Source organism: Camellia sinensis, chromosome 4, assembly GCF_055761805.1.
Source record: "Camellia sinensis isolate YWXY chromosome 4, ASM5576180v1, whole genome shotgun sequence".
NCBI classification, from domain to species: domain Eukaryota; kingdom Viridiplantae; phylum Streptophyta; class Magnoliopsida; order Ericales; family Theaceae; genus Camellia; species Camellia sinensis.
The window spans coordinates 100,929,537-101,001,625 of NC_138964.1; the positions used below are offsets into that span (position 1 = coordinate 100,929,537).

The 72,089-nt window shown below is 37.4% G+C and overlaps 1 protein-coding gene across 2 annotated transcripts; it reads left to right on the forward strand.

Moving 5' to 3' along the window:
• The first annotated feature begins 3,195 nt into the window (after positions 1–3,195).
• LOC114283566 (uncharacterized) lies at positions 3,196–50,105 on the forward strand. 2 transcript variants are annotated; one of them, XM_028226425.2, is made up of 16 exons: positions 3,196–3,487; positions 4,429–5,029; positions 11,409–11,538; positions 11,651–11,852; positions 12,912–12,998; positions 13,086–13,145; positions 13,298–13,384; positions 15,546–15,617; positions 15,852–15,907; positions 27,826–27,911; positions 29,067–29,157; positions 29,239–29,396; positions 29,503–29,594; positions 30,331–30,393; positions 47,049–47,122; positions 49,623–50,105. In XM_028226425.2, the coding sequence occupies exons 2-16, from the start codon at positions 4,468–4,470 to the stop codon at positions 49,696–49,698; spliced, it is 1,896 nt and encodes a 631-aa protein (XP_028082226.2). In that variant the 5' UTR covers positions 3,196–3,487; positions 4,429–4,467; the 3' UTR covers positions 49,699–50,105. The 2 variants fall into 2 exon arrangements, with proteins under 2 accessions (XP_028082226.2, XP_028082228.2); XM_028226427.2 differs by lacking the exons at positions 29,067–29,157; positions 29,239–29,396.
• Positions 50,106–72,089: the final 21,984 nt, after the last annotated feature.

The following is a 72,089-nucleotide window of genomic DNA, read 5'->3' on the forward strand; positions in this document are numbered from 1 at the left end:
ACCTTCGTAGAAGATATTCATTTATTTAAAAAGTGAATGGGAAATTAGACTCTAATCATTTACAAATATATAATTTATTCTATAATTGTATTGAAATTCAAAATTTTGATTTATTTATAGTTATCAAAATGATTGAAAGTTTCCTTTTCTTTTATTCATTTATTATTATTTTAATTTCTTTTTTATTTTTTATTTTTAAAAAGTTAGTTTACTGTTGGAGTTTGAAACCAAGTAATGTTTGATTAATACATTATTTTCTATTGAATAGGTCACTATTTATATAATAATAATAATAATAATAATAATAATAATAATAACATAATCTAAAAAGTGTTAAATTTAGACTCAAACCATTACACCAATTACAACTTACAATCGATATGCTTTTATTTATCAAAAAAAAAAATAAAAATAAAAATGAAGAATTTGATATATAAATAGACTCTGCCTTTAAGACAAATTCTTTTCATTCCATCTCTGTGGTTCGATATGTTTGCGTATGAAAATTATTATTTTTTATTTTCTGTTCGGATACACATATTACTCACAATAATAAAAGAGATAAATCAAATGATGGTCAAACATCATGGCCAGAACTTCATGGTGCAAAACTAAGTCTATTACATTAAATCTTTGATAAATTAACATGTAATTACTTATTATTCGTATAATAGATTTTGATAATGTAAATTAACAGTGAAATTGAATACACTCATAACAATAGGTCTATAAATATCATGAAACTACTTATGCAATTTCTATATGGATTAAAACATTAATATAAAATTCACTTTCATACAAAATAAATTTAACATATTTTTTGCTTGAAACATGAATGATTCTTATGAATAATATTATCTTTCTCGTTATGCAGGATGTTCACTGCACATGAAACTAGTCCCAAAAACTCTTTATTCGTTTTTTTTTTCTTTTCTTTTTCCTTCTTTTTGGTAACATTATGTATTTAAGAACTTATTTATTGTATTTTTAAAGCTTATACATGTTATATTTTGTTCATGATTTTGCTAAATTATTTATGTAATATATTTATAAAGGGGTGCATTGTTTAGTACTAACATATGCCCGTGCCTGAAGGCACGGTATAAATAATATTAGGATTAGAATATACTTGTAATCCCAACACTATTTAAATTTATTTTTTAATTTGATAAAATCACAAATTTATTATAAAATTTTGGAGTTCTCACAAAACTCCTCACGAAAACTCACTTTCGCTTATATGATATATAGCTAGATAGATAGATGTGCTTGGCATACATGCAATTTTTACGGGCATACATATAATATTGCTTTTCCTTATATAATTATATGGAAATTGTATGTATGCCCATAATGTCCAAGTGTATTACAGGCATACATACATTTTATGGAAATATGTGTAAAATATATTGAACAAAAAGGAGAAAATAAAAAAACAAACAAATAGAGAGAAAAATAAAAATGGGAAAAAACAAAAAATTAAAAAGAAAAGAGAGAGAAATGTGGGATCATGGAAGGATGAGTGAGAAAAGGAAAAAGCAAGAGAAAAAGAAGTGGGAAAGTATAAAATGCATATGTAGGATATTTTTTGGAAAAATATATTTCAGCATTGTTTTATAATTTGAATAGATCTTAGCCATCCAAATGTCCTAATAGGACAAAAATATGTTGAAGATTCAAAAACCGTCCTGATTTATTAAAATATGTCGAAGATTTATATAAGGTCTAAATTTATGTCTATCAGGTATTTAATATATTTAAAAATAATAATTAATTATTCAAATTCATTTAATTTGTGAACTGTAAAATTCATTAATTTAATCTAGGCTACACACAGTAAAATCTGACTCCTAATTCTGAAATCGCAGACTTTTCCATATAATATGAATAAAAATAAGTGAACAAGAATGAGAAAATAAAAAAAGTAAACAAATAGAGAGAAAAATAAAAATGAAAAAAAATAAAAAAATAAAAAGAAAAAAGAGATGAAGGTGGGATCATGGGATCATAGAAGGACGAGTGAGAAAAAAAAAGTAAGAGAGTAACGGGAAAATAGAAAATGTACATGTAGAATATTTTTTAAAAAATATATGTCAGCCATTGTTTTATAATTTAAATAGATTTGAGCTGTCCAAATGTCCTAGTAGGGAAAATGTGTGTAGGACAAATTCAAAAACAGTCATGCTTTATTATATAGATGTTGAAGATTCATATGAGATCTAAATTTATGAAGTCCATTAGGTATTCAACATATTTAAAAATAATAATTAATTGTTTAAATTCATTTAATTTGAGGACTATAAAATTTATTAATTTAATCTCCACTACACATAGTAAATTTGGTTTCAAATTCTTGGATCGCAGATTTTTCCATATAATATGAATAAAAATAAGTGAACGAAAATGAGAAAATAAAAAAATAAACAAATAGAGGGAAAAATATAAATGGGAGAAAATAAAAAAAATGAAAAGAAAAGAGAGATGAAGGTAGGATTATGGGATCATAGAAGGATGGGTGAGAAAAAGAAAAAGTAAGAGAGAGAAGCGAGAAAAAAGAAATGTACATGTATGATATTTTTTGGAAAATATATCTCAGCTGTTATTTTATAATTTGAATAGATCTGAGCCGTCTAAATATCTTAGTAGGACAAATATGTGTCGGACAAATTCAAAAACCGTCCTGCTTTATTATATAGATGCTCATTCTATTCTAAAATGTGTTATGCATATTATAAGGACAATTAGAAGTAAGAAATTTTTTTAAAAACTCATTATATTACATTATATTAGATTAGATGAAAATCACATCGCATGTGCACCCACTAACTTTTAAAAAAGAAGTAAGGCTAAATAAAATTTTAAGAAAAATTTAAGATTTGATCCTTATAATAAAATAAATTGTGAGATTTTAATTTCTTAATTTAAATTTTAAAATTTTGATTTGATTTCAATTTAAACTATTTATCTATTTTCGTTAAAATGACGTAAAAAAAATAATAATTTAATCATTAAATTTAATAAAAAATAATATTTTAAACATTTTATGTACACTTACATTAAGTTTAATGACTAATATATATATATATATATATATTATTAATTTACTTAAAAAAAATAAATTAATGACGCAGATCGAAAATAAATTAAAAAATTAAAAATTAAAAATTAAAAATTAAATTGACAAAATTTAAAAATAAAAAATTTATTTTATTGGATGAAAATGGAAGCTCCCTGGTAAATCACCCACCCCTCACTCTCACGAAATCACAACAAACCCGCCTCTTTTTCCTTCATCGCTTTCTCTTTCTCTATCTACACTGCTATAATCAGAGTAGAAAAGAGAATCGGAGAACAATCTGATCACGACCCAACTAAGTATTTCCGATACCAAACACGATCTCGCTTCAGTTTTTCCATCTTCAAGCCTGTTTACAGGTATGAGCGAGTTCAGAGAAGACTGAAGAAGAGAGTTGCTACTTCAATTTAGGTACTCCATGGTCGTAATTTTGATTTCAGCTTGCGTTTTGCTTTCTGGAAGTAATTTCTGAAACTGTTTTTTGTTGTTTTGGCTATTTATTTACTATTTCTGTTGTTACCACCGTTGTTGAATTCCTGTGCTTCTGGGTATCAAGAATAAACTAGTGGTTGTTTGATGTGGGTTGAAGTGTTAATGCTTGCTTAGTGATTTTTTTCCCATTTTGGAAGTGTATTTATATTGTTTTAGGAAACATACATTAAAGCTAAATTTATTTCCCCCAAATCACTGTGCCCTTGTACCAAAAATCACAGCTGTTTGATCATGTGAGAATCTCAAGGTACAAGAACCTCAAGACATAATCCAATGACCGTGAGTGTTTTGTGATAGAGTAACATAGAGATTTGGTACTTACCCAAAAAACATAGGGATTTGGGACCTGTGCCAAAAACTTGGGAAATTGGTGTTAAGTATAGGTATGATCTGGGTCTCATGGGTGATTTTCAGAAAGTTTGTTTTGATAATTTTTTTAATAAATGAATCTTATTGTCTTGTGAGCTGGGTTTTTGTCTTCTGTGATCAGATATGATAATTATGTGACTCTAGTGGAAAAGTGTGGGTTCTTTGGTTATAGTTTTGAAGTCTGAGTCTTGCTGTTAGAAATTATTGGGAATTTTCTACTTTGGGTTTGAGGTCAGAGGTTCTAAATAGGTTCCATTCCATGGTTAGTGAAAAAGTTCCAAACTGTGTGTTGGGGTTCTAAATACCATCCATGGTTAGTGTCGTGTTGCCATGTATTGGATTTATAATATGGGTTTTTATCAGGATTTGCTGGAGATGTGTGGTAGTATATACTGGTTTTATTATATGATTATGTCTCTGTCAGCTACTCTTTCTCTTTGTGGTTGGAGAAGTATGAATTAAATTAGCTATTTATGCATTTCTTCGTGCAGAGGAAAGGATTTGAGGTGTGGGTTGAACTGTCATGCTGAATGTTGCTACTGGTTGGTGGGCTAGGGATGAATTCTACAATGGGTGATATGAACTTGATTCATCAGTCACAGAGACATCACCTGGTCGTTAGGGAGCTTGGAGAAGAGATTGATTTAGAAATTGGTCCTGGTGATGATGACCCAACATTTGCAACCACTCCCCTTATCGGTGGCCTGCCGCGAGAGCCTTCAGCTGAAGAGCATGATGATAGCAAACAGATGGTGATGGTTTCCGAACTTGTCAGTGAAGATCAAGATTTGTCAAAGATGCAAACTGTGAAAAGGAAGAAGAAGGTGGTTAAAAGATGGAGAGAGGAATGGGCTGACACGTACAAGTGGGCATATGTTGATGTGAAGGAAGGGACAGCAAGGATATTCTGCTCTGTTTGTAAGGAATATGGTAGGAAGCATAGAAGAAATCCTTATGGCAATGAAGGTAGTAGGAATATGCAGATGAGTGCACTGGAAGAACACAACAATAGTTTGCTACACAAAGAGGCCCTTCGTCTCCAAATGGCTTCCAAAGACAAGATTATTGTTGACAAACCCATTTATGTAAAAGGTTAGTCTACCACTTTGGTTTGTATTCCTTGTACTAGCATGATGCTTTTACTGGCATTCATATTTTAATAAATAGATTCTGCAATGTTGTTATGTGAAAATAATGTATTGATTTATTATTTTATAAATTTTATTTATATGATAGTTGTGCAGTAAATTATAACCCAACTCAGCTTGACTAATATAAGATTCATGCATTGTCTGGAGTCTGGGCTATTTGGGGTCAGCCACGTGAAACTTGTTTGCTAATTTGCTCTATTGTGAGCAATACTTGTAGCCATGCAGTAGACCACGTGCTATATTCCCTGTGTTCTTGTTCATAAGGGCTCTAGCAAGTTTTTGCAATGGCTATTAGTGACATAGGGCAGTTTTTATTTTTTATCCTAGTTTGGGATTGGCTGTTAATGATGAGACACTGTGCATTGTTGATATCTTGGTGAATAATTGCTATAAAATGAGTATAATCCCTTTTTGACACTGTAACACCATGTTATCTCACATAATAGATTAAAAATATAAAAATATAAAAATATAAACCTTTTATGCCAAGTCCATAGCCTTAAATTTGAGGTTTTATGGGTCCAATCTTTAGATACATACACACTCGCACCCGAGTCCATATAACATAGGGTATGGTGTGTGTCTATAAACTTAAATCTTAAGATATTGGGATATGTATCCAAAAGTAGGATTTGGGTATGAGGACTCATTATGACACTTATATATCTTTTTCTTTTTCTTTTTTACAAATTTCATTCTCCATTACTAAATACTTAAGTTGTAACTTGTAATGGTCAGTGGAACTTTAGGTGTTATTAGTGGCATTAGGCAATAGGAACTAATGTGTGTTCAACTTGTTTGTATTCTTTGCATTAGGCACTCTGTTTTAGGTTATTTATTTAGAATTATCTATACCAATTCTCAGTTAGTGGACTTGTATTGAGTAATGGTATGATTGCAGATTCGTATTAAGTATTGAATTGAGTTATTTGGGTGGCGCTAACATCACCATACTTGCCTCTGGTTCTAGAAGAGAGAGAAAGAGGAAAAATGTTGTGGGTCAAAGATTCGATCTAGGTTGGGAGAATGGGATTGAAATAGATGTTGCGACAAAAAAAAGTAAATGCAAGTATTGTGTCGTTACTTGTGCACGAGGTATATTTAGGTTGAAACATCATTTAGCTTGTACTCATCAAAATTTTAAACCATGTCCCAAGTCTTGGAAGATGTTAGAGAAAAGTTCATGAGTTTTCTGAGAACTCAAACATTAGAGTCTCGAAATAAAAACTAAAAAAAAATAAAAAAAAGGGAGGATGGTTGATATTGGCAATGAAGAGGAGGTGGGACTATTAAGTCCTTAAAATAAACAAAAGGAGGTGGGACTATTAAGTCTTTAAAATAAACAAAAAATTATGGTTCCATGGATAAATTTGTAATGAAGTTTGAACATCAAAATCAAAAAACCCTCAGTCAAAATGTTTAGGAAAATCCCAAGGGTTGCCCTAATGGGTACAACTTGGGGCATGAGGGTATGCTCCCTCCAGGTTTCAAGTTCAACTCCCATTAGGTTCTGTCAACTCATTGGGGCCACGCCCGCAGGTTTTGCTCGAGATTTGCCCGATCCACGTGGAGGGGATGCTTTGTGTGGGTCCCGAGATTAGTTGAAGCGGTCATCAACCAAGAAAAAAAAGAAGTTTAAGAGGAGAGATGATGTTTGTGAAATTATAGCTCATTTCTGTTATGCTAGTGCAATTTCATTCAACTGTTTCAACAGCCTATATTTCCACTCATGGTTATGAAGATTGGCATTATGGAAAAGGACTTGTGTCATTCTTTTACTATGATATTAGAGTGACATTTTAAAGAAAGAAGTGCTAAGACATTGCAATTGCTTGAGAAGTTTATGGAACAGTAGAAGAAGACCAAATGTGCGATTATGTTGGATTGATGGTCTTACAGAAAGATAAGCTCCATAAGTAATGAAACTAATTTTTTTGTCGTTATTAGATACATTTGACATTTCAAAAATTGGCAAAAGTTTTTTGAGATATTAGATGAGGTTGTTGAGAAGGTCGTAGGGAAAAGTGCTTCTAATTTTAAATTGCCGGGAGAAATGCTAATGGATTAGAGGCAAGGCTTGTTTTGGGTGCCTTGTGCCACACATTGCATTGATTTGATGCTGGAGAATTTTGAGAAGCAAATTCAGTTTCATCGTGTTACAATTGCAATAGGAAAAAGGATTGTGGCATATATTTATTCAATAACCAATCCTATTTATTGGATGAATGATTTTACAAAAGCAATGAATTTATTAGATCCGTGGTTACTTGGTTTGGTGATAAATGTCACAAGTTGAAGACATTTGCAATTAAGATATCAAGTCTTGCATCCATTTCAACTTAGGACACTCATCCCCAAAAGAGCCCCACCAATCACCTACATGAAAAGGTAGTTCCAAGTTTAAAGTTGAAAACAAATAATAAGATACTATGATTGATACAAATCAACTTATGGTAAAATTAAAGAACCTGGAGATTTCTTTTTTCTTGTCAAGTTTGCATTTTCTATACCAGAGTTCTCGTGCAATCTTGAATGCATCAATTGAATCTATCTTCACTCTCTCATTAGCATAGGGGACCATTATTGCATCAATTTGAATCTATCTTCACTCTCTCATTAGCATAGGGGGCTATTCTTTAAAGATACTTGTACAACCCAATTTTAACCTCTACATTAGGTTGAAAATTGGGACTATTATGAAATTGAAGGTTTAGGAAGTATGTTGCAACATGTAGTGGGTGATGGAGTTGAGATTCCCGTCTTTTATCAATGATGGTCCATGTAGGATCATAGTTGACAGAATTGAGTAAATAGTAGATTAGATAATTTACTTTTTAAAAATAAAAGATAGACTAGAAAAATCAAATAGGTATATAATTTCTTTTTTTACCTTGTTAGTACATTATTGAAATTCCTTTGAATTTTCTCTTGAGCACGATCCATTACATCATAAATGAATCCCATTGTCAGATGCTCATTGGAATCTACCAACCTAAGTACCTTAATGAGAGGTATTGCATCCTTCAAGCACATAGAAACGCTCTTCCAAATGATCCTCCACTTGTTCGATGTAAACAAAGAGAACGTTGAATGCGTCTCCATGTCAAGTAATAGGTTGCACACCAAGTAATCGTGGGCCTAATAAGTTCAGTACTTTTTGTAAACTCCTTTATCCAAATGAATGTTGATTTTTGAATAAATATATGACAATCTTTTTTCCTTTTGCAATTGTAACACAATGAAGTTGAATTTGCTTATCAAAATCCTCCAACACAAAGCTATGTAATGTGTTGCATAAGGTGTCCAAAACAAGCCTTTCCTTTTTTATCCATTAATATTTATGCCACCAGTTTATATGATGTGTTGTCTGTTACAACTTGCACACATTTTTCACTCCGACCTTCTCCACAACTCAGCGAACAGCTCAAAAACCTTTTCACTAGTTTTTGAAATGCTAGATGTATCTAATGATGATAAAAAATAGTTTCGTTTTGGCTATTCGCAAGAAAATTACATATGAACCTTCCATTTCTGTCTGATCATCTATCTTACATAATTGTACATTCGGTCTTCTTCCATTGTTCCTCGAACTCTTCAAGCAATTGCATTGTCTCATGCCCTTCTTTTTTTAAAAAAATGTCACCCTAATTTTATGATAAGAGGGTGGCACAAGTTCCTTTCCATAGTCTCCAATCCTTTTAACCATGAATGGAAATATAGATTGTTGACACAATTGAAAGAATTGCACTAGTGCAAAAGAAACGAGCTGTAGTTTGACAAACATCATTTCTCTATTCTTTCTTAAACATTTGATTAAGGGTTTTTGCTTTTGACGTCTAGATTTGTCTACCACAAATTTATTCATGGAACCCAGGGCTGCAAACGAACCGAGCCGAGCTGAGTTTTAGTATGTTTAGGCTTGTTTATTAAGATTTTAATGAGTTCAAGCTCAATAAAAATTTAACCAAACGAGCTCGAGCTTGTTCACAAGCTTTAACAAGCCAAAGATATTATAAATTTATACTTGGGTATGAGATTAAAGTTACAATTGAAAATTTGATTATACAATTATATATACAATATATATAAACATACTAAAAGAAAAGTCAATATTTTATCAAAATAATAATATCTACCACCGCTATTATATAAATGTATTATCTGTAGTTAGTTATTATTTACATTTACATTATTTAAATATATAAATAACATATTTATCCTATTTTATAGATAGTTTTACATTATTTAATATATAAATAATATATTTATTCTATTATTTAAATAAATGCTAAACAAGCAACTAACAAGCCCAGCTAACGAGCTGAGTTTTAGTATGTTTGAGGTTATTTATTAAGATTTTAATGAGCTCGAGCTCGAATGTAATAAAAACTTAACAAACCAAGTTCAAATGAGCCCCCTTATCGAGTTGAGCTCGAGCTTGTTCACGAACGACTTTGTTCATTTGCAACCCTATAATTTTTTTGTTTATTTTGATTATCTAATACTAATAGTGCTCCATATCCTTTTTTTTTTTTTTTTTAATTTTTATTTTTCGAGACTAATGTTTGAGTTCTTGAAAACTTATTAACTTTTCTCTAACGTCTTCCAAGACTCGGGTCATGGTTCAATATTTTGATAAGAAGCTAAATGATGCTTCAACCTAAATATACCTCCAGCACGAGCAATGCCATTTTACATTTTTATCTTGTTGCAACATCTATTTCAATCCTTTGTTCCCAACCTGGATCGGATCTTTGACCCACAGCATTTTTCCGCTTCTTCTCTTTTCTAGTACCAAAGGCAGGTATGGTGATGCTAGTGCCACCCAAATAACTCAATTCAACACTTAATATGAACTTGCAATCATACCATTACTCAATACAAGTCCACTGACTGAGAGTTGGGACAGATAATTCTAAATAAATAACCTAAAACAGAGTGCCTAATACGGAGTATACAAACTAGTTGAACACACATTAGTGCCTACTGCCTAATGCCACTAAAAATACCTAAAGTTCCATTGCTAGTTACAAGTTACAAGTTACAACTTAAGTATTCAGTATTATAGAATGGAATTGGAAAGAAGAAAAAGAGAAGAAGAATGCAAGCGGGGAAAAAAAAAGGAGGAAGAAGAACACGAAAGAACCAAAACAAGAAAGAAGAAGAAGACAGAATGTGGTTTCCAGGGATATTTGGTATGAACACAGCAAAGTTCACCATTGGGAAATTTAACATCAATAGAGCTAGGCAAAACAGTATCAGCATCAATTTCTACACAAACTCTAGCATAACGAAGCCTCTGATGTTTTCCAGTCAAGCTATCAGTATAAAGAGGCATACCAATGACACTAGCTGCATAGCTGACACCTTCAGCAGTCCATAACTCAAGTGCCAATTATGGAACTGAATCCAAATTGGAATTTTACACAGGCATTCTCTTATTAGTGTCATTTGGGAAAGCCATTTTTCAAGTACCAGAAGCTTGCCACCAAAGTGCCAAGGGTATTCTAAAGCCATTCTCAACTTCTGATAAGATTCAAACAAGAAAAAGAAAAACCCTCCATCATTAGAGAGAACATCTTTAATCCCAAATCTGCTCCAAATTTTAAGAGCAATGGATCACATAGCAGGAAATGGAAGCTTTTTGTCAATGTAATACCCAACAAGACAATTATGCCATTGTTTAGTACCATCATTAACAACCTCTAAAGGGGGAGAGGTTCAGATCTTACCATCCACATATTGAGGAGGGAAGAACAATAGTTGCATATGCTGATCACCATCTGAGCTTGATTACGAATATCACCAGTATCATCAGGCCAATCCTTCGACAATTCCTGCATGGGAACACCTTTGCTATGCATAGGGATAGAGCAGTACCCGAGGATTTGCATGAGATCCTTCCCAACCAGATTAGAAGTTCTTGGAGATTGAGAAGTATTGGTCTTTGACTTTACAAGATTAGATCTATCCAGAAGTGGAAAATCTTGAATCGAAGCTATGGAAAAAAAAAAAAAATGAACACAGAAAACAGAGATTGAGCACAGATGAAGAAAAATTGAACACGCCTCTTGTCCTCCAAATACTCTTTCAGTCCTCTGACTCTTGTGTCTGAACTCCGAAGCGAGAGAGAGGGAAAGAAGATGGGGAGAAAATGTGGAAATTAGGAAATATTTATTCAGATCTGTCAATTCATTTGAATATTTTCCTAATGTAACTTGATGCTTACTAACATATTGCTTCCTAAAAACAATTTAAATTTTACTTTCTAATTCTTTTTCCATTTTTTGCACTCCTCTGCTGATTTTATTAAATTGAAGCTCTTATGTCAAAAACGGCTGGATCAATTGTTGAAGCTGCACTGAAGAGGGATCCTCATGAGGTTGAGTTCATACAGTATTCACAAGAAGTGGTTAATGCTTTAGAAAGAGTGATTGCCAAAAATTCTAAGTGAGTTGTCTCATGGATGAGTTATACTTGATCAGCACTTCATCATTTAGTGCAAACCACGTTTGTGGTGAAATTTATTGCAATTCTTAGACAATGCTCCATGATGTTTCAGTTATGTCAACATGATGGAGCGCTTGCTTGAACCTGAGCGTACAATTCTTTTCCGAGTTCCTTGGGTGGATGATCGGGGTGAGGCACATGTCAATCGAGGCTTTCGTGTTCAATTTAACCAGACTCTGGGACCTTGTAGGGGGGGTCTTTGCTTTCATCCATCAATGAACTTAAGCATTGCAAAGTTTATGGGTTTCCAACAGGTATCATTGGTATTTCTGGTGCTTGTGTTCTTTCACATTCTCCTTCTATGGTTTGTTGTTCAAATTTTGTATTAAACTTTTCTAGGTTATGCTTCCCATTTTGTTAATTTGCTTATCTGCATGAAATTGATTGATTCATGGATAGTTCTGCCAGCCAGAGTCAAGCTCCTAAATGATTTAGGATCATAGTCAGATTGTTTTTTCTTTATATCTCTAAATTAAAGGCAATTGATTGATTGCATTTTTCTGCTTTAGATTTTACACGGGTTTCTTCCCTGCCTCCTTTTTTTCTTGTTTTTAATTTTCTTTTCCTGGTCAGTGGCTCGTTAGGACAATAAGGATAAAGCAAGTCTGTTTATAATCACAAACAAAACAGTAAAACCTTATTCCTTTTTGATTTTATCTATAGATACTAGGCAACCGCCTGAAAATGAAATGATCTATGTCATGTTCGACCACATTTAAAAAATATGTTATGAAATGATCCTCTTTGTAAAACCCCTCGAATAAACTCAACCCTATGACCTTTTTTAACTTACTATTTTAACGATTAACTAGATCAAATGAATCCTTTCCTTTGTGTGTTTGTTTGTTGGGATCAAATAAAATCAATTATCCATGATACATGACTCATCCCCGATTAAAAATTGCCATATAGGACACTTGCCAAAATGAGTTCCTTGTTGGATGTCATTAGGACATTCAGAGAGAGTTCACCTCTATTTATTATGGTCCTTAGAACAAAGTTGCATCATTGGAGAGCTTCAAAAGGCACTACCGTACAAGGATATTCTCCAAATTAATCTCTACTGAATTGATAGATTACAAGAATACAATAGTTTGCAGAGTCTTTCCTACCCTTACTAGGAGTATGAGAGAGCCTATGGCAATGCTTCTTCTTGTAGCTTTGCTCCTTATTTAATCTGGGTGAGGTCTATTTATGAACACATTTCAGGTGATAGTTACTGCCGGAACTTCTCTACCAGATAGATATTACAGATGTGTAGCAAACGTAAGCCTGCGATTGTGTGACAATGTTCTGTTTTTACTTCTTCGCAGACATTAAAATGTGCCTTATCTCCGTATAAGCTTGGAGGCGCTGCTGGTGGTAGTGATTTTGATCCCAAAGGAAAAAGTGACAGTGAGGTATTATTTGCATTTTAAAATGTATTTGCTTTTGATGATGTATTCTTGGTTGTTCTGATTCTTTTTGTTTTTAATAATTGTTTGCAGATCATGCGCTTTTGTCAGAGTTTTATGGATGAGCTATACCGTTATTTGGGTCCTGATAAGGTAACCCGGAAAGTGAGATGTTTCATTAGTTGTTTCAGACTCTCAGTGGATTATATATGAAATTTTAAGCATGTCGGATTTTATGGTGTCTCTTTTAATTTTGCTATGCCCAGAAATTTACACTCCCTGTTTTATTTTTTCTAAATTATTAGGATCTTCCTTCGGAGGAGGTTGGTGTGGGTGCTCGTGAAATGGGTTATATGTTTGGACAATATCGGCGACTAGCCAGTCATGTTCAGGTATCAAGCTGTGTCTCTTGCTGAACTTGATTTTTCATCTATATTACACAGACACATTGATGATAAAAATCATAATGTCAAGTTATGGCTCAAGAATGAGTGAAACGTTCTTGACCAACATCTGAACCTCATGCACATGAACTGGATTAAGATTTAAGGCATACCACATATGCACCATCCATTTGAAGATCAACGGAATTAAACGGTGAATCTGATATGTACGAGGAAAAATATGTTCTTGTATTGTCCATTAATGTTCTACAGGATACTTTTTTTTTTTTTTTTGTTGATAAGAAAAATTTTATAAACAAAAACTACTTAGCCTTCGTTTGGGATGTGGGTTGGTATTTTGACTTTTTGGCTTTTTGGCTATTTTAGCCTGGGGCTAAAAGTCTCGTTTGGGATGAGTTTTTTATTTTTATTTTTTTTACTTTTGTGAGAGAAAAAATGAAATGATTATGGTTTAAATGTGAAATTTTGTCTTATAGGCTAAAAAACTTATTTTGTCTTTTTGTGACTAAAATAGCCCAAACCCAACCCAACCCAAATCTTCTTGCCAAACGGATCCTTAAGGAGGTGAACCCAGGACAGGATACTTTTTATTTACAACCATGTTTCTTGTAATGGTTTCTTCCTGTTCTTGGACTTTGAAGATGTTTGGCTTGTACGATATTACAAATATGCTAGCTGTTTTGAATCACAAGAAGCTGCAACATCGAGCACATTAAAGAAAGACGTACATTTTTCTCTCTGTTTTTGTTTTTTTAGTCTTTTTTTTTGTTTTTTTGTTTTTTTGTGTGGTGGTGGTTGGGGGGAGAAGAGGGGGTTTCCAATGTTGGGTTCTTTAAAAGGCCTTACAAATAATTTATTACGTAGTTAGGAGCAATGTTTTCAAAGGCTTTAATGATGCTTGCCTTGCCTTGAGGCTAAGGTAAAATGCATCAAGGTTTTGATTTTCAGGCTATACTCCCTAAAGGCTTGTGCCTCATGATGTGAGGCATGCGCCTTAGGTGCGCCTTGTATGCCTTTTGCGCTTAAGCCTATGACGAGTACACATATGAAGAGGTTGCCTATACTCTTGTTAAACTTAGTCTAGTAGATAGTTCAACCCAAAAATTAAAAAAGAGCTTCTTTTGTGACTATATTTTACATAAAAATTTAAGTGAATGAACAATGAACAAAAAATACAAGTTAATGCTCAAGTGAGAAGCTCAATCACTGAAGCTAAGAATGTCAATTTCACTTTCAGTGAAAGCAAGTTTCATTCTCTGCAGTGAAATGTTTGATGCCTTAAGGAGAAAAGTATTTATACCTTTATATTTAATTTTTAATTGTTTTTTCACTATTTTAAAATATATAATTTGTTTACTAAATATTAAATTTGAAATGCTTACGCCTTAAGGCTATTGCCTCACTTCATGAGGGGTAAAACTTCTCAAGTTACGCATTCGCCTTTAAAAGCTTTGCTTACGAGGGATATAGTCGACTGGCTTATGGCATCATGATAAACCTATAATCATCACCCATGGATAATTTGTGGATGCCATTAGCAATGTTACATTGGATGAACAAGAAAAATTATTAATTTCTTTTCGTGTGATTGTGTTGAACAGTCTGTGGCAAACTACCGTGATTCTGTGAAGGATGTGATTTAAGTGTTTTCTCTTCAATTGGTTGCTCCTCTTTCCCAGGCTTTCATATTTTCCTAGTACTTTCCTTTTTTGCTTTCATGGTTGCGTGCCTTTTTTTTCTCAATCTTTGTTTTATGGGAAGATTTGCTTTGATACTAGAGGGTGTTACTTATTTGTAAAATACATGAAAATAATTATATTAAATTGTGCTACTGTTGCTATGCCACATTTGGTATGTGCATGGTCACATAATTAAAGCATGGGTACCACTAAATCATATAATTGGTGGATATTTTCTTACGTTATATCCATTGAATGTTGTCTTTCTAATTTGAACTTTTCCTTATGACTCTATTAGTGCTATTATGTTTTGCTCTATAAGTTATATTTATACAATATTATCCATGAATGCATCAACTTGCTGCTAAGACTAGGTTTTTTCATGGAGTCATTTTTCTTAAATCTTTTTGCAAGTATGATTCATGTGAAATTTTTCTGGAAAATTTCATTTGTATGCCTTACTTATGCAGGGAAGTTTTACAGGGCCAAGGATAATCTGGTCTGGCTCTAGCCTACGAACTGAAGCTACTGGCTATGGGCTGGTATGTAATATTTCTTTCTCCATCTCTCTTTGTATGTATGTGTGCACATGTGCATGGATGGGTGGGTTTGAGATGTGCATGTTCACATTTATGCATCCTTCTTTGTATGTTTGTGTGGAGAATCTTTATTTTTTTCTTTGACTGGATGTCTGTCATTGTTTTTTCCTTGTTATCGCCTCCTGATTTATGCCTCTGTTGCATATTTGAAATCTCACAACTCCCTTGATTTTGCAGGTTTTCTTTGCACAACTTATTCTTGCAGACATGAATAAAGAACTTAAAGGACTAAGGTTCGTTACTTAGATTGTTTTTTGATAAGTAGCATATTATAAAAGAAAAGGCACCAAGGGGTTGCCTCCTGTATACACTATAAGAAAATTAAAAAAGCACCTAGAACTTCTATACATAAGATCTCTACTCAAAAAACTACAAAGTTCAAAAAATTGGTTCAAGGATGGATAAATACTTATCAAGAACCAACTATACGAAATGGACAAAATTCTACTCTTCAATTGTTTTAAAAAATGGCTCTTTCTTCTCATCAGAAGTCCAAGTCATATTTTACTACATATACTGAAACAAATTTACCATTGTATAGTTCTAGAAGATTTGATTGGATTTTTTCCCCCTTTTTTATTTTTTTCCATCATTTGTGTGAATGTAGGATTATTGTTATATTCTAAACCGAACTAATCCTTGTGTCCCAATCAAGTGGGGTCGACTATATGAATCTTTTGTTTTTTTCCATTCTACGCTGTGAAGGCTATATGGTCAGTTAATCTAAACCGAACTAACCCTTGTTATATTCATTTTTTTTACTACCGCCTTCCATATCAGTTTAGGCCTTCCTCTCCCCCAAATATTTCCATTTTTGGTGATCATATGGTTCTTACTTACCGTGGCATCTATACATTTCGTTGTACATGACCAAATCATTTCAACATGTTCTCTCTCAACTTATTTACAATTGGTGCTACTCTTATCATTTCGCGAATATATTCATGTCTAATTCTATCTTTCCTAGTCTTATCACACATCCAGTTAAGCATTCTCATCTTAGTTGCACTCATTTTATGAACATGTTGTTTCACAGTTGTTGAACATTCTGTCTTGTGAAGCACACTAGGCTTATAGCTATTGTATAAATTTTTTCTTTCAATTTTGTTGGTATTCATTGATCACATAATATGCTCGATGCACTCATCCGCTTGAGCCAATCTATTTTGATTCTACGGATCACACCGTCTCTAACCTTTCCATTCTTATCAATAATCAAACTTAGGTAATGAAAATGTTTACTATTAGTTATTTTTTGATTTTTAATATTCACTTATCCATTATTTCTACTTCTATTATAACTGTAGTTACATTTCATATATGCAGTTTTATTATGCTAATTTAAACCTTTTTTATTCAAGTGCTTCTCTCCAAATTTCTAGTTTAGTCTTAATCCTTAGTTTCATCCACTAGAATAATATCATCTACGAACAAAATATGCCATAGGACGTTATCCTCAATATGTTTAATTAATTCCTCTATAACTTGGGCGCAAATAGGTAAGGATTCAAAGCTGACCGTTGATACAACCCTATAGTGATTGGAAATTTACTAGTTTCTTCTAAAAGTGATCTAATTGTAGTCACAACTCCATCATACATGTCTTTTATTGCATAATCGCATCAATATATCCTTTGATCTCACCCTTTTCTCCAACATCCACAGGGCTATTTTGGGAAGATGGTTATAATCAGCTTTTTGGTAAAAAACTGCTTATAAGCAGCTTTTTTGTGAGAGAGAAAGTGGGTTATAATCTGGGAAGCGGATTATAACCCACTTCCCAAAATGGCCCACAATATTATATCTCTTGGTATCCTTATCATAAACTTTTTTTATATCTATAAAACCCATATGTAGATTCTTCATTTTCTCTCTGTACTTTTCTATTAATCTTTTTAGTGACTATATCTCTTCCATAGTTAATATGCTTGGCATAAATCCAAACTGATTCTCTTCCACTATTATTGCAACTCTTAAGCGATACTCAATCATTCTCCCACAATTTCATTGTATGACTCATTCATTAACTTAATGCCTGCAATTTTCAATATCTTCTTTATTTTAATATGGAGATTACTAAAATACTCTTTCTTTTTCTCTACTTGTCTACCATTTTCTTAGTTATTCGAATCTTAATAAAGAATTTTATTAACCAAGACATCCCCTTCTTATCAAAGCATTTCCAAGCCTCAATGGGGATACAATTTGGTCCTAATGTCTTACTTTCATTTTCTTCCATGCAAATTCAATCTCAAACTCCCTTATTGATGATAAAATCTATATTCTTTAGTTCCATCGATTCTATCATATTCCTCTCACCTTAAGTTTTTAAAATGCTTTTTGGTTAACAGTGTCTCAAAATATTTTTTTTTCACCTTTCCTTATTCTCCTCATCTTTCACTACACTCTGAAATCCTCACTTTTTATGCATTTAATCTGATTGAAGTATCTTGTTTTCCTTTCTTTCAATTTAACAAATTTGTAAGCATTCTTTTTTCCATCTTTACTATCTAATTTAGAATAAAGATAATTTGCAGTTATTTTCCTGCTTGTTTTTGCACTGATCCTCATCTTGTTTGTGATGACTGACTTGTAAGATTGCAAAGAAGACCTGTTTGCCCCTACTTCTTGCGTCGTAAAAGACCTTATCCATCCAGCACTCCCCCTCACTGAGAAATATGGCTTTTGTATGGAGTTTCTCAATAAGATCATAACCTTTAGATTCAGCTCTAACACAAAGCTTATGCTCTAATGAAATTCTGATAGAGGTATTGAATGACAATTCAAGCAAAAGCTGCTGGTTCAGAAAAATTTGTAAGGGGAAATAAGGTGAATAATGTTGAGGTTAATTGACAGACATGATGGAGATATTCATAATTTGCGAGATTATTTTTCAGATTTAAAAAAATTTAAACAAATAAACTTTCAGGTATGTATGGTTGTGTGTGGTTATCATGGTGTGTTTAGTGGAGGTGGTGGCTTTGGAAGTGCTTTCTAATGAGGTGGTCACTAATAAGGTGGATTTCAGTGAAGGTTGTGGTCATGGGATGGCTTTTAACAATGAAAACTATTCAGCAACTTGATTGTCACGCCCCACATTTTATTACTCGGAATCCATTATCAAATTCATTAAACATATTCAATTTCAGAGATAACATGCGGAAACTCTTTACATCATTTGTAAGAATAAATAAAAATTCTCTCATCCGTAAATGCAACATGTATATATTTAAATAATTGCCTGCAAGCTTACATCTTTAACAGTAAAAGAAAGGGTTTAACCTTTTTACATCAATGGCATTCTGCCTACAAATAAAAGGCCCCGTGGCTAACACATAAAGAAGATCCTCAATCTTGAAACACCTCTCGACGTTCACCTGAAAAAAGATTAGCAACGTGGGATAAACATAAAGTTCAGTAAGGATCTCAATATGATCCTAAACAATAGCAACTTACAGATAGCTATGATCATGAACGCATCAAGTCATATCATATATATAAAGTGACGGTTTATACCGAAATATACTTATATAGGAACTTTTCTCAAAAACATTCTGTAAGAAATAATGTATAGAGAAAGAGAGAGAATAAATTGTATGTATTATTATTGATTGATATGTTGTTTATTGATTGATAGATATATTAGTACAAATGTGAGAGGCTCCTTATATAGGAGATATAGGTGTAGTAGGTGAAGTGGAGGTGGTAGTGGTGTAGGTGAAGTGGAGGTGGTAGTGGTGTAGTGGGTTAGGTTTAGTGGAGTAGGTGAGGTGGTAGTGGTGGTAGGTGATGGTAAATTCTAACAGCCCCCCGCAAACTCAAGGAGGATAGAAACTAACCAACTTGAGTTTGAAGAGAGGAACAAAACAAGAAAATACATAAAAAAAGGATAGGAGACACTGTATGGTCGTGTCAGACCGTTGGTGAAGACACTGTATGGTGGTGTCATAACGTTGTAGAGGACACTGTATGGTGGTGTCATAATGTTGTAGATGACAGTTTATGGGGTCATGTCGGACCGTTGTAGAAGACAGTTTATGGGGTCATGTCGGACCGTTGTAGCAGACAATGTTGTGACAGTTGTTGTGACAGTTTACGGAGTCTTGCTGGACCCTTGTAGAAACTAACCGGAATCAATGTCGGGACAGTTTACAGAGTCTTGTCGGACCCATAAAGGAGCTAACCGGAATCACTGTCGGGACAGTTTACGAGTCTTGTCGGACCCATGAAGGAGTTAACCGGAATTAATGTCGGGACAGTTTACAGAGTCTTGTCGGACCCATAAAGGAGCTAACCGGAATCAATGTCGAGACAGTTTACAGAGTCTTGTCGGACCCATAAAGGAGCTAACCGGAATCAATGTCGGGACAGTTTACAGAGTCTTGTCGGACCCCTAAAGGAGCTAACCGATTTGGAGGTCCGCCGTATGCTGCAGTGGAGGAGCAGGGAGTAGTGATCATGCCCAGTGGAGTGGGAAACACGGAGGCAACACCGGCAAGGGCCGCCCAGGACGGAGGCAAGAAGAAAAGACCGGCGGCAGAGTAGAGAAAAATCCCACTGTGCCGATTTGTGTTGGGTTGGTTTTTTTTTTTTTTTTTTTTTTTTTTTTGTGTAAAATGGTGATCGGGGTGAGCCCCGACATGAATAAAAGGAAATGAGTTTGGTGTGCAGTTTGTCTTCTTCTTCTGCCTTTTTTTTTTTTTTTTTTAATAAAATAAATAAAGAAATAAATAAAATAAAAGAAAAGAAAGAAAGTGGAGCAACGGGTGAGGTGCAATAGGTGATGATAATTGTGTGTGAGTGGAGAATAAAGAAAAGAAAAGAAAAGGGGTTGTGCGGCTTTTTTTTTTTTTTTTTTTTTTTTTTTTTTTCTGAAAAAGCATGCTGTGTCCCCAAAGCCAAATAAGTGGAGTATGGTAAGGGTTTCATCCAAAGCCAAAATTCCTGCAGCGAATCACTTCGCAAATCCTAGCATGAGCTTTTTCTCTTTCCAGGCTTATTCATGAATTTCCTGGTGATTTCAAGAGCCTCTGGTGGCATTGTGGCAGAGAACACCCCAACCTGGATTTTGGGTGGCAGCAACTGAGAACACCCCAACCTGGATTTTGGGTGGCAGCAACTGGAAAATATCATAGATCTGATTTTTAAAAAACCTCGTGACAGCATTTCATCAGCTTCATCCAAGACAAACATTTTGATGTAAACAGGGCGAAGTGATTGTCTCCGCAACATGTCAAACACACGACCAGGAGTACCAACAACAACATGAACCCCACTGGAGAGAATGCGCTGATCTTCGCGCACACTAGTCCCTCCAACACAAGCATGAATCTTCACACTTTGCTGGGCAAGTTCAAGAGTGGGTGGAAGAACCAAAGCTTGGCACTCAACCAAGCTATAATCTAGCTGCTGCAGAATTCCAGTTCCAGACTGTCTCGTCATATGAGGTGAAGAATTCTTCTCCATCAGCCTCACACATGACTACAGTTGCACAAATCTTTGTTGATTTTATCAGCGGAATAGGTTGAGGTCCGGCGGGCGGCTAAGGTGAGGTTGCCGCCCGCCGGGGAAGCGAAAATACTAGGTTTTAAACCAGCTCTGATACCATGTAAGAAATAATGTATAGAGAAAGAGAGAGAATAAATTGTATGTATTATTATTGATTGATATGTTGTTTATTGATTGATAGATATATTAGTACAAATGTGAGAGGCTCCTTATATAGGAGATATAGGTGTAGTAGGTGAAGTGGAGGTGGTAGTGGTGTAGGTGAAGTGGAGGTGGTAGTGGTGTAGTGGGTTAGGTTTAGTGGAGTAGGTGAGGTGGTAGTGGTGGTAGGTGATGGTAAATTCTAACACATTCTTTTCATTCAACACTGTAAGCGATCCACCTTTCTTTTCTTTTCATTACCCCTGTAGAAATTTAATGTATAAAGAGAAATAGAGAATTGTATTATTGATTGATTGTGATGATTCTGTATTACAAGATTGATTTATTACAATTCCTATACAATCTATATATAGAAGAAAATGTGGTAGTAGGTGTAGTGGAGGTGATAGTGGGTTAGGTGAAGTGGAGTGTGTGGTGAAGTGGAGGTAGGTGAAGTGGAGTGTGTGGTGAAGTGGAGGTAGGTGAAGTGGAGTGTGTAGTGGAGTAGGTGAAGGTAAAGATGGGAAATTCTAACAGCCCCCCGCAAACTCAAGGAGGAGAGAAACTAACCAACTTGAGTTTGGAGAGAGTAACAAAACAAGAAAATACATAAAAATAAAAAAAAAAGGATAGGAGACACTGTATGGTCGTGTCAGACCGTTGGTGAAGACACTGTATGGGGTGTCATAACGTTGTAGAGGACACTGTATGGTGGTGTCAGACCGATGTAGAAGACAGTTTATGGGGTCATGTCGGACCGTTGTAGAAGACAGTTTATGGGGTCATGTCGGACCGTTGTAGAAGACAGTTTATGGGGTCATGTCGGACCGTTTGTAGAAGACAGTTTATGGGGTCATGTCGGACCGTTGTAGAAGACAGTTTATGGGGTCATGTCGGACCGTTGTAGAAGACAATGTTGTGACAGTTTACGGAGTCTTGCTGGACCCTTGTAGAAACTAACCGGAATCAATGTCGGGACAGTTTACAGAGTCTTGTCGGACCCTTGAAAAAGCTAACCGGTATCAAATGTCGGGACAGTTTATAGAGTCTTGTCGGACCCTTGTAAAAGTGATACCCTCAAAAGGTGTGCCCAATTTTGTCAAAAAAGGCGTGCCATCAAAAGGCGTGCCCAATTCATCAAAAGGTGTGCCGGACATGATGGCGAGGCACGTGGGCGCCTTGGCTTGCGTGCCCGTTTGTCGGCTGGTGGTAAGAGGCGCGCGATGCGCGTGGCTGCCTCGACTATTTAACCAAGGTTGAGGCGGAGGCTGTGCAAACCAGTCTGAAACCGCCGAAAATCCTTTGAAAAAACTCTTCCGTTTCTGAGAAAGAGATTCTGGAACACTCTGTTGCCATTCTGTCACCAACCCTTCCGAACATTACCAGTCTGAAATTGCTATTTCGCTGAAACACTTAGCAACCCAAAAAACATGGCCTCTTCTTCCCGTCCAGCTACCCAGAACCTGCTCACGCTCTTTCCAGAACTGAACGAGCCCACAAGAGAAATAATTGGTGCGGTGGCCAGTGAACCTCAACCAAACACTCCGGAGTTTGCTCCGTTGAACTTTCCGATGCGGTCGGTGGAGCAAAGAATGGCAGTGCAGTCGGATGTGGAGGCCAATCAGTATACTCTGAAGGCATGTGTGGAAAGCATGACGGCGGTCACAAACTTGTCGAACCGGCTGCAGAGTAGAACAAATGAGGTGCAGCATTTAAACTCCCAGCTGGCTCTGCTCCAACGCATGTATAAGGATGCGCGAGCAGAGATAAGTGTGCTAAAGACAGAAAACAAGGAGCTGAAGCGGAAGGCCACCGTGATGTTCCGATTTGGAGGGCCTCCATATGCTGCAGTGGAGGAGCAGGGAGTGAACGTGCTCAGTGGAGTGGGAAACACGGAGGCAATACCGTCAAGGACCGCCCAAGACGGAGGCAAAAAGAAGAGACCTGCAGCAGAGTAGAGAAGAAAAATTCTGCCTATGGATGTGGTTTTTGTTTTTGTTTTTGTTTTTTTTTTTTTTTTTTTTTTTTTTTGATGTAAAATAGTGAACGGGGTTGATCCCTGAGATGAATAAAATATGGTGTGTTGTGCAAATTTGTAAATGATTTTGGGTTTTTTTTTTTTTTTTTTTTTTTTTTTTTTTTTTGTGTGTTGGAAATGAAAAAGAAAAGATAAAAAAATAAAGAAATTGGAGTGGAGTGCAAAAGGGAAAGAGTGACGCAGCTGTGTCAGGAGAAAAAGAAAAAATGATATGAGGTTGTGCAAAAGTAATATATGATAATAAATATATACATATATATATATATTATATATATAGTAAAAGAAAAGAAAGTGGAGTGGTCTTGGTGGATCACGTGAGTAACCTTTTTTTTTTTTTTATTTATTTATTTATTTTTTTTATTTTTATTTTATAATTGGTTTCGCAAAAAAAAACAGAAAGAGTGGCTGGTATATATATTATATATCTAATATATTGGAGAGTTGGGTATCAGGCTCTGGCAAGGATTCTTTCAGCTTTTCATCAAGAACCACAACCGTAATATGTAAGATATATAATATATATACATATATCCCATGCGCTGGAGAGTTGGGTGTAAAGTTGTGTGGGTGGAGAATAAAGAAAAGAAAAGAAAGGGAATCATGTGGTTGTATTTTGAATTGTTGCCTGGGTGGAGAATAAAGAAAAGAAAGGGAATCATGTGTATAATTAAAGTGGGTCTAGGGAGAGAAAGGGACCAGAGAGAGAGAGAAATCGGTCAAGTGAGATTTGAGATTCACCAACTTGATCAAAGAATGTGAAGAGCGCATTACAGAGGAAAAATGGTGAGGTACCCAGTCAATCGCTGGATCAAACTTCAACTAGTGTTGCAGGCAAGTGTCGAGCTGAACATCATTACGTATACAGCTTTACTTGATGGTCTATGTGAAGAAGGGAGGATGAAGGAAGCTGGAGAAGTTTTTACAGCAATGCTGAAAGCCAAGGTAGCTCCAAACCAGCAACTCTATACTGTCCTTGTTCATGGGTATATTAAGGCAAAACAGATGGAGAATGCCACTGTTATCTTGAAAGAAATGAAAGGAAAGAGCATCGAACCAGATTTGTTGATGTATGGAACTATCATCTGGGGTCTCTGCAAACAAGACGCTTGTTGATGAGGCTGAGAACTGGTCCTTCGGTCACGTCCGAAGAAGCCCCTCCCGCCGCAGCCATTGGAAGGAGATGAGTGCTTGTTGGAGGTTTTGCTTTGGCGAGGTATGTGTAAAAAAATCTTAGCGGACTAGGTTGAGGTCCGGCGGGCGGCTAAGGTGAGGTTGCCGCCCGCCGGGGAAGCGAAAATAGTAGGTTCTAAACCTGCTCTGATACCATGTAGAAATTTAATGTATAAAGAGAAATAGAGAATTGTATTATTGATTGATTGTGATGATTCTGTATTACAAGATTGATTTATTACAATTCCTATACAATCTATATATAGAAGAAAATGTGGTAGTAGGTGTAGTGGAGGTGATAGTGGGTTAGGTGAAGTGGAGTGTGTGGTGAAGTGGAGGTAGGTGAAGTGGAGTGTGTGGTGAAGTGGAGGTAGGTGAAGTGGAGTGTGTAGTGGAGTAGGTGAAGGTAAAGATGGGAAATTCTAACAACCCCTTTTCCCCAAACCTTCATGACAATAACAATTCTAGAAAACAATTTCACCAAGCCCATTACTTTTCTCCCATATTCCATACTTACAGCAGATTTGCCTTTTTCAAAACATGTTCACAAATATCCAATTTCCTTCACACTTTCCAAAATCTCAAAATAGTATTTATGTCTGTTCCCAACACATTCATACCTATACATGCATACCTTTAGTAAAAAGGGAAACAACAAATCATCAACAAGTATGTGATCAACAAATGAGGCAACTCGGCCTTTCAAAACTGTAACCATCGTAACCCATAACATACTCAGATACACTGAAACAATGATGATAAAAAGCTCTGCTCTACCTACCATAAGCACGATAAGTTAAGGGTACACCTTTCGGCAAATGACATGCCAAGTTCTTCTGACACAAGCTGAAAGGTACTGGTACCTCTACCAAGTTCTCCAGACACAAGCTGGAAGGTACCTGTACCTCTGCCAAGTTCTCCAGGCGCTAGCTGGAAGGTACTAGTATCACTCATTCTAAGTGTGGTATATAACACCAACCATTACAACGCAACAAAGCACAACCAAGTGTAATACATACACATAAACTATTCAATAATGTTCAACCAACACAAGTGTAATGCATACACAACAATTCAACACAACAATGTCATCCTCCACCGATGACCAATGACAAAACCTCTAGATGCATGTATTCAACATACTTATTAAAATGACTCAACTCTCATGAGATCTTAAACCCAACAACGACACTAGTACGATAGTTAAAGGTACAACCCCCAAATGTGTGTATTCAACACTCATGATATAATAGTTCAACTCTCATATTTATTTTCTGAGACTCAAATAGAGTTATCATTTCATTTTCCATTTTCAAGATCAACTTCCATAATTTTCCAGGTCAACATATTCCAACACTTATTCCAACCCACTTTTCCCAATTCACAAAACCAATTTATTATTTTCATTTCACAAAACCAATTCCACGGATAAGAAAGGCATAACCCATCTCAGTTCAATACGTTCATTTCAAAATAACCCCAATGCCATAGTTAATCCCTTAGCCATTAACTCATTTACACAACCCATATTAACAATAGTAATTTACAAATATTGTTCAACCATCCTCCCTTTTAATTTACCAAATCAAAATATAATTTAGGGCTTTCTCTTCTTTCAACAATATCTTGCTAGATTACACCCCAATTAGCCCAAACAACAATCAATGATAACAAACTTATTCTGAAACAACCAACCCTAGGTTCCCTTTCATGATTTTCAAAGAAATCCAATATGGATATGATTTTCATGCAATATAAATTTACCACATGTCTATCTATGAACGAGGTATTGAAAAAGAGTAAGGAAATCCCTACCTCAAGCTTAGGAGAGAAAACCATCCAAAAATCACTGGCGACAAAACCACGAACCACTAGGACCAAACGGAAGCCCTTGACGAGATCTACAATCCATCTCAAAGGACTATGGTGAAAAGATCACTCTAGGTGAGTAGATCTAGAGATCTTTGAGCAAAAAAAGTGATTTTGGAGAGGGAGAGAGAGTGATACGGTTTAGAGGGAGAAAAGAAAAGAAGAAATAAAGAAAAGGGTTAAGTGGGAACTTATTTATAGTACTAGGTCAAAATAGAAATAAGCCCCAAAGTCAACCCAAAATATCTAGTCAAAATATCTCCAAAAAGTAGGCCCAAACCGGTAGAAAAATCTGGGAAAAAGTCATAGGTGTCGACCCCTGCAACAATGGTGTCGACACCAAAGAGGAAAAAAAATCTGGGAAAGCTTTGACTGCACTGCAGGTGTCAACCCTACCCCAGACTGGTGTCTACCCTATCTTCCAGCGACCAACACACAGACAGAAGAGGGTCGACCTTCTCCCAGTCTGGTGTCTATCCTATGTTCCAGCAACACTTCCAGAACTTCATCAACAGGTAAGGGTCGACCCGAGGAAGGCTGGTGTTGACCCTAGAATGGAATTTCTAAGTCTCCAAGGAACTTTTGACGAGAATAAGTGCGAACAATCAAACCCAACAAGTTTAAATCAATTTGTACTCCTCCAAAACTAAAGTACACAACACCAAAGGTTTCCAAAATAGAATGAAGGGTCCAAATACATTTATCAAAGGTTTTAAAAGGCACAAGTGCTACACTGATCCTGAAGTGACTTTACAGCAAAATCCTAGCAAACTGGATGGTTCATGAAGAGAACTTGTGGGTGACAGAGTCTCTGGCTTGGGGATGTGGTTTAAGAACATAGGCACTTCAAAAGACATGTGCCAAACCTTTTATTCATGCCTTGATTCTATATTTGAAAAATGAACTACGTTCGTTGTATTTTTTTACATAAATTATGGCTAAGACCAATTGTCAAACCGCGGAACTCCTTTTGTCAAACCAAGAACCATACTTTCTCGTTACTAGACGAACTTGAACAACAACAACAACAACAAAAACAAAATGGGGATAAAGTGCATGAGAGTTCTACTTGTTACATTCGATTGATTATAGATCAAAACAAAAAATATTAGAAAATGGATGAACATAACTAGATTAGAGAAGGGCAAAGTTGTTACTGAAATAAGTTAAATTCATGATGACAACTTGTTTTGCCTACCTTTTTGATGGTCATGCAAACCAGAAGGGAGGTCAGTGTTAACTTAAAAATCATGAGGATAGGCATGTATAATTGTCAGAAGCCTCAAGAAGGTGATTTGATTTACCGTATATTTTTTCTTAGGCTTATTGACTGCTTCATTTACGAAAAGAAGAGCAAGAGACATGATGTAAAAGTTTTGTCATTTGATAAGTTCGTTTTAACTGTTCCTATCTGAACTTGTCCAGATGCGTTGTTAGTGGTTCTGGAAAGATTGCAATGCATGTTATAGAGAAGCTTCTTGCTTTTGGTGCTATTCCCATCACAGTATCAGGTATGCTCTAATGTCCAATTAAATTATTTTCAAATCAAATCATATGAAGGAGGTTTTTTTTTTTTTTGTGGTGCGACAAAATTTTTATTTTTATTTTTTGGTTCGACAAAAATTAATTTATTTGAAATGCTTTTAATTCTCTCATTTTTTCCTCCCTGTAAACCTGTTCTTCTGATTTAGCACTTTGCACCTCTTCTTTTTACAAGTAAAAGTAAATATGTATTTGAGCTGTTATTTTAACTTGGAGCATATGCTGAAATACTGCATCATCATGCTTAGCTTTTAGAGTCGTTGTGGCTATAGGATGTCTTGTAATGTTTCAATTGTTTTTTTTCAACCAGTTACAATTGGCAATGCCATCTCTTAAATATGCTTGTGATTAGTATCCATAAATAATCAAGTGGGCATAAGTTTTTCTCCCCCCCCATTTTGTTTTTCAGAGTGGAGTACACAGAAAATTCTGTTACGATTTATACATGCAATACAATATTTTTGTCCTACATAACTTGATAAATTTCATTGAGTTTGTCTTTTGGCCTTTACATTCTATCTATAGTGGGCTTATCATCACGGATAACACATCTTCTGATTATTAAGCATTTAATCCACTTCTAAGAAGCATGGTTGCTTGCAGGAATAGGATAAATTGGAAATATAATTAAAACAGTGATGGTCAGTAACAAATTGGAAAAATTTCAAAATTGCCAAATCGGTTGTTTCCATTTGTATTGATTTGTGCAATAATGATAATGTTGATTGATACCATGTGAGAAAGTTGACCCCAAGCAACATAGTACATGCATTTGAGTCGGGTTTATTCTAGAAGTGTTCCTATGCTTTTGAATGTGATTCACATAGGTGTTTAGTTTCAGACCTTTCAGTTGAAGTGACTCTAAGAACTGGTTTTCTACCAATGTATATCTACTTTGTAGTAGAAACAAATGGTTTAGGGTTGTTTCATCTCTGATGTTGTCTGTTAAAACCAGTACGTAAAGTGTGGAAAATCCTAAGTGATAACTGTTTTTGCATTTCATTATTATTTTTATTTCCTAGGTACTTTAGGAGTGACAGTAGTTAATCCCTACAATGACTGAATACCATTTTATGGACAGTTTGTATAAACACGTGCCTTTGCCGAAAAAAAATATTGTACAGATTCCAAGGGTTATTTGGTGGATGAGGATGGATTTGATTACTTGAAAATAGCTTTTTTGAGAGATATTAAAGCTCAACAAAGAACTTTGAGGTTTGTTGTCCTGTCATTATGTACCAAATTGCACCATTCAATAACTTCGATATTTCCTTATTCATTAAGTGGCGTGTGCAGAGACTATTCAAAGACTTATGCTCGTTCTAAGTACTATGATGAAGCAAAACCTTGGACAGAAAGGTGTGATGTTGCATTTCCTTGTGCTTTGCAAAATGAAATTGATCAGTCTGATGCCATTAATTTAGTTAATTCAGGTTGTCGTATACTAGTAGAAGGTAGTGGTTCTCAATATGATGATGCTTTTAGTTCCTTTTTTCTTTTTCATTTTTTTTTTTTATAAAATTATGTTTGTTATTATTATTATTTTTTTATGTCCCCTAGGTTCCAATATGCCCTGTATGCCTGAAGCAGTTGATGTTCTGAGAAAAGCTGACGTCCTCATTGCTCCTGCTATTGCTGCTGGTGCTGGAGGGGTAGGATTTATCACTGACCTTCTCTCACTTATGCATGCCATATATCTTCAGCATTTTGAAGAACAATGCAATTATGGAATAATTATTTATATCCATGCAAAAAAATTTCGCTTATTATTTTAATTTTCAGTTAATTGTAGACATTCTTCGGTTATTATTATAGTGAAAATGCTTTAACAAACTAACTTGTTTGATGATATTGTATAATTTCTAATTCAAAGTGTCTCTGCCACATCATCATTTGAAGTATTCATGGTCTTATATTTCTTTTAGGTAGTCCCAAGTCCATAGGAAAAGATATGTAGGTTGAAGAAAAACCTGCAGATAAGAAACTTGGATTTTATGTCAGTGCATAAAGAAAGACCAAAACATGAATGGGATGGGGAGTTGTATGCAATTGTGCTTATAGTTAAACATACATGAAATGTGGAGGAAGTTACATGCAATTATGCTCATAGTCTTAAATGTTCTCCTCTGGCAGATTATATTGTTACTATATATTCACCCAAAATAGAATTAGATGAACATATTGAGCAGAAATAGCTTGGAGAGAAATGCATGGAGTAATTGAAGGTAAACCTGAATACGAGAAAATGTGTAGGAGGAAGTTAAATGGAAGAAATTGTTCTGTAATTGTTTTTCTTTCCCATCTTTATTTGTGATATTGCTCTTGGTTTTCTTTAACAATAACAATTTTTTGATTTATGTGTGAAATGTGTAATCGCTTGGTTTTTAGGTTGCTGCTGGAGAACTTGAACTGATTAACTGGTCCCCTGAAGAATTTGAATCTAAATTGCAGGTGAGGTTTTCTAATTATGAATTTAGTTGCTGGATTGTGTTAGAACTAGAACAATTGCTCATCTTTTTTGTTTCGTTTTGTTAAGTAAGAAAATTTTATGACAAAATATAGGATATTACAATATAGTTTAAGACTCGCTAGAGGGCAACCAGGTAAGCACTCCTTAACTAAGGAGCTAAGAAGCATGTAAACTTCTATGGTGGAGGCATGTCACATTGGACACTTGTGTCAGACACTAACAATCTACGGACACTCCTTAAATTGTTTTGTACTTCTTCAACATGTCTTCATTAAAAAATTAAATTCATAATATCATACACTTTACACCCAAGTAGCACAGACATGGACACGGCAATGACACGCCAACACATCGATTTCAAAAAAAATGCAAGACACAACACTTCTAGGACATGTTAAAAATTTATATTTTATAAATTTATTATGTATGTAAAATATATGAATAGTTTATTCAAAGGTAAATAACAAAAAAACATAACACTAACTAAAATTAAAGAGTCTTATAAATTAAACATCAAAATATCATTTACATAACAATTACAATCTCAAGAATGTAAAACAATTGGAGAATATAGAAATATACATGGTGTTAGTGGCGGAGCCACAGCTAGTCCAGGGGGTCATGTGCCCCCCCTGGGTTTTGGGAATTTTTTTTTTGCAAATATAAAGAATATATTTTAAATAAAAAAATTATAATATATTATTTGGAGTGAAATATCAATGACATTTTTAAAATTATTATAATAATAATGGTTGTTTTTTATTTATTTATTAAAAATAAAGATATTACGATAAGTCATATTAGTATCTATGAAAATTTCAATACAATGATGATGTCTATCATTATTGACATACAATTATAATTAATCTCAATGAAGATATGGAATTTATTGAATTGCTAGTTATATTTGACTTGTGGGGTTTACCCTCCATGTGTTTCTTTACTATTGGTTGGTGATATCATATGTCAATGATAACGCGGTACTACTATTATATTGAATTTTTACTGAAATTTTGTATAAAAATTTATTTTATCATTATATAATTTATTTTAAATCTTATATCCATGGCTTATTTTATTTTATTTTATATTGTTTATGATATACTAGTTACAAATAAAATATATATATATATATATACATACATATATTTATCTTTCTTGAAGTCAATCGTAAAAATTTATGTGAAATATTTTTTGTAAAAATTTTCAATGTTTTAATTAATAAGTGCCCTATCTGATTTAATTTCTTGGCTCCGCCATTGCATGGTGTATTCATCTTATAAGTGGTTCAATACATTAAATTGAATAAGTTGCATTCCAAATAATACAAAACATTGTTACTATGAAGACATTCATCACATAGGTTATGTTTGGATGGTTTAAGAAGTATTGCCAAAGTGTCCGTAAAATGTCCGATATTATGAATTTACATTTTTAATTAAGCCACGTTGAAGAAGTGTTGGACACAATTTTTAAGAGTATCCACACAGTGTTGTGTTCTACATGGGTGTCCAACACGACACGCCTCCTCTATAGAAGTGTCTATGCTTTTTAGCTTCACAGACACTTGGTAGACTCTTCGGTAATACTAGATGACCTATGTAATGAATCTCTTTATAGTAACAATGTTTTGCATTTTTCATAAGAGTGGTGCTACATCCCCCCAATACATTACCCACATTTTGACCTCTAATGAGGTGAAAGAGAGAGAAAATAGAGAGAGATAGAGAGAGGAGGGATAAGGAGTGAGGAGTGTGGGTCCATTCCACATCATTAGGGGTGGATTGGTGTCACGACCAAAACCCGCCCCCATAGGTTTAGTATCGTAACCGGCCAGTAATCCGTAGATTACCGAAGGCCTCTTAAACAGAAAACAAATTATTAGGGGCTAGCGGAAGTAAATAATAAATATACAATGTCCATTAAGCTGTGCAGACTTACATGAGACAGAAAAATTTTAAACTTTGTTTTTTTATACATATATATCACATCATCATATATACCGATTAGACAAAAAAGGACTTATCCCTAACTACAAAATAAATGAAACTTAAACTTTAATCACATGGCTTTGACCATTTGACATATCTGGAACCTCTACGGGAGACATAGGTTGGTTGACAGGACAAAGTCCAGGCAGAAGTTGTAGGCTTAGTCACGTGCCTGATCACCTACATACATAAATAATACAGTGAGCTGGAGCCCAGTGAATAATCTCGATGTAAAGAGGTTAAATAAATAAGATCCATAGCTTAAACAAAACAATATAGTGTTCTTCACATAATTAAAGCATACTTCAGAAACATATAATAACTAATATGGACCATCAAGTCTTTTCACAATTCGCAATACCCAATTGCCTTATCAAAATTTGTCGGAATACCACATAGAACGTTCACTGCAGAACGAAACATTCGGAACGCTCTTATTGAGCGGCTTCATACAAAACACCCACAGAGGACGACTTCATGCAAAACGCTTATATAGGACGACATTATACAGAACATCCTTATTGGACGACTTATGCGAAACGTCCACTTGGGACGACTTGGTACAAAACGTCCATATAGGACGCGCTCATGCAAAACGCCCACTTCGGTGACTTTATTCAAAACGTCTATAACGGGCAGATATCATACCGATCGATACAATTGAAATCATGCAAAATGATCAATACAATCGAAATCATGCGAAACGATCATAAAAGGTTGATGTCATATATTATATCACAATGAGTCAATAGCTTATACTGAACGTAAATGACGAGTTAAATACTATACAGAAGTCATTGGGGATCAAAAGACATTTCCCAAGCTGTTATCATAGTTATCGTTTCAAAAGGAACTCATTCTTTCTTAAACAAATTCCATTTTTGAAAAGCTTATCATATCTAACAAAATCTCATTTTCAAAACATATCGTATCGTACACGTTTTATAGTTTCAAAGTATAACTAAACAGTTCCAAGGTTCTTGTTCACAAACTTATAGTATCAACATTTCATAAACGTTTCATAACAAAACATAGGTGGCCCAAATTACCAGATAATATAGTCATTCTCAAAGTAATTCAGACACAAAAATATCTTTACAAAGAAATTACTCATTGTGCTCGGCCGGATGATACTCCTTGTGCAAGCGACCTACACAAACAAACCCGAAGTTCTACTATACTTATTCTTTCTTTATTCAAATGAATCGGGTTCTCATTTCACATATTCTTTCATTACTAAATCCTTCTTTTCCAAATGGACAGATTTCTAACTTGGTTTCTTAATCAATCATTACTAAATCAGTGATTTATTCATGCAAAGATTTCAAATATTTTTCCTTGATTTTCAAAACATGAAATTAAAGTTATAAAACTCGTAAAAACATATTTGCATGTAATTTATGAAGCTTAATTTAACCATAATTTTCCAAAATCAAGTCCAAAATAATTACTTTCTAATTTTACTTTCATTAACTTGATCTTAACTCCAACTCATCATTTTCTTATCAATTTTCCTAACAAATATTGCATTTGCATGTATGTAATTCAAATAAAACTAACTAATTTAATATATTCCACAACATGTTTAAATTAAATAAAACTCTTAAATTACATTACATGCATGGATCAGAGATTAAAATCAAAACTTCATTTAACTCCATGATTAAACCCTTCTCATGAACTCAATGTTTTCAAAACTTTTTCTTCAAAATCAAATACATAATAAACTTGCGTGGCTCAAATCCTTTCAAAACTCATGGTGCATGTAAATATACATCTCATATATGTCAAGGTTTCCAAATTCAAGCTCAATTTGAAGACTTCTTACAATTATTTCCATAACTATAAACATGTACGTAACCCATTTCATGTTTAGAACCCAATTTCCTTCTAATTCCATGAATAGAATCTTAAATCCTTCTCAATCTCAAGTATTATGAGAAAATACTACAAAATAAAACCAAAAAAACAATTAATTCTCCAAATTAATTTCCATATTTATTCTTTAATTTCTCCAATTTACATGCATGTAAAAATGAGACTCAAAATTCATGTAAGTCATTCAAAATCAAACCCAAAAAAAAAAAAAAAAAAATTAATTTCTAAGTTGATTTCCATAACCATGAGCCTAACTTAATTTTCTTATTCAAACCCATTTCCTTACAAGTTCCTTAAATTGATTCCATAACTTCCTTAATTTCAACTAGTATATAAAATTTGTACATGAATTAAACATAAATCTCTTACCGGAAGCTTCAATGTCAAAGGTAATGTGTTGATTTCCTCTAACTCCCCTTGTTATTCCTTCAATTTCCATCACAAAGTGGGTTTCTCTCTCTACACCCTTGAGCTCTCAAACTCACTCTCTTTCTAAGCTTCTTTTCAGCAGAAAATGGTGGACTCAAGAATGAGCTCCCTCTCTTCTTCTTGACTCACATATAACACACATTTCACTTCTTAATAATGCCCCACGTGTGCACACACTTGCACCTCTTCTTTGAGCTCCACCTCAAGACATACATGCACACCCACCTAAAGAATTTCCCTGCACACACAGAATTTCTCTGCACACCCATATCTACATACACCATCAAATTTTAGATCATTCAATTTATGATCAAAATTAACTTAATTAGGCAACACTTGATCTTAATACATCTTGATTAGCACATAAGTTAATTAATCATAACTAATCATAAATCCCACATAATTTAATTAGTCTAATTTGACTTTCGTTAAGGCCCAATTAATTATATTTAATTTATCATTCTGAATCAAATTTTTAATTAAACTCCCAAAAGGCTCCAAATATTAAATTAAACTTATTTCCATCCTCAATTTTGGTTTCTTAAATCATTAAGGCCTTCAATTTCATATTAAACTTCAAAATCTTCGTTAATAAATAACATATTCGATTGAACACCTTATAAATAAATTTAATTCCCAATTCTCACAACTTAATCAACTCTAATTCTGGCCCACTTAATAAAATCTCAATTCTACTACTTGAATTGAATAGTTAATTAAACTCCCATATGGTCCGATGTTCGAAATTAAAATAATTCAATTCACCAATTATAATCTTTTGAACCATTTAGGCTTTCAATTTCTAATTTCAAAATAAATTCTCAATAGAATCATGTACGAATTGATCCCTATAATTTTCATAAATCACAGATAAATTAGAATAATTTTCGTAAATCTCCTTAATTAATTAAATGTTAATTATTATACGTGGTGGGGTCTTCACAATGGGGGGTGCTCAATTAGAGCTCCCAAGCATTTTTCTTTTCATAATGCAATTGTTGCATTCTAATTATGTTTTAAAACATTTATGAGATGAATATATCATATGTATTTCAATGTTTTACAATTGTTTTGCATTTTTTGGAAATCAATTGTTATGTGAATTTCCCTTGATGTTGAAGTTATGTAATATATTGCTTTTTAATTTTAATTAGTATTATGTTGCTTCTTTGTTTTTTTTCTTTTTTCATTACATTTGAATAAACTATTTCCTATGTTTCACATATAATAAATTTTTGACTTGTTGCCCAGTATATCATGTCCTGCATTTTGAAAATCGACTTGTTAGGGTGTTCATGTTGTGTCACATGTCTGTGGCTATGCTACTTAGCTTAGGAGAAGCATAATGTCTAGCCAAATAAAACTATACACCTTAAAAAGCCCAAAACTAAACAATGCACAAAGACACAGCCCAACTGGCATAAAAGCCCAATGGGCACACACCGAACTCAGGCCAAGTGTCAGAAGACAACTACAGCTGGCAAAAAAGGAATCCAACTGTTTCACATAAGCTCAAATGCGGTAGAATGAGCCCAGACATGGAGCTTAATAACACATTCCCTGACCAATCTGACATAAATCTGGAAAACCTGGCTTCTCATTGGAACACCCAAGACAAACTCTGCTTCCCAAAGAGTTCTTCCTACAAGCTCCACAACATTCCTGGCCAATCTGGTATGTGAGAAAAACAGGTACAAACCTCTCCTCTCTCCCAAGAGTGACACAAAGTGTGAGACGATGTGCAACTTCAACCTCACAACTTGAAAGCAGCAACACAATAAGTTTGAAGCCAAGCTACATTTGACTTCCCCCACTCTGTAAAGATTAATCTGCACCACCAAACCCTCATCCATCACCATGGTAACCAGGGTTTTCGTCAGTGTAACAAAATAGTAGTCGTTGGCCGCAAAAGGAAAAAACCATGAAATGATTAATTTAAAACCAACTACTAGTTTTGTGTACTATAGACATGAACTATATCAATGTTCATTGGACAAGCACTAAAAGATCCCACCAATCCCACAACTGGAGCAGAGTAAGATGAAACCAAATCAGCAAGGCAACAAACAACCCAAGACTAAAGCGACCCTCTATCTATCAGAAGCAGCCCACTAACCGTGATGATGCCACACATGTCACCACGTTAAGTCAACAATTGTCCCAATAGATTAAGTTGTTAAGAAATGGGCTCAACAATGTATATTAAGCTAATATTTTCCTTCATGTGCGACCCTTATCTTGCACATAGAGAGTCAAACAGATTGCGAGAATAAGGTGCACTAACATAGATAGAATAAAGTTTACAATGACAGAGATAACAGGGGTGACAAGATTTGAACCTTGGACCTCCTGGAACTGAAGCTTTCATACCAAGTTGAAGTGCAAAATATGATAAGTCAGGGTTAGAGGAGAAGAATAGAGAAATGAGAATTGAACAAATAGGTATCGGGTGTGTAAAGCATTAGGAACAGACCAAGTGCACCCTTGGTTCTACATCACAGTTGAACAACCAATAAAGCTCCCATGGAAAGATTGAATCCAGCTCCTTGACACTCTCCAAGAGCACAACCAAACCACAAGAGATTTTTAAAACGCCAACCATGGGCTGGGGCACAGCAACAGAAGGATAAGCCAAAATAGCATGCCTCCTTCACCATGGGTGGCATTCAAGCTCAACCCATGAGAAGCTCTCAACTCTAGAGAGGGACCAACAGTTCTATATCCTGGAGTGTACAAATTTAGAAGCCAACTGACTATTTTTTATGCCAGTTTTCTCATTCTAGCATAGTGTAGCTCAAAATGCCGAATAAAGACAATAATGTAAACAACTCAATCTTGGACATGCACATCTTTTGCACTCTGGAATTTAACTCTAATGTAGTCTTGGTAACTTGGAAATTATTGGAAAGGCCATTTATAATTGTTAATGACATCTACCGACAATTACTAAGTAAATCATTATTGATAAATCTTTATCTTGTAATTTGTTGTAATTAATAAGCTAATCCAAATTGTCTACTGTTTGAATTTGTAATATGAAACTTTGTCCTCAATTCATTGAGAAGTTGAAGATTTGTTATACAGACCATGAATTTTCTTAGGATCCTGGTGCATTTTGATAGTGTTGTCTAATTTCATCTTTGCACTGGTTACTAAGTTTTCATCTCCTTGAGTTTATAGCGCACAAATTTTTAGCTGACGATGACTCCCTCTTTCTCTTGTTTGCCATCCCCTAAAGATTTCCGTGGTTCTTGAGGCAACAACAGCAACTGGATTGAAATAAGCTACGAGAAAAAGGAAATTTAAAGTAGTCTTATAACAAGAACTAACCCCTCTAAAAGTTAGCCCTATACAATGGCCTTGTGTTTCCTATTTGGGTCAATTTGGGTTAATTAAATTTGGAGGGTCCATCATGGATTGTATTAACTTCAATTGTGTTATTTCTTTTCTAAGTCAAAATTGAAGTCTAACACAAGTTCAGAAACACCCATTAATGTAGAGAAAAAAGCTGTATGATGTGTTAATTGGCTCAAGAGTGTGCGAAAATGGTGCTTCAAGGTAAATTCATATAAGCATTATTGTTGAACTTGATTGTGCATATATCACATGTTGACTTTGTCGACGATTTGTATTTGTAAGGAACAAAGAATTAAGTTTGGATGGAAACTGTTAGATTTACATATGAGGAAGAAGAAGAATGAATGACAAGAGAAAGAGAGAGAACGGTAGAAATTGTATTTACACACTAAAGGAATTAGGGTTCTCCTCAAATTACATAACCACCCTTAGACATAAATAACTTTTAGTACATAACACTCCCCTCAAATTGGTGCAAAGATATCTCTCATGCCCAGCTTGCAACAAATAGAATGAAAGATCTTATTGCTAAGACCTTTTGTAAATACATCAACCAATTGATCTTCAGACTTCACGAAAGGCATACTTATCAAACCTGTATTCAATTTCTCCTTAATAAAATGTTTGTTTGTCAATTTCAATATGCATGGTCTTATTATGATGGACAGGATTGTGAGCAATATTGATGGCAATTTTGTTATCACAGTATAGAGTCATGGGTTCACCGCAACGATTCCTATATAATCCAACAAGGACTAAAGCTACATAAGTTCACATGTTCCATACGCCATAGCTCGGTATTCTACCTCTGCACTAGACTTGGATACCACTACTTGCTTCATAGTACGTCAGGTGACTAAATTTCCCCCCACAAAAGTGTAGTAACCGGATGTAGACCTTCTGTCATTTATAAAACCTGCCCAATCTATATCTGTAAATGCCTGCAACCTCAAGTGACCATGATTAGAAAACAAAATCCCTTTTCTTGGGTCTGATTTAAGGTACCTCAAAATGTGATACACGACTTCCAAATGTGTTACACGAGAATCATGCATAAACTGACTTACTATCTTAACGGCATAGGGAATACCCAGCCTAGTGTGGGATAGGTATATAAGTCGTTCCACAAGTCTTTGGTGCCTTTCCTTCTCCACAGAGTTACAAACACTACTGCAAAGATAATGATTAACCTCAATTAGCGAATCAGCTGGTTTACAACCTAACATGCTAGTTTCCTTAAGAAGATCTAAAATGTATTTTCTTTGAGAAATAAAGATGTTTTTATCAGACCTGGCAATTTCTATCTTAAGAAAGTACCTCAACGGGCCAAGATCTTTTAATCTCAAATTTCTTGGCCAATTGGATCTTAGGATGTGTCACATCCTCATCATTCCCTGTCACAATTATATTATCCACATATACAATAAGCACCATTACCTTATTTGTATTGTATTTGACAAAGATGGTGTGATCTGCATTGCTTTGCTTATACTCAAATCTTAACATAACTTTTAGAAATCTGTCAAATCAAGTTCGAGGAGACTGTTTCAAACCACATAAAGACTTTTTCAAACTGCAGAATTTTCCAACTGTAGATTGAGATGAGAATCCTGATGGCACATCCATATATATCTCCTCCAAATCACCATGGAGAAATGCATTCTTCACATCTAGTTGTTGTAAAGGCCACCCTAGGTTAGTCGCACATGAAAGAATGACTCGAATGGAATTCATCTTTGCTACAGGAGCAAAGGTTTCTTGATAATCAATTCTATATGTGTGTAAATCCCTTGGCCACTAGTCTTGCTCTGTACCATTAAATTGTCCTATTTGTTTTCTGCGTAATAGTAAACACCCACTCGCACCCCACTGTTTTTTTTTTTTTTTTTTTTTTTGTTCATTTGGAAGAGGAACCAACTCCCAAGTATTATTCTTGCTCAAAGCTTGCATCTCTTCTACCATAGCTCATTTCCACTTAGGATCATTAACATCTTCTTTCTAACCCTGTGGGATACACACAGAAGACAAAGATGAAATACAAGTACGATATACAGGAGACAATGAATTATATGACACAAATTTAGAAGTAAGGTGTTGAGTACAAGCTCTAACCCCTTTTCTAACAGTAATAGGAAGACTCAAATCATCAACAACATGACTGTCAACTGTTGGTGAAGAAATAGAATGAGGCTCATTACTTGTGGAATCAATCGAAACAGGATCTGGAATTGGCACGAGGGACGATGATTGATCTGGTGGCATAAGGGATGTGTCCTCGTTTTGACGTTGTGATTAAGTTTTAAGATCAACCCTATCCAAATGGCCAAACGGCCACTGATGTTAGGCTCACCATTAATAGTACTCTTATGCTCTCCCACTTCACAAATAACAGCTCGTTGACTAGGAATGAAAAAGGATAACTCATGCTGATATGACATCATCTCATCTGCAATCTCGTCTGTAATACCCTCCCTCTAAAGAGATGGCAGAGAGGTAAAAAAAGACTCAGATTCACGAAATGTGACATCCATACTAGCATACACTTTACAAGTGTAAGGATCGTAGCATTTGTAACCCTTTTTGACTAGTAGAATAGCCAATAAAGGCACAACGCACAACCTTAGGATCAAGCTTTCCACAAGTACGAGGATGCAGATGAACAGAACAGACCCACCCAAAAACCCAAGAAGGGAAGAAGTAGGATAAGCCATAGGGAGAGCTTTAGGAGGAATTTGGACCTGGAGGATACTAGAATAAGAAGTTTAACACAAAGGCTCTATACAAGGAAGATAAATGATAATAGGATACAAAGTTTGAGATGGGATGTTGAGTACAAGATCTCACACCCTTTTTCTTGGTAATAGGAATATCAAGATCAGTAGTGTTAGGAATAGCAATATCAGTAGACTCAAGAGAAACAAGAGGCTCAAAGTTATCTGGACTCTTATCAAAAACATGAGATCGCAGTGGGTGAGCATACGTGGTCTCTTGTATCCAAGTAACTTTCTGTCTATCTTTGTCCCTGATATAAACTTGTCTTTCCCTGTCCTTGGTGGCATTGGATTCTATAGTCCCAATAATAGGTGGTGTAGGAACAACTGGTTCTACTATAGGAGCAAAAAGGATAACAGGAATCTCTTCACACCAAGGCTCCCCTTGAAGGGATGACTGTGACATTGGAGAAGACAAGTAGGACTGGGACTCAAAGAATGTGACATCCATAGACACAAACCACTTACGAGGAGTATGATAACACTTATACCCCTTTTGAGTAGGTGAATATCCAAGGAAAACACACTTGAGAGAGCGAGGGTCCAATTTACCACGAGTAGGAGAACGATTGTGGACAAAACAAATACAGCCAAATATTTTAGGGGAATAGAAAACAAAGACTCTGAACCGAGAAGGACTTGAAGTGGAGCTTGTTTTTGCAAAACCTGGGTAGAAAGACGATTAATGAGATATGTTACAGTGAGAACGACCTCGCCCCAGTACGATTGAGGCACACTTATAGAAAAATACATTCAGCGAGCCATATCAAGAAAATGATGATTCTTGCGCTCTACATTCCCATTTTGTTGAGTGGTATTGGTGCAAGATGTTTGATGTATAATGCCATGAGTGAAAAAATAGCTCTATTCCCGAATCGATGTATTCACCCCCATTATCAGAATGCAAGATTTTGACAATTGCCCCAAACTGAGTACAAATCATTTTATGAAAATTTTGAAACACAGAGAAAACCTCACTTTTTTTTTTTCCTTCATGAGATATACCCAAGTAGCATGAGAAAAATCATTGATAAAGGTAACAAATCATCTATGGCCTTTTAAAGACACAACACAAGATGGACCCTACACATCAGAATGTACTATAGAAAAAGGAGCTAAACTTTTATTAAGACTTGGAGCAAAAGAAGTTCGGTATTGTTTGCCAAGTTGACAAGACTCACAAAGAAACTCAGACACATTATTGTTTGTAAAAATAGACAGAAATAAATGCCTAAGTAAATGAAAAGAAGGATGCCCAAGACGTCGATGCCATAGCCATAAATCCTCTTTGGTGGTTAGGAACTGGATGGAATGATGAGCAAGCTTGTTTGGTTGATCTAAGAAATAGAGACCATTTTCTGCACTACCACTGCCAATCGTTCTCCTCGTGACAAAGTCCTGTAAAAGACAATGATCAGGGAAAAATGTAACACTACAGTTCAAATCCTTAGTAATACGACTCAAGGATAGAAGATTAATAGAAAAATTGGAAACGTGGAGCACTCATGATAGAGGTAAGGTAGGGGTGACGTGAATTAAACATTTCCTAGAGATAGAAGAAACAGTACCATCTGCAATCCTAACTTTGGCTTAACTTGAAGATGGCTTATATGCTGAGAAAAGGTCAGAAGACCTAGACATATAATCTGAGGCACCAGAATCAATAATTCATGGCAACGACTTATGGGAAAGAAAAGCACTAGGAGAAGAGGCTCAATTACCTGAGCGGGCAAACGACGAGGAAGATGCACTAGGAGCAGTAGAAGACCGACAGGCTAGTAAATGACACAGAACATCCTTAAGCTCAGGAGAAGTCATGTAGATAAACTATCAGAAGTCGGACCAATTGAAGCAGAAATCGAATCAAGGGCGTCAATAGCACTAGACTGATGGGCTCGTGGATTAGAGCCACATCCTCTATAATGGCCTGATCGACCGTTTCTAGTACCAAACTGATCACCTCGATTCCCTGATGGAGCCCCATGAAGCTTCCAACATATCTCACGAGTATGTCGCGACTTGCGGCAGTAATCATAGAATACAGTATCCTTTCCTGAAGGATGGAAAAGAGGTAGTGACAAATCAGCCCCATCTTGAGAAGGAGCATAAAGTAATGCTGAACGGTCTCTAATAGTTGGTGGTAACATAGCAGAACGACGACTCTCCTCATTCTGTACATATGCAAAGGCCTCTTGAAGAGATAGAAGAACATCCACGACTTCGGACCGGATCAAACTCCACATTGAGGCCTTCTAGAAACTTAAAGACTCTCTCCTGTGCAAGAAACTTCTAGTAACCAATTGAGTCAATTGTACAGACAGGCTTGTAACCCAGGAGATGATCTAGGCGTTTCCAACCATTAGTCAGAAAGGTGTAGTACTAGAGAACTATCTGCTCTCCCTATACTGAGCGCTCAATAGACCGACGTAGGTCAAAAGACTAAGAAAAATTCTCTTTTCGAGAATATGTAGTAGTCTTCACCAATCTCAGGAATTATGGAATGAATGAGCCATCCCATGATTAAAGAGTTGGTAATCTCCTATTGGTCATAGCCAGGATCCGTAATACTCGGTGCTTGAACTCTCCAATTGACATATCCCATATTCCCCCTACTCTTCAGAAAAAAGTGTCAGACACTGAGACCATGAAAGGTAATTTTGACCATTAAACAGAGCGGTGGTGGTTTTGAGGCTAGGGTTCAGGTTCTCCGATGTAGTGGTCATAACTGGACTGGAGCTCTCCCCTTTAGATGGGTGAGAAGTAGTGGTGGATTCACTAGTTAGGTCAGCCATAAGAACTCTACAACTTCAACCCAAAAAACTTTGCACAATCACAAGAATGAAAAGATGAATGGAATGAGCTGGAACAAGCAAAATCACATACAAACCACTATGGAAGCATAACATTCATATTAATGGGTCATCTATGGACCTAAAAAATAAATCAAATACAGGAAAATGGACCTCCAATCAAAACAAGTGGTGAACTGTATTCAAGAAAGTAGAGGGAAAGAAGTTTGGGGCAACAGAAGATGGGTAGCCTTCAAACACTCATCCATAGGAGCTGAAATACATAAAGAGAGGCTAGGACAGCACTCACAAGGGTCGACTAGGCCAGAGGGGCCTTTAGCTAAAGCCGAAACAGCTCTGTAGGAACTTGGCTGGTTCCGACAGAGACTCAGGGACCAGTGATGGAGGATGGGTGGTGGTAAGTAATGGCTGGTTGGTGGCAGCGGTTGTGTGGGTCACAGTTTTTAGGGTTTTGGCTCTAATACCATGTAATTTAAGAGAATACAAAGTTTGAGTGATGATTATGATATCATCACCTTTTATATTAATCAATCAACTGTTACAAAACCCTAAGGTACTGATGAAGGAATCACCTATTATCTTGATTGATTGATTGATTGATTGACTGGTTAAGGAATCACATTCAATTAATTAATTAATCAATCACAATCTAATCTAAATAAGGAAACAATGAAATATTCTAACAGTATGCGCTTCTTTGATAAAGGAATAGCAGTAACACTGGAGAAATGGATGGGAAAAAAGCACAATTCTGCAGATTTTTTGCATCATATGGAGGTTGGGTTGCTATTTGTGATCTACCCTTCAATTTATGGAATCATGGGACTTTCGATTTGATCGGAAGGAAGTGTGGAGGTTTACTGGAGATCAATCAAAGAACAAAATCCTTTGAAAATCTGTTTGAAGCAAGACTGAAGGTAAGGGGCTCTGATTGTGGTTTTCTCCCAGCGAGAATGGAGTTGAAGGTGGATGGAATCTCAGTTAAAATTCGAATAAAGCCTTTGTCAAGATCTGTTAGAAAGAAAGAGGACCAGCAGCAATGGATTTTCTGGCAAGACTTCTCAGACAGCCCTAGTGGCGGATGTGAAGAAGAAGAGACGTTGGCACGACACGTAGCAACTATGATAAGGAAAAACAGTTAGGAAGTCAGTGGATCAAAAATGGTGGTGGAATTGAAGCGTCAAAGGATGTTGAGCCAAATGAGATTATTTCTGAGGGTGTGGGTGAGGAGAGAAAGGAGGAAGATAGCTTTGTTGGGTTGAGCAAGTTGTAGGGTCAGGGCCCAAATGACTTTCGAAAGTGATATGGGCTGCTATTAGTAAAAATTATGCTAACTCCCAATCGACAGGAATTAGACAACAATTTTAACTAAACAATCAAACAAGAGTAATCAAGCGACTGTGTTTTTGATTTAAATGCCTTGAAAGTACAAATACTTCTTTAGAACAAAAGTTACAATCAACAAGATCAAACAAAGCAAGATCAAACAAAGTAAACACAGCAAACTAAAGATGATTTCAAGATGAAACCACCAATGTTTATAAAGGTTACAAATTACAGAGAGAAACTACTACTAAATTACAGAGCTACTCCTAAAAACTAAGTGCAGTTGTGATGATCATGCCTCTCTGCAAACTTTCAGCTTTTATACTTTCACTTGAAACTCTTGCACATGATCCAACCTTCCTTGAAATTTGCTGGCCAATCTTTCCCCAACTGTTGCAACTGCTTCTTCATCTTTCTCCAGCACTTCACACAGACTTGCCACATGTCCCCCATGATCTCTAGCACTACCTTCGACAGAGGAGACAATTTTACTAAAACCCATACCTACTTGCAACCTCCTTTGCTTCTTAAAACTTTTTATCTTTGTCCCAACTTTACTTTTAAACCTTCAGCCACATCATCACCCAATTTCCCTTCAACTAATGAGCATGATCAACAGAGGAAATTCCTATTAACATCAACATCTCCTAGAAATTAGACCATGATCTCTAATAAAGCTTGCAACTGCTCCACAATCTTAGCCCATGAGATGCTCTTGCCACATAATCCTTTGATTAATACGCACCCCAACTATGACTTTGTTGCCACATCTCACAATTTGATTTGTGCACCTATCGACAGACATTTTACAAAAATGGGTGCAAACAGCTGTGCAATTGTTCAGCCCATGATTTTTCAAACGGGCTATTGTCAGATAATGGGCCAAGCTTAGAAATGAACCCACTTGTTCTTACAAAGGAATGTAACCAGCATATTGGCCCATTATTTAGACCTGTGGGCTAATCATCTAATACCTAATCTTGTACTAGGAAGAATAGGTCAGATCAAGATGATTCATGGGTTAGGGCTTCTTCTCTTTCGCCTGACGAATTCGAAGGAGGAAAAGGTTGACGAGGGATGTGAAGGCTAGCGAAGCATTGGGTGATGGGCAGAAGGCCTCTGAGGTGCCAATATCAGCTCTCAATGAGTCCGAAACTTATTTGGGCAGCAGATAGCGTTGACAGATCAAAGGAAGACACTTTGCTATGTGGAATCTCGAAGGATGAGCAGGATTTGGGAAGAGAACCAGAGCTACACGAAGATGAGGTCATTCGGAGTGATCGGCTGTCGAATGATGTGGAGGAGGGGGAGTACAATCCCCACGAGGTGTTGCAAGCTCTTGAAGGATATGGGTCTACTGATAGCTCAGATGATTCGACAAATCCAGATGATGAAGAAGGAATTAAGGATCTGACAGAGGAGGATTTTGATCCAAAACTGAATTGGCTATTTTAAGATGAAGAGGTTCTGTCATCTTCTTGCGCAGGTACACTGAGGTCCCCGATAGTGAGAAGGCCTTCAACTCCATTGTGGTCTTGCATTATCTTCACTATTTCTTTGAACCATTTGATTGGAAAGGAATGATAGGATCTTCAATGATAAGGAATCTGAGGTAGAAGCTATGTGGGATAGAGTGAGGCTTCTCGCATCATTTTGGGCCTGTGTCAAGGATATACCCCTTTCTTTGATTATTTGGGATTGGGTGGCTTTTTGTCACACCTAGTGGTTGATTGTAATGTGGTTTAGTAGGCGATTTTCTGGTTTTTAGTTTTTTTTTCTTGCTTTTGTATGAGGACTTCTTGTCCTCCGCTTGTTTTCATCTTTTATTTCAATAAAATTGTTTTGTTGCTCTTTCAAAAAAAAAAAAAAAAAAAAAACCTTAGATTATTTTTATTACCTTCCCAGACAGAAATAGTTGGTGATGATTTTGTTGGTAGAAAGTCTTGTGGGGCTTCATCATGAAGCTGTGGTGATGCTTATGTTGGGCCTTTTTTGGCCTGACCTTTACCTGTTGTGTAATTCAAACTCTTTTTTGTGGATACTATCATACATTTTTATCCCCTTTGCCTGGCAGGAAGCAGTGAAGCAGACATATCAGAGAACTCTCAAAGCCGGGACTGATTTTGGTTATCAAAAAGAGAGCCCCGAGTAAGTGCTTATTCTAAAATTCTCACCGCCAATATATCCAATTTCCACATGCATGTGTTCCTGCTGTTCACATTTATAAATATACTGCATGCTTCGACCTAAGTGCCATGGGTGTTTCTTTTTCTTTTTTTTTTTTTGGGGCGGGGGGGGGGGGGGGGGGGGGGGGGCGAGTTTTACATCCCTATCATGGGTCACTTGAGTTAAAAACACACTGAAGAATGATTGTTAATGGTCTGGAGAAACAATAATATTGATAGTATCATGACGTTCATCATGATAATTTGTTCTGCCCTTTCAGTGCAATTCTGTCTAGCTGATACTATTCCCTGTTTAAAGTTGGCCATGACTTGGTGGAATGAATCATGGGTCACTTAAGTTAAAAACACACCGAAGAATGATTGTTAATGGTCTGGAGAAACAATAATGTTGATAGTATCATGACGTTCATCTTGATAACTTGTTCTGCCCCTTCAGTGGAATTCTGCCTAGCTGATGGCCATGACTTGGTGGAATGAATCATGGTCCTAGTTGGAATCATATATTCATGTCATCCAGCAGGACCAACACATTGGCATGAATGTTAATGCTCCATTTGGACTTGGACTTGGAATTGATGGGGGAAAAGGAAAAGGAATTGAGAACAAAAAACCATTTTGAATCGTGTTTTTTCTCCCAATTAAAAATGCGTTAGGTTAATTTTTTTTTAGGAAATGATAAGAAATCATGAAAAAGAGGAGAAAGATATCTAGAACTAGAATTTTGTCACATATTTTCATCGTATTTTCTTTTCCTCATTCTTCGTCGTAGCCAAACATAGAAAAAATATTTCCTTTGTGTTAGATTAAATCTTTTTCTTTTCATTGTTTTAGTAACCAAATGAAAGAATATGCACTCAAGCTCAATTCACGCCCCGAGGAGCACACAGGCACTGCCCAAAGGCAAACCAAACAACAACTTTCTCCCTGGAAGTCCTTAGATTGTGGATCTTCTCTTCAAGCTTTCTTTTGTTTGCTTCCCTAGATGTAGGTGTGTGGCCCATGTTCCTCTTCACGCCACCCTTATTGGGGTGGTTCTCTTCAATCACCACTCTTGAAGAATTGAACCTGGGCATCCCCTCTAAGCATTCTTAGTTTCCACCCCTTCAATGTCGTCTTCATGATTTTGTTCTTGAAGCTTTTTTCCTTGTGATGAAGAGGTGGGAACGTTTCCCTTGTTCTCTAATTTTCCCCTAGTCTCTTTCATCAATCTTTGGATCACATGATGAAAGCACATCATGAACCAAATGGTGCCTAAATAAAAAGTAACTTTCTGGATAAATTGGTCCTTACATGAGTTGCCACAAGATCGTATAGAATCCAACTTGTCTAAGTGTACTAATTAAAAGGTTAATCAGTGACACGTTTTCTATATATTTTTTCCCTTAAGCTATGAGTTCCAAATTTTCTTTCTTTTGTTTCCTGGGCAACCAAAAAACAGAGTACTACTCACGGACCACTTGTGCCAAAGGGAACTGGGTACAGAAACTAATGAAGCACAGGCAATATTTTTAGTCTGAAATAACACTAAATTATTTCTGTGAAAAAACAAGAAGGTAAATACCACCAGAAGTCTATAGGGAAAAAAAAGAAAAAATAATTGGTACAAGGGTTCTTTATTCTTGTATTCAGTGGAAACTATTAGTCACTTTTTTTCCTGCTATTAATCACCATCTTGAAGTGTAATCTAGGCTGGATTAAACTCGTCACTTAATTAAATTTGTGTAGTATTTTGTGAAATGCATCAATATTGCATTCAGTGAACCTTTTCATATGTGCATCTTGAAATTGTTCTTATTTTGCCATTCTAGCTTGTTCTTTCAATTATTAATTTAATTTTTCAAGTGATTTTCTTCAATTATTGTGACAGTTACTGTCCAAATAGGTAGAGACAGTAGGCTGGATTTGGGGGTTAAGTCATATCTTGCATGGAGGGTCAAGATTATAGAAATTCGGGTAGGTTACACTGACGGACCCTGAGGATTAACAAAATTACAGAGACCTCCCCTCTACTTTGGTTGTCGGTTTCAAGTTCTCCCTTCTGTCAATTTTTATGCCACTGAAAGGAATGGAAATCACTGACAAAGCATTAAATTTTTTTAAGATCTCCATTGTTCCCTTTTATAATTTCTATACTTTAATACCTTCCTTAAGATCCATATAGTTAAAACATGAAAACCTGGTTCGTGCATTTTTCTCGCTCTGATAATTGTGCTTCCTAAGAGAAAAAGAAATGCAAAACACTAGTGGTTTCTGTCTCCAGGGGTTGGCTGATTTTCATTTCTTCTAGAATTTATGTAAGTAGCATGGCTTTAGTAACCACTTCTTTGACATGCAGGAAAAAAAGGTAGAAGTTTAGACCAGTCATCAAAAAGAAAGACGTAGAAGTTGACATAATATTGCATGAGAAATCTACCCCCTCACCGCCTGTGCCTCTCTAATTTTGTCTTTTCCTTGCTTGCTAGGGCTTTGGTACATGGAGCGACCATCTCTGCTTTTCTGGCTATTGCTAATGGTATGTCGGATCAAGGATGCGTATAGAAAGAGCAGCCCATTTGCATGTTTTACCACACTGCATGCTTAGATGAGACTGGAGACGTATCCTATTGGCATAACCTTAGCGATCGATACAACCGAAAGATATCAGCTTAATCCTTGAGCAACTGTCATGTGGGGCTGTAATATCTCCCATAAGCTAAGGCATTCAGTATTGGGACATGGCAAGAGATATCTGTGTAACTATGTGTAATTTTATAGCTGTGGTTTGAAATGGGGGGCCAATTAGTATATATGCTTTTTCTATAAATGAGATACATAACTGAGAATAGGGTGGTTGGGAAAATTTTAATGTTCTTGGCCCAATTAAGAAGTTTAGTTCTGTGTTGCAATCTTTTGGAAATGTTGAACATTAATATCGGAAATAAAATTATTCTTTATAATTCAAGCCTTTTGAATTACAATCTCTTTATTATTATTATTATTATTATCAACAATGCTAGGTAGTTCAAAATTTTGTGGCTCAAATGGCTCAAATCACTCAAAAAGACGTCGTTTTGACAGATTTTGAGTGTAAAACGACGTCGTTTTGACAGATTTGAGCCATTTGAGCCACAAAATTTTGAGCTACCAAACATTTTAGTATTATTATTATTATTATTGTTATTCTTATTATTATTTTTCAAGCCTAATGAATTACAATCTCTGTAACAATGTGTAATTTGTCTTCTCTACAATTTTAACAGCTGCAATTTTCAAATTCACAAATTAGCAGCAAGGTGATTTATCAGAGCTTGTGGGTGGTGATGAAAAGGGATTAGTGTAACGAATACACCATGTGGTCTCTCCAATGGCTAGAGCTAATTTAAGACGTTGTAGGTTTGTTTGGCAATAGATTAATATAGTTAAAAGGTTAAAAAATTATTAAAAATAAAAATGTTAAAAAGTTGCATAGTTATATAAAGAAGTTAAATATTTCGTTCCATGTCTTTTACTTTTTACACTTTTTTTTTTTTTTTTAAATATTAAAAAATTAAAGTGATTCTCAAATATTTCAATTCTTTTTCACTCATATTTTAATAAAAAAATTACTTAAAAAAGTGACTTCCCAAATGAACCCTACGTCACTCTTGCCTTCTTACGTGGTCAAATAAATGTCATTTCAGTTAAGACTTCATTTTCTCAAAACATTGAAGTGGATAATTCCGCGTCTATTTTTTTTTTTTTTTAATCTGTTGAATATGGAGTTCGGCCGGATTTTTTATTCTCCATATGTGAGATTAAACAATTTTGGGGTGTGATTATTTTTATCGAATTGATATCTTATGAAACTAATATGTGAAATGTTTATTTTACCCTCATACTATTACTTAGTAAACAATTGAAAAATAATAAAATAACCTTTTAAACATTTATAAATTATTTTTTTAGTGTTGTTAATTTAAAATTGTATATTAAATAAAATAATAAATTACAAATTAAATTTAATTAAAAATAATAAATTAAAAATTATGGCATTGTAAATTAAATTTTTTTAGTGTTGTTAAAAAATTAAATTTATACATTAAATAAAATTATTTTTTTAATGTTGTTAATTTAAATTATATAATAAATAAAAAATATAAATTATAAATTATAAATTAAATGTAATTAAAAATAATAAATTAAAAATTATGGCCTTATAAATTAAATTTTTTTAGTGTTGTTAAAAAATTAAATTTATATATTAAATAAAGTTATTTTTTTAGTATTGTTAATTTAAATTATATATTAAATAAAAAATATAAATTATAAATTTAATTAAAATTAATAAATTATAAATTAAAAAATTTATTGTTGTTAAATTATAAATTATAGATTACAAATTTAAAATTATACATTAAATAAAAAATATAAATTATAAATTACAAGGGTAAAATAGTCTTTTGAACATTTATCTTTATCCAGTCCGTTCAACCAAACATTGATTTATTAAAAATAGTTATTTCCAGACATCTAATCTCATGAGAAAATAAATATGGGATACATATCCAATCTAACCAAATCATCTGGGGATTCATAATCCCAAGATTCAAGTCCAATAGATTCTAATTCCCTTATCCAATTCGTTCAATCAAATGCATGCTTAGATTCTTCTATTCTCTTTCTTATCTCCTCTCCTTTCTCCCTCTTTTATCTTCTATTCAACCCCCGCTCACTCTATCTGTCTCTATATATATGTACAAAAATATTTTAAAACTCTAAAACATGATGGATGGATTTCACTCCATTAATGTGATATTTTGATTTTTTTTTTTTTATATTTTAACCCTTACTATATTACTAGAACTCTCTTTAAAATTTAAAATTTGAAACTCTCTATATTATTGATATATATATATATATATATCACACATTGCCCCCATCCTCTCGCATCCCTCTCTCTTAACCCTCTTTGGGGTCTTTTGGAAACAATGGTAAAAAGTCAGCCTTTTGACTTTTTTAGCTTTTTTAACCAAAAAAATCAATTCTTTTTACCTAAAACAATCCAGTTTTTTGCTAAAAAAGTCAAAAAATTAACTTTTTACCAACTTTTCAAAATTCAGCCCCTCTCTCTCTCTCTCTCTCTCTCTCTCTCTCTCACTCCACCCTCACGTCTACGTCTCCCTCTTTCTCAACTCTCTATGTCGTCTCCCTCTTTTTAGATTTGTATTTTATCATCTTCCTCTTTTTATATGACCATTGATCTCTAGGGGCGTTGAATCTATTTTTCTCCTTTCCTTCACCTTTGGAAAAAACTTTCCTTTACCTTTGCAAAATTGTTTTTCCAGATCTATTGTTTATGAGATAGGGACCAAAGTGAAATGATTTTTTCAGTAGTTTTTTTTTTTTTTTTTTTTTTTTTTTTTTTTTTTTTTTTTTTTTTTAAGATTTGTTGATGGATTTGATGAGATGATTGTGGGATAATACAATAACCAAAGTCATATGTGCAATATGGTGATGATTGAACATTGGTTTTTTCTTTGAAAAATGTAATGAGTCTCAAATTTTTTACTAAATAAATGACTAAATATCTAACATCTGTTTGGTAGAAAATTTAATATCTCTAGCATTATTCTTTTTCTTCTCTATTGTGGTGGTCAAATATAGTTTGGTTTCATCCAATTCGACCGCAAAGTTGGTGTACGGGCACGAAATATTCTTCCCGTATAATCCTGTTGATCCAGTCTGCGCTCCTCCGTACTTCGTCGCTTTACTCCCTGAAAACACAAACGTGAGCTAGCCGGCGGGTGTGTGCCGGATACCTCTTCGATGCCTAAGTCAGCAAAATAGACAAATAGATAAAAAGCTCTTTTGTGTTTGGGAATCAAAGTTGTGTTACCTCTCCATAGGTGATGTTTGTGAGCTTTTGTAGGTTCCGTGTGGCACAATCCTAGTAGGACTTTTATTCCTCCATGCAGAGTCCTCCTGGGATTCATACTCCTGAAAGATAATGCTTATCCTCCAATACCCCCCTCACTGCACAAACCAAGTGTGATGGTTTTTCCATGGTCGGACTTCTGTGACCGAGGTAAACATGGCTATGCTAAGCCGCAGACTAGACCGAACTATACTTAGTTCGATTCTTCCTTTCACTGCTCTTACCTCGGTTCTACCTGCACAAACCGTGCTAACCATAGTGTTAGTTTAGATCGTGCTTAATTAGCTAGGTCTAACCGAGCTAGCTGCACCATGCCACGACCGAGCTAACTCGGGCGATTGAACTATTCGCAGCACTCTCCTGGATCGATAATAACAATAGGCTCTCTGGGATCGGACCAATCATCAAGGCTTTGGGAACGAACTAACTTCAAAGCCTCTTTACTCAGCCCTTTGTATTGTGGCCCATAACGGCCTATTGCCCAGCTCGGCCCAATTTTCATATAAATTACCCTCTCAATTGCCCCTTAATTCCATCTGCACAGCATGATGGGGAATACCTGTTACCAGCCGAGCTAAAAAGTTTCAGCCTTCCAACTGAGCTACAAAGCTTTAGTCGCACAACTGAGCTAAACTCTTGAGCCTTTCCAGCCGAACTAAATTTACACCGGGCCCTACCTGCCCGGTCATAACGTCTTTTCATTCACAGCAACTGAATTGCTTCTCATTCCAAGGACACGTGGCACACTCTGATTGGCTCAATATAGCTGTCACGCCGTCTTCGTACTCCGTGTTTTTTCAATAGTCCTGCTCTTTTTTGTCCTTTCTCCTTCACAAAACAAACCCTAGCATTTTTTAATCATTCTCATACTATTCATCTCCCTCTCTCTCTTTCGTCTCTGAGCCTCTTTTGTTCTTCAATCTGGTAACTGCGAAGCTCTTCCCTCCTAGTGCCATTTCCATCTTCCAGTGCCGCTTGACTTGGTAAGTTACTCAAATCTCTCTTGTTTTTGTTGTTTTTGCACTTGCTTTATACAATCTATAGCATAGTGTTTGTGTTTTTTGCAAAACACATTTTTTCCATTTTGTGCTATGCTTTCTGAAAAAAAAAACCTTGTAAGAACCACTTTGTATTCATGAATCAACCCGTAGAACGCTGTATTTGATCCAAAATGACGATGTAACCGGTGTAAAAAGTTGTTTGTAGTTGATGTTAATCCAACCAGACTATCAACTGGACTAGCACTTTATGTTAAACTAGTAGTTTTACCAAGTCAAACCATCTTTTGCTTTATTTTAACTTAACCGAACTATGGATCCGTACTAGATCTGTAACAGTATACCTAAAAGCCTCAAACTCCACCGAGTTACAACTTGGGGCTAAACCAGCCTTCTGCCCCTAGAGGCTCAATCGGGCTAACAAATCATTCGTTCACACCGAGCTAACAGACCGCTTGCTCAAACCGAGCTAAGTCACGAAGCAAATCATGTAGCCGAGCTAGGACTTCATTTATCTTGTCTGTATCTCTTTTAGCACGGTCCGATAGATCTGTGCTTAACACCTTTATTTTTCACTTTGCAGACTTAGGTTGTCCAGGCACTCCTTTGAGCGCTTATCCGAGCTACTCAGCACCTTTCTTCTACCGAGCTAACATTCAAGTATAATTTATTCATAACTTAGACCATAAATGGGAAAGTATAGGTTTTTAGTTAACTCTCTTGGTGCAATAGCTGAATTTCGCAAGGACTACCAAATCCCAGATGATGTCCACCTTTCTTTAGCCGAGCCAGACACCGTTCCCTGGGGAAAACAAGGTTTTGTCCTCTTTAGCGTTATTTCCATTGTGGAGTGCGGTTTACGTTTCCCTGTACAGCCTTTACTTTGTGAATTCCTTAGGCAAACTAGGATATGCCCCACCCAACTTTCCACAAATTCATACCACATAATTAATGGTATAGCCGAACTAAACCGCCAAACTGGCATTAGCCTTGGCTTAGCCGAACTCTTCCATCAATATTCCATAGGATCAAAAGAAGATGGCTAGGTCTATTATCTAAGAATACGCCGCCGTCGAGAGAAAATAATAAAGGACACATTGGATAAAGATTTGAACGATGATGATTTTTTCTGGGTATCTGGGAATTTTGAAGACCTCCAAGCCCAGATTCCAGGCTGTAGTATAAACTGGAAGAAAGGAACCCCCGGTATAATTACCTCGGCTTCTTTGCATACCTCTCTTTATTTCGATTTTCTGTTCCTGAACTGAATTGACAGTTCATCCACTTTATGCAGATTCAGCCCACCTTAAGTCTTTATACAGTTACCCCAATCTAAACACCCTTCGCACCGCACTACGATACCCTGAAAGAAGTTGGGCCAAACTACTGAATTTTGAGCCGACGTATAGATACAGCAGCCGACGAAAAGCCAGAGTAACCGATTTCTTGCTGGAAGCCTCTCCAGAATCGGACCCATGCTTGCCTAAGATCAACTTGGTCCGAACTATTGCCGAAGAAGAGATGGCAAAAAGGAATAGAGTAAGGGCCCTCTTAACCGAAACCAACCGAGCCGAGGTACCACCGTCCAACTAGGCTCAAGAGACCGTGGTGGCCCTTCCATCTCAACAACCTTCCTCATCTCACCCAAGCAAGCGTGCCCGGACTACCCAAACCGAGCAACGCCTAGTTGATGAAGACGAAACCATTCTTCCAACAAGCCCTCCACCGAGCCCGCAACCGGAGCATTCCGACCGGGCTAGCTCCTCTAAGTGGGTACCCAAAATCACTTTTCAGAACTAAGATATTCAGGACACTGACTCAGTGGTCGCTGAAAAAGATCACTTAATGGCATTCAATCTTGCCAAGAGTGTTTGCCTACCAGCAGACATGGAGCATCATAAAAATTTAACCGAGCTAAAGGCCATCCGTTCAGCCACCAAATCCATGGTGCTTGTAAGTAGCTTTCTTTGCTATTTTTTCTAATTTGCGCGACTTTTTGTTCGATTTTACTACAAGTCTTTTCCCATTCTTTTTTAAGCCTTGCAAAAGAGCCACATTGCTTATAAGCACGTGTTGGAGCTTTGTAAGACAGCAAGGCAAGCCATGGCTGAAGTAACCGAAAAAACAACCGAGCTAGAAGAAGCCAGGAAACAGATAGCCGAGCTAAAAACTAAGAACGGTCGTCTGACCGATCTTGTTAACTCGGCTAAAGTAGACAAACAAAAGGCTGCAGCCGAGATGAAAGACAAATATCTGCGGGAGCTGGTGAAGCTTGAAGGCAAAAAGAACGTCGAGATCGAGAAGCTAAAGAAGAGTGTGGATGACGCCGAGCTCCGGGGTTACAAGGAGGGGGAGGCGACTTATATTAAACAATGTGAAGCTGCTAAGGATCTCTTTTTCAAATGCGGGTGGAGGGCGGCTGTAGTGCAGCTCGGTCACGGCCCAGAGACCGAGGTCTTCAACACTCCTGCATACTTTATATTGAGCTCCATGACGGAATATGCTGCTGCCCTACAGCAACAATATCTTGAAGATTCTGATGACGAAGAAGAGACCGTGCCTAATGATACCCCGGTCGTCAATGAGCCTGTCAATCAGTCAGCTCGGTTGGAGCCAGTGGTGGAAGATCTAACTGATGAGCTGCCTACTGAAACCGTGCTCCCAACCGAGACCGTGCTCCCGAATGAAACCGGGCTCCGGGTTGAACTTGATGCTGATCTTGATGATCTGTTTGCCTGACTGTTTCTCCTTTTGTTGCTTGATTTCAGTATTTTCTTCTTTTCTTTGTTGGACACAAATTGTAACTGGGCTGGGGCCCCTCCTTTGTATTTGCTTTGAACTTGCCAATGAAAATCTCCTTTTGTTCAAACTGTTATTTCGGTTTACTTCCCTGCTTGTACTTGCTTTCTTACTGCAATTTGAATGAAGTAGACCATTCTCTGGCTGAGATTTATTTATCCCGGTCTTAACTTTGCAAACTAACTGGGTATACCTGCCAACCACTCTTTAGCTGAGATTCTAACCTCGGCTGAAGAGTACTAAAATGTTGTTTTAATCCAGCCAACCACTCTTTAGCCGAGATCCTTACTTCGGCTGAAGAGTACTAAGAGTTGGTTTAATCCAACCAACCACTCTTTAGCCGAGATCCTTATTTCAGCTGAAGAGTACTAAGAGTTGGTTTAATCCAGCCAACCTCTAGGTTGGTTTTTTCCAGCCAACCCAGAGTAAAGTGTTTGGTTATTCCGACCAAACATCCTGCAGCCTGGATCCTTATCCCTGGCTTAGGAGGGGTGTTGGTTTTTCCAGCCAACCATTAGATTGGTTTTTTCGGCCAGCCTAAAGTAAAGTGTTTGGTTATTCCGACCAAACGTCCTGCAGTCTGGATCCGTATCCTGGGCTTAGGAGGGGTGTTGGTTTTTCCAGCCAACCTTTAGATTGGTTTTTCCAACCAACCTAAAGTAAAGTGTTTGGTTATTCAGACCAAACGTCTTGCAGCCTGGATCCTTATCCTGGGCTTAGGAGGGGTGTTGGTTTTTTCGGCCAACCTAAAGTAAAGTGTTTGGTTATTCCGACCAAACATCCTGCAGCCTGGACCCTTATCTTGGGCTTAGGAGGGGTGTTGGTTTTTCCAGCCAACCTGTAATACTTGCATACATTCATGGAAGATCTTGTTTTAATCTGTGCATTTGCCAATCTTGTCTTGTTTTGCTTGAATAATTGCTTGCATGCTTTGTTCTCGTCTGGTGCGTTGCCGAGGTCATCTTAAGCTTAGGCACCTTCGAGACCTTTGTCACCTAGAACTATCTTGGAACCCCGTTGGTTGACTTCCATCTTCACCCTGGCATGTTGGCCGAGATGTCACCATCTAGGCCGAGGTGCGCGTCGCCTAGGCCGAGATGTGCATCATCTGGGCCGAGATGTTAATATCTAGGCGTTCTAGATCCTTGATCCTTACATTAGTGATTTTGTTCCTGGAATGGTATGACCTAGACCGAGGTGTGGCACATCTAGGCCAAGGTGTGGCACAGTTTAGTCAAGTGTTGTCCCTCCAAGCCGATGTCCTTGCCCCTTGATTTGCCGGAGTCTTGTTGTTAGCCGATGTCATTACTTGCCGGTGTGTTCTTGCCGCCTAGCTTGTTGAGTACACTTTGTCTTGGTCTTGTCTTGTCTTGTCGTGTCAGTCACCTTTTTGGTTAGAGCCTATCAGCCGATGCCACGTGTCCCGGCAGAGCGATTAAGTCAGTGATTGTCATGAGGAGCATATCGTTTTTGGTATCAATCTTGCCTTTTAGAGAGAGAAGCTCTAGGAAGAAGGAGGAGAAGCTTGAGCTAGAGAGAGTGACTTCCAAGCTTGATCGTTGGAGCTTGAACCGTTAGATTCGAGTTTTGAGGTTAGAATCTTAACCTACTCTTGTTGTTCTCATTGATCATCTAGCTGCATTGCACGATCAACCCTGTTCGGCACGTCATGCATTGATTTAAAGTTGGTTTTAGAAAGAGAAAATGGTTTTCATGTGTTTTTGAAGAAACGCCTCGTTTGATCCGAAAGTTGCATTAAGGCTCATGCTTTTGTGTTTGTTTTGATAAGGTCCTTGAGTGTGGGTACCCAGGTGTCACGACCCAAACCCGCCCCTATGGGTTTAGCACCGTAACCGGCCAGTAATCCGAGATTACCGAAGGCTTGCTTAACAGTAATACAGTAATACAGAGTACAGGGGCTGGCGGAAGCCAATACAGTAAATAAACAACGTCCAATGAGTTGTGACAGTCTGAATGTAAAAAGGCTTTTCATTCAAATATATACAGTCAGACAAAACAGTATGTACATATACATATAATCATTCAGTTCAGGGACCTAATCCCTATCAAACAGTACAGTGACAGTCTATACAGTCGAACAGGACAGATGCAGAGACAAACGGGGAAATTAAGAACACTCCTAAGCCGTAGCTCGACAGGCTCGGAACCTCGCAGTGAGGCACAGCGGTTGGCTTGACAAAACTGGAGTTAACCCCGACGCTCCTAGCTGCGGTCTGGTGCCTGGACACCTACATATATATATGAGAAGTGAGCTAAAGCCCAGTGAATAACACAATGCGTAAAGGGGTTAAGAATGAATGTCCTTACAGTAATGAAAACAATTCATTAAATCAGTATTTCAATCGTTCAGTCAGTACAATCATATGTGGTACATCCATTAGCATAACAGTACAGTAAACAGTAGGTCTTAAAAGACCGAACAGTAAATGATGGCCATCAGTCAGTAACAGTAGTGGTTCCAACGAGGGAACCGACAGAGATCTCTGTAACAGTAACAGTAAACAGTAGGTGCTAAGGATGCCACAATACAGTTCAGAATATAGGACATACATTCATTCAATTAACAGTATCAGGTCAGAAAGTAGTACAGTTCAATTGTTCAGAAGATAATCATTTGAACATATCTTTACACAGTTGTTACTCACAGAGTTCTGGGCTACAGTAAAGCTAGAGCGCGTCCCCAGTCGCCAACCCTACACAGTTACAGATTGAACACACACTAAGCTACATAGTTGGGAAAATAATAACTTAATCCCTAATTTGCCTCGGTGTGGTTCTACATCTATATCCTCATTAAGATGCCTTAAACTAGGCCTAAGAATGCCTAGGATGGGATGAGGATGCAAAGATGCACTTTAAAAGCATTATTAGACTTTTCAAAAAACAGGGATCACCCTCGAGCGTAGGTTGCTCCGTTCGAGCGGACATGTAGACAAAGGTTTCCGCTCGAGCGTGGACTTACCCGCTCGAGCATTCTGCAAAACAGTCAAAAGTGCTGGATAGGCGAAAATTACGCTCGATTGGTCGCTCAACACCCGCTCGAGCATGAGACACAATGTCCCGCTCGAGTGTCAAATATTCCGCTCGAGCGGACTTCAAAATAGAACAAAATGCTGGGAGCACGATTTCCACGCTCGAGCGCCAGTCACCCCGCTTGAGCGTGAGTCCAAATTCTGGAAATTCCAGATTTGAATCTCAAGCTCAAAACCAAGTTTTAAACCATAAATTTCGATCCTTTTGGGCCAATTTTCCAGAAAACACATCAAGGCTCATACTTTAACATGATTCAAAGCTCAATTTGTAAAATCAAAGCCCAAGGGTGTTTCAAATAAATCCAATTCAAACCAATTTCCATGAATAAGAAGAACATGCAAACATGCATGAATTAAAACCATTTCAAAGCTTCAATTTGATGCTCTAAGGAGCCAATTGTTCCAAAACAAGATGAAAACATGGACTTAACATAACCATGAGCATGCATGAGACAATTCTCCATGGAATCAACTCAAATTCAATAGTATAGGCATGCATGCATGAATTAAGCTAAAATTCAACAATTAAGAGCCATAACTTGGCTCTAGACTTCAACTTGCTCAAAACCATGCAAGAATCAATTCAAAACATACACAAGAGGCAATGAATCTACCTTAGGTCTAGTAGTTCAAGATGTACAAACTCAATTTGCAAAGAACTCCTCAATTTACTTCAATCATCTTAATTTCCAAGCAAGACCAAGCAAAATGAGATGAAATCCAACTCTCTCCCTTAACTCCCTCTCTCTAGTCGGCAAAGGCAAGGAATGAGCTGAGCAAAAGTGTGCCTAGGTGTATACTAAGGCTCAAATGTTGATCATGGTGTGGGCCACTCATGTGGCAAAATGATAAATAAGGCCAACTATGCAATTTAGCTCATTTTAATCTAATTTAATCGTACCTAATCAGTTTTCAGGTAATTACACCATAAAATCGCATAAATTACGATGATCATAAAACACTAATCGGTTTCCGGTTCGGCCGCCGATAAGGCCTTCAATTAGCAGTTCAAACACAAAGACACGAACAGATAGTCAAATAACCAAACAGATAAAATTACAATAGAACAGGTATACTCAGTCAATTCAGTTTCAATTTCAGTCAGTCAGTCAGTTCAGTAGTTTATTCAGTTCACTTATCAGTCATAATCAGTTTCAGTTTAACGGTAATCAGTGGTTATTCGGTAAACAGTGACGAGGGTTGTTACACCAGGTCCATGTTTTTGAAATTATAGCATGAAATCTCAGCTTTTGCATAGCAAGTTTCGATCCTTGCGTTCATCTTCTTCATACTCATGTTCTTCATGTTTATCAAGAGAGGAACCCAGATTTTCCCGACTTCGCTTTTGAATGTGGCCATCGAGGCTACACCTCGGCGAGGAGGTGTAGAACCTCGGCCTAGACTTGGTAGTTGCCCAGTGTGTTTTTCCAAAGATAAGAAACTGTGTTTTGATTTGATTGACTTAGTTTTTGAAGAAAGCCGAGGTCATTTGCATGTAAGCTAGACTTGTTTTGAGTGGTGCATTCAATAGACTTTGCCATGCGTTTGTAGGACTTGGACTTGCCTTGACCCCGACGTTTGAAGAACTAGGTGAGTGGTATTTTTAATAAAGCTATGTTATACGTTTGATAAAGACTTTGCTTTGCTTTGTTTTGAAAGTGTTTGTTAAGCATGAATGATTGTCCCTATTTTGTATATCAAGTATGATCTTGTCTTGATGACCTTCTCGGAAAGTCCCTTGTGCTGGAGGACTCTAAACTTTCGCGGCACATCTTGTTTTGAAAGTCCCTTGTGTTGGAGGACTCTAAACTTTCGCGGCACATCTTGTTTCAAAAGTCCCTTGTGCTGGAGGACTCTAAACTTTCACAGCACCCTTGATTTGTACTCTAGTGTTAAAGGGCTACGGGCCTTGTAACATAGGTCTCTCGTGCTGGAGGACTCTAAACTTTCGCAGCACATCTTGTCGTGAACGTCCCTCGTGCTGGAGGACTCTAAACTTTCGCAGCACATCTTGTCTTGAAAGTCCCTCGTGCTAGAGGACTCTAAACTTTTGTAGCACCCTTGTTTGAGATATCTATCTTGCTTTGTCTTGTTTTGCCACAGACGGTTTACCGCGTGGATATGTTTGCCGGAATGTTATTATTTGTAATATGTGATGCTAGTAAGTATCCCTTGAAACTTTGAAGATTTGTTAGATGGACGAGGTCCATTCCTTGTTACATATAGAGTTTTGTCTTGGATTGTTTTGAAAGGATTTCGGCTATTATTCATGCAAACCCCTTTATTATTTATACCATTCACTGAGTATCCAAGCTCACCCTCTCTATATATATGTAGGTGATGAGCAAGAAGGCGGTGACGCCTAGATGTGATTCTGGAGCTTATTTTGGACTTTGATTATGTCGGCTTAACCTGTAATTACGTCGGCAGTCTTGAAAATTATGCTTCTCGATTTGTATTGCTTGTATGTTGCATACGTCGGCTTGAGAAGCCTTTTGATCAAGATGTGTGTTTTGTGTACATGTCATGTCGGCAATTCTGAAGATTTTACTTCTAGCTGTATTTCATGTATTTTGTTCATGTCGGCTTGTGAAGCCTTTTTGTTAATATGTAAGATGTAATTTGTACTTTGCTTCGTTGTAATTGAGTTGTAACCCATCTGCAGATGATTGCTATCTCATTTGACTTATGCACAGCTCTTATGGACTAATCTGTTGTATAAATCACTTCCGTACTTGTTAGCCCCATACAATTGTACTCTGATTGTGTGTGAATTTTGTAAGTTGGCCTTCGGTAATCTCGGATTACTGGCCATCACGGCACCAAACTACTAGGGGCGGTTTGGGGTCGTGACAGAATGGTATCAAAGCACAAGTTCCTTAGTATACGTTGTTCACACACTTTGAGTCCGAAAGAGCATAGGATTTCCCCTTAGAAAGAAGTTAGAATTGCATCATATTGCTTGCTATGTGAACAAGGTGTACACTGTCTCGGCATGCTTAACTGTTACTTGCCTACGTGATTATTTGCTCATTTTGTTTTAAAGCCACCTTTTGCATACTCATAGCATCATGAGGAGAGGTAGACCTCCAGTTGGCCGAGATCAGTCGGAGGACAGAATAGACAGACTGGAAAGGCTAGTTGAAGGTTTGGCCCGTGAGTTAAGGCAGACAAGATAGCAGTACGCTAGTACGACATCGACTCAGGCCGAGCAGAGAAACGACCGGAATGCAGTTCCACCTCCACCCCCTCCAATACCACAAGTGCCCCCACAGCCGGCTTTATATGGGGACGGCACGGTAGCTTTGATTAGAGAGTTTAAGAAAATGAAGCCGCCGAGATTTCAAGGGGGTATAGAGCCGATGAAAGCCGAAGCCTGGGTTTTGGAAATAGAAAAGCTGTTCGAGATCTTTCCCAGCACCGACACCCAGAAGGTGACATTAGTAGCCTTTACACTAGATAATGACGCCCGCAGATGGTGGATGATGGTTCGAGAAAGCAATCCAGACTTGACCTGGACCCGATTTTTAGAATTGTTCTACACCAAGCATTTTTCCTTAAGTGTTCGGAATCGCAAGGCCACCGAGTTTCAGACTTTGACGCAAGGCAGTAGAACAGTAGCTGAATATGACTGTGCCTTTACCGAGTTGGCAAGGTACGCACCCCACATAGTCAACGATGAATATATGAAGGCTAGGAAGTTCGAAAGTGGACTCCGTGGACCGATACAAGACCGGGTTAACATGTTCAACATGCCGACTTATGCCGGAGTGTTGGACAAAGTTATTCTGGCCGAAGCTAATTTGAACAGATACTAGGGCTCAGGGGAGAGCCAGAGGAAGAGACAGAGTTATGACAATCGCCGAGCACAGTTTGGTACCAAGAAGAAAACGAACGTCGGCAGTTCAAGCAACCCGAGACAAGAGAGTGGTACTAAGCCGATATGTTCCAGTTGTGGAAAGCTGCATTTCGAGGTCTGTCGTCGGGCGTCTGGGGCTTGTTACGAATGTGGTGAAGTAGGTCATTTTGTGAGGGACTATCCAAAAACGAAAGCTAGGGAAAGTAAGAAAGATGAGAATACTTCGGGCTCCGTGCAGAAAGGTAACGCTGGGAAAGGACCGATGAGACAAGGCAGAGTTTTTGCACTGGTACCAGGGGACACTCAAAATGCTGAGACGGTGGTGTCAGGTATGCTATCAATTTGCTCTCAAAGTGCATATGTATTGATTGATTCGGGTTCTACGCATTCATTCATTTCTACTAAGTTTGCCGAGAAGGTTAATAGGAAACTAGAACCCCTTGATTATGTATTATCTGTATCTACTCCATCTGGGAGATCTATGAATGTTGCATCCATCTATCGAGCATGTGTTGTTGTGATTGGGAATGTTGAACTGTTAGCTGACTTAATGCCATTGGACATAACTCATTTTGATGTTATTTTGGGGATGGATTGGTTAGTGGCAAATCACGCGTCCATAAATTGTGTTTCTAAGAGTGTCACGTTAAAACCCCCAAACCTAGCCGAGGTCACGTTTCAGGGAAAATGGGTAGTATCCCCACCTTACTTAATTTCATCCATGAAAGCCTATAGACTGATCCAAAAAGGGTGTCGAGGTTATCTATGTAGCATATTAAGTAATTTGAATGGAAGTGTTGAGTTAGCCGACGTCCCAGTGGTAAATGAATTCCCCGACGTCTTTCCAAATGATTTACCTGGTCACTTAGTTGATAGAGAGGTAGAGTTTACAGTCGACATCATGCCGGGAACCCAGCCTATCTCTAAAGCACCCTATAGGATGGCCCCCGCCGAACTTAAGGAATTGAAACTTCAACTATAGGAGTTGCTAGATAAGGGTTTTATTAGATCGAGCACTTCACCCTGGGGAGCACTCGTCTTGTTTGTTAAGAAGAAGGATGGTACACTTCGTCTTTGTATTGATTACCGGGAATTGAATAAGGTAACCATTAAGAATAAGTACCCGTTGCCGAGGATAGACGATTTGTTCGATCAGTTGCAAGGAGCACGAGTCTTTTCCAAAATTGACCTTAGATCGGGCTACCATCAACTTAAAGTCAAAGCCGAGGATGTCGAGAGGACCGCTTTTCGGACGAGGTATGGCCATTACGAGTTTTTAGTGATGCCTTTTGGAGTGACCAATGCCCTTGCAGCCTTTATGGATTTGATGAACAGAGTCTTTAAGCCATATCTAGATGAGTTTGTAGTTGCCTTCATCGATGACATATTGATCTACTCTAAGAGTAAAGCCAAACACGAGGAGCATTTGAGACTTACCTTACAGACTTTGAGAGATCGGAAATTGTATGCTAAATTTAACAAGTGTGAGTTTTGGCTTTCCACTGTTTCATTTTTGGGCCATGTGATTGATGAAGAGGGTATTTCGGTTGATCCTAGTAAAATTGAAGCCGTTGTGAATTGGCCAAGGCCGACTAATGTGTCCGAGGTTTGTAGTTTTCTAGGATTGGCTAGTTATTACAGAAAATTCGTAAAGGATTCCTCAAGGATTGCAATTCCGTTGACACAACTGACTAAGAATGGAGTGGCTTATGAATGGACTAAGGATAGAGAAGCAGCTTTCCAGGAGTTGAAGACGAGATTAGTCGCAGCACCAGTTCTTATACTACCATCAGGTAATGAAGAGTTTCATGTCTACAGTGATGCTTCGCATAAGGGTCTGGGTTGTGTATTAATGCAAAAAGGTAAGGTTATAGCATATGCCTCTCGTCAATTGAAGCCACATGAAAAGAATTATCCCACCCATGATTTGGAATTAGCAGCCGTGGTATTTGCTTTGAAGATTTGGCGCCACTACTTGTATGGAGCTTCTTGTCAAGTTTTCACAGATCATAAAAGCTTGAAGCACTTGTTCACTCAAAAGGAATTGAATATGAGGCAGAGAAGATGGCTTGGATTGTTGAAAGATTACGATATGTAGATCCAATATCATCCAGGTAAAGCTAACACCGTAGCCGACGCTTTGAGCAGAAAGATGGTTGGAAATTTGGCATGTCTAACCGCAATCTTAGTGGAGCCAACTATTGTTGAGGAAGTAAAGACAAGACAAATGGAGGATGAATTCTTCAAGAAGGTAGCCGATGAGATTATCACGAAGCCGAGATCAGGATATACCCTAGAAAATCAAGTGCTCAAGTTTGAAGGGAGATTGTGTGTGGCCGACATCCCAGAGTTGAAAAGGAAAATTCTGCAGGAAGCTCATGGTTCCAAGTTTGCTGTTCACCCCGGGAACACCAAGATGTATCAGGATGTGAAGCAGACGTTTTGGTGGCCGAACATGAAAGGTGAGATAGCCGAGTTCGTGTCGCAGTGTCTGTATTGTCAACAAGTAAAAGCGGAACATCAAAGGCCAGCAGGACTTCTTCAACCTTTGCCAATTCCTGAGTGGAAATGGGAGCACATCTCCATGGACTTTGTGGTTGGGTTGCTGAAGACACAAAAGGGTATGGATTCGATTTGGGTTATTGTGGATAGACTAACTAAGTCAGCGCACTTCTTGCCTGTTAAGACCACCTTCAACGCCGATAAACTTGCTTTGTTGTATGTGAATGAGATTGTTAGACTTCATGGAGTGCCGATGTCAATTGTGTCGGACCGAGATCCGAAGTTGGTTTCCAGATTTTGGCAGAGCCTACAAAGAGCTTTCGGAGCCGAGTTCAGATTTAGCACAGCTTTTCATCCCCAGACTGATGGGCAAACAGAGAGGATGATTAAGATACTTGAAGACATGCTTAGACTATGTGTACTGGACCTCCAAGGAAGTTGGGGAGTACATTTTCCTTTGGTGGAATTTACCTACAACAACAGCTATCAAGCTAGCATTGGCATGGCGCCGTATGAGGCACTGTATGGAAGAAAGTGCAGGTCGCCGATATATTGGACCGAGGTAGGGGACAAAGCTCTGCTTGGTCCCGAGTTAATTCAAGTAACCACCGAGAAGATTAAGCTCGTTCAGCAAAGGATCAAAACTGCACAGAGTCGACAGAAGAGTTATGCCGACCAAAGAAGAAGAGAATTAGAATTTGAAGTCGGGGACCACGTGTTCCTAAAGATTTCGCCGATGAAAGGAGTTACAAGATTTGGGAAGAAGGGTAAGTTAGCACCCCGTTACATCGGGCCTTTTGAAATTCTTGAGAAGATTAACCTCGCTGCCTACAGACTTGCCTTGCCGCCAGGATTGAGCCAAGTCCATAATGTATTTCATGTTTCGATGTTGAGGAAGTATATTCGAGATCCGCTACATGTGATCAACTATTTCGGAATTGTAATTAATGAAGATTTGGGCTATGAAGAGAAGCCGATACGGATTGTCGATAGGCAAGTGAAGCGGTTGAGAAGCAAGTCGATACCAATGGTGAAAGTTGAATGGAAGGAGCATTACGGAGAGGATGCTACATGGGAAATGGAAGAGGAAATGAAAGTCCGACATCCAGAGTTGTTTTTGGAACAAGGTAACTCAAGTTTAGGGACCAAACTTCTTTAAGGGGGGTAGGATGTAACAACCCTCATTTTGACTTAGTCATACTTGCATACATTCATGGAAGATCTTGTTTTAATCTGTGCATTTGCCAATCTTGTCTTGTTTTTCTTGAATGATTGCTTGCATGCTTTGTTCTCGTCTGGTGCGTTGCCGAGGTCATCTTAAGCTTAGGCACCTTCGAGACCTTTGTCACCTAGAACTTTCTTGGAACCCCGTTGGTTGACTTCCATCTTCACCCTGGCATGTTGGCTGAGATGTGCATCATCTGGGCCGAGATGTTAATATCCAGGCGTTCTAGATCCTTGATCCTTACATTAGTGATTTTGTTCCTGGAATGGTATGACCTAGACCGAGGTGTGGCACATCTAGGCCAAGGTGTGGCACAGTTTAGTCAAGTGTTGTCCCTCCAAGCCGATGTCCTTGCCCTTTGATTTGCCGGAGTCTTGTTGTTAGCCGATGTCATTACTTGCCGGTGTGTTCTTGCCGCCTAGCTTGTTGAGTACACTTTGTCTTGGTCTTGTCTTGTCGTGTCAGTCACTTTTTTGGTTAGAGCCTATCAGCCGATGCCACGTGTCCCGGCAGAGCGATTAAGTTAGTGATTGTCGTGAGGAGCATATCTTTTTTGGTATCAATCTTGCCTTTTAGAGAGAGAAGCTCTAGGAAGAAGGAGGAGAAGCTTGAGCTAGAGAGAGTGACTTCCAAGCTTGATCGTTGGAGCTTGAACCGTTAGATTCGAGTTTTGAGGTTAGAATCTTAACCTACTCTTGTTGTTCTCATTGATCATCTAGCTGCATTGCACGATCAAACCTGTTCGGCGCGTCATGCATTGATTTAAAGTTGGTTTTAGAAAGAGAAAATGGTTTTCATGTATTTTTGAAGAAACGCCTCGTTTGATCCGAAAGTTACATTAAGGCTCATGCTTTTGTGTTTGTTTTGATAAGGTCCTTGAGTGTGGGTACCCAGGTGTCACGACCCAAACCCGCCCCTATGGGTTTAGCACCGTAACCGGCCAGTAATCCGAGATTACCGAAGGCTTGCTTAACAGTAATACAGTAATACAGAGTACAGGGGCTGGCGGAAGCCAATACAGTAAATAAACAACGTCCAATGAGTTGTGAAAGTCTGAATGTAAAAAAGCTTTTCATTCAAATATATACAGTCAGACAAAACTGTATGCACATATACATGTAATCAATCAGTTCAGGGACCTAATCCCTATCAAACAGTACAGTGACAGTCTATACAGTCGAACATGACAGATACAGAGACAGACGGGGAAATTAAAAACACCCCTAAGCCGTAGCTCGACAGGCTCGGAACCTCGCAGTAAGGCACAGCGGTTGGCTTGACAAAACTGGAGTTAACCCCGACGCTCCTAGCTGCGGTCTGGTGCCTGGACACCTACATATATATATATGAGCAGTGAGCTAAAGCCCAGTGAATAACACAATGCGTAAAGGGGTTAAGAATGAATGTCCTTACAGTAATGAAAACAATTCATTAAATCAGTATTTCAATCATTCAGTCAGTACAATCATATGTGGTACATCCATTAGCATAACAGTACAGTAAACAGTAGGTCTTTAGGTATGCCGAATCGAGTAATGATATTTTGCCAGACGAACTTCTTCACATCTTTTTCCTTGATTGATGCCAATGCTTCTGCTTCCACCCATTTTGTGAAGTAGTCTGTTGCTGCGAGAAAGAACTTCCTGTTTCCGGGTGCTGTTGGAAGTGGTCCTACTATGTCCAAGCCCCACATTGCAAAGGGCCATGGGCTGGTCAATGGTAGGAGTTCTCTGGCCAGCTGATGTATTTGGTGTACGAACTTCTGACATTTCTCGCACTTCTTCACATACTTCTCCGAGTCTGCCTGCATGTATGGCCACCAGTATCCTTGCGAAATGGCTTTGTAAGCTAACGATCTTCCTCCTTGGTGGCTTCCGCACACCCTTTCGTGTATTTCGAACAAGAATGCTTTCACTTTGCTGGGGTGAACACACTTTAGATAAGGTCCTGAGAATGATTTTTTGTACAATGCCATAGAAGGGGAGAGCCAAAATCGCTGTGACTTTGTTCTAATTTTATTGGCTTTTTTCTTTTCTTCTGGTAAGACGCCGTCTTTTAAGAATAGTATGATGGGATCCATCCATGAGGGGCCTAGTTCGGCGCAACGTACCTCTTCTGCTTCGGGATCTTCAATGCTTGGTCTTGGTAAGTAGTCAATTAGCAACAGATGAGGGATGGATGTATCTGCCATTGAAGCAAAGCCTGCTAGTTCGTTTGCTCTGCTGTTTTTCTCCCTGCCAATCTGTTCTATCCTTACTACTTCAAATTTCTTGATCTCTGTTCTGACCAATTCTTGGTACTTGGCTATCCTGCCATCCTTTGTTTCGTAGTCGCCAGAAATTTGATTTACCACCAGCTGTGAGTCGCTGTAGACCATTAGCTCGGTAGCCTTCATGTAGAATGCCAATTTGAGGCCTGTAAGAAGCGCTTCATATTCCGCTTCGTTGTTTTATGCTGGGAATCCAAGGTTGACTGCTTGCTCCACAACCAGGCCGTCTGGTGAGATGAGGACTATGCCAAGTCCTGCACTATGCCGGTTGGATGCTCCGTCCACAAAGAGTTTCCACATCTCTCCAACGAACAATTTCCAGCAAGTGGAGGGATCAGATGATGCCGTGGGGTCAAGGATGTTGCTGGTGTTTTCTTTAAGGTCCATACTGGCTGTCTGCCCCTCGCTGTCTGATTGAACCAAGTCTTTAGTTGTTGGTAAGTCTTGGCTTGGTGTAGCATGGTTTGCTTCTGCCTTGCTCTCTTTATTCTGGTCTGCCTTGGGGTCCGACTGAGTATCTTGCACCAGGGGTTGCGCTATTCCGGCGTCAACTTCCATCCCTAGTTTGGTTGTGTTAGTCAGGTCGACTGGGCAGATATGATGACTTCCCGGGCTAAATTCTGCGACAAAGTCTGCCAAAGCTTGGGCCTTTATCGCGGTTCTGGGTTGGAACTTGATGTCGAATTGTCCCAACTCTACTGCCCACTTCAAGATTCGCCCAGAAAAGTTTGCCCTCTCAAACAAAGCTTTTAATGGGAAAGCTGTGAGGACGACTATGGTGTGGGTGTGAAAGTAGTGCGATAACTTTCTTGAGGCCATCATCAAGGTCAAGGCCAGTTTTTCTAGTGGCAAGTACCTTATTTCGGTACCCAGCAATGTCTTGCTGACATAATAGATGGGCAGATGTTGGGTTCCTTCCGCACGGACCAATACTGCGCTAATTGCGTGTTAAGAGACTGCCAGGTACAGGAAGAGTTCTTCTCCAGGTACTGGGGTCACCAGCAATGGTGGAGAAGACATGTATTCTTTCAAGCTTTCCAGAGCGCGGTCGCATTCTTCGTCCCACTCGAACTTGGCTTTTAATGCTTGAAAAAATGGTCGTAGTCTGTCTGACGACCGGCTAATGAATCGGTTGAGTGCAGTTGCCATGCCAGTGAGATGCTGCACTTCTTTTACTGAGTTAGGCCTTTCCAGATACTGAATTGCTTTGATCTGGGAGGGGTCTGCCTCGATACCCCGGTTGGTCACTAGGAAGCCCAGGAATTTGCCAGGTCCTACACCGAACGCGCACTTGGATGCATTAAGGCGCAGCTTGTGCTTCTTCAGAATTTGGAACATCTCACCTAGGTCCCTTAGATGGTCATTCTTATCCTTGCTCTTGACCACCATATCATCGATGTAAGCTTCCATTGTTTTTCCTAACAATGGTTCAAACATCTTGGTGACCATCCGTTGGAATGTTGCCCCGGCATTCTTTAGGCCAAAGGGCATGACCTTGTAGCAATACAGTCCTCTTGGAGTTGTAAAGGACGTGACCTCCTGGTCTGGTTCGTACATGGCGATCTGATGGTAGCCTCTGTACGCATCCAGAAAGCTAAGTCGGTTGTGTCCTGCCGTTAGATCTACCAATTGATCTATCCGTGGTAGGGGAAAGCTGTCCTTTGGGCATGCTTTGTTGACTGTCTTATAGTCGACGCAGACACGCCATTTGCCATTCTTTTTTGGCACCACGACTGTGTTGGAAATCCATCTGGGGTAGTGCACCTCTCTGATAGCTCCTGCCTTTAGCAGATTTCCCACTTCTTCCGCCACTATCTCGGTGTGGTGGAGTGCTGATCTGCGAGTGCGCTGAATGATTGGTCTGGCGGATGGGTGGACATTGAGTTGGTGACATATGAAGTTTGGATCAATGCCTGGCATGTCGTAGGGTGTCCAGGCAAACACTTCGATGTTTGAGGTCAAGAATTCCAAGACCTCTAATCTCTCAGTGCTGGATAACGACGAACCGAGCAAAAAGAACTTATCCGGGTTCTTTTCATCTATTCTTACCTCTACCAAGTCTTCCACCGCTTTTTGATCAGCTGCTTTGCCAACATCTGCGAACAGTTCATTGTTCTCAGGTTCTTCCACCGAATGAACATATCCCTTGGCAACGCGGCTGCCATTAACCGTGACAAAGCATTGCTTAGACATAATTTGGTCTCTAAAGACCTCTTTAATTACCCCGCCTTCGTTGGGAAACCGCATTACTTGATGGTAGGATGACGCTACAGATCGCATGGCATGCAGCCATGTTCTTCCCAAGATTATGTTGTAAGTGGAAGGGACCTT

Bases quoted from the DNA above. Each gene is read 5' to 3' on its own strand.
- LOC114283566 (XM_028226425.2), top strand. From the start codon at position 4,468: ATGTTGCTACTGGTTGGTGGGCTAGGGATGAATTCTACAATGGGTGAT. The intron at 5,030-11,408 runs GTTAGTCTACCA...ATTAAATTGAAG, and splicing joins CAAACCCATTTATGTAAAAG to CTCTTATGTCAAAAACGGCT. The intron at 12,999-13,085 runs GTATTATTTGCA...AATTGTTTGCAG, and splicing joins AAGGAAAAAGTGACAGTGAG to ATCATGCGCTTTTGTCAGAG.